Source organism: Salvelinus namaycush, chromosome 11 (genome assembly GCF_016432855.1).
Source record: "Salvelinus namaycush isolate Seneca chromosome 11, SaNama_1.0, whole genome shotgun sequence".
Taxonomy (NCBI): Eukaryota; Metazoa; Chordata; class Actinopteri; order Salmoniformes; family Salmonidae; genus Salvelinus; species Salvelinus namaycush.
The window spans coordinates 9,170,719-9,242,273 of record NC_052317.1 but is presented as its reverse complement, the minus strand read 5'-3'; the positions used below and the strand labels follow the sequence as shown (position 1 = coordinate 9,242,273).

At 43.0% G+C, this 71,555-nt stretch overlaps 3 protein-coding genes and 2 non-coding genes across 6 annotated transcripts; 4 read left to right on the top strand and 1 right to left on the bottom strand.

Moving 5' to 3' along the window:
* Positions 1 to 7,149: 7,149 nt before the first annotated feature.
* LOC120055773 (septin-2B) lies at positions 7,150 to 23,576 on the top strand. Of its 2 annotated transcripts, XM_039003724.1 has the most exons (13): positions 7,150 to 7,257; positions 8,131 to 8,170; positions 9,109 to 9,223; positions 14,885 to 14,971; positions 15,161 to 15,284; positions 15,551 to 15,685; positions 15,846 to 15,963; positions 16,220 to 16,321; positions 16,501 to 16,646; positions 17,000 to 17,083; positions 18,308 to 18,368; positions 18,605 to 18,702; positions 22,121 to 23,576. In XM_039003724.1, the coding sequence occupies exons 2-12, from the start codon at positions 8,147 to 8,149 to the stop codon at positions 18,689 to 18,691; spliced, it is 1,083 nt and encodes a 360-aa protein (XP_038859652.1). In that variant the 5' UTR covers positions 7,150 to 7,257; positions 8,131 to 8,146; the 3' UTR covers positions 18,692 to 18,702; positions 22,121 to 23,576. The 2 variants fall into 2 exon arrangements, with proteins under 2 accessions (XP_038859652.1, XP_038859653.1); XM_039003725.1 differs by lacking the exons at positions 7,150 to 7,257; positions 8,131 to 8,170; positions 9,109 to 9,223; positions 14,885 to 14,971; positions 15,161 to 15,284 and having other exon boundaries at positions 15,620 to 15,704.
* A 2,082-nt stretch (positions 23,577 to 25,658) lies between these two features.
* trnav-aac lies at positions 25,659 to 25,731 on the top strand. Its single transcript has one exon. It is a non-coding gene; the product is annotated as a tRNA-Val (tRNA).
* Positions 25,732 to 26,618: 887 nt separating this feature from the next.
* trnav-cac lies at positions 26,619 to 26,691 on the top strand. The gene has a single exon. It is a non-coding gene; the product is annotated as a tRNA-Val (tRNA).
* Positions 26,692 to 41,294: 14,603 nt separating this feature from the next.
* Positions 41,295 to 53,478, top strand: LOC120055772 (bcl-2-related ovarian killer protein homolog A-like). The gene is made up of 5 exons (XM_039003723.1): positions 41,295 to 41,625; positions 43,292 to 43,603; positions 44,353 to 44,481; positions 49,944 to 50,107; positions 50,787 to 53,478. The coding sequence occupies exons 2-5, from the start codon at positions 43,396 to 43,398 to the stop codon at positions 50,910 to 50,912; spliced, it is 627 nt and encodes a 208-aa protein (XP_038859651.1). The 5' UTR covers positions 41,295 to 41,625; positions 43,292 to 43,395; the 3' UTR covers positions 50,913 to 53,478.
* A 3,150-nt stretch (positions 53,479 to 56,628) lies between these two features.
* On the bottom strand, positions 56,629 to 71,299 carry agxtb (alanine--glyoxylate and serine--pyruvate aminotransferase b). The gene is made up of 11 exons (XM_039003721.1): positions 70,959 to 71,299; positions 70,343 to 70,535; positions 70,129 to 70,193; positions 65,901 to 66,001; positions 65,706 to 65,776; positions 65,533 to 65,617; positions 65,188 to 65,286; positions 65,002 to 65,071; positions 60,042 to 60,137; positions 59,660 to 59,788; positions 56,629 to 57,020 (listed from the first exon to the last, which is right to left on the bottom strand). Exons 1-11 carry the CDS (start codon positions 71,226 to 71,228, stop codon positions 56,913 to 56,915), a joined length of 1,287 nt encoding a protein of 428 aa, XP_038859649.1. The 5' UTR covers positions 71,229 to 71,299; the 3' UTR covers positions 56,629 to 56,912.
* Between the last annotated feature and the right edge of the window lie 256 nt (positions 71,300 to 71,555).

The following is a 71,555-nucleotide window of genomic DNA, read 5'->3' as shown; positions in this document are numbered from 1 at the left end:
AAATTATATATATATATATATATATATATATATATATATATATATATATATATATATATATATATATATATATATGTATATATATATATATATATATAGAATATAACTTATAAATGCCTCATGAGCTTAGTTCAACTGTCACACTCCATGAGAACCCACAATATAAGCTTGTTTTACTCCAATGATTGTAATCATTGGAAATGTAAACAAACACTGTATAGCCTCATAACATGGTTAAAATGATAATTTTGATATCATGTATGGTCAGTCCTTGCAGCCATAGCTCTGTCTATTACAATTTTTTTTTTTACAATCGCTAGGACCCATTTCATAATACTTAGGTCACTTTTTCAAAACTCTTCACACAGTTCTCCTAACCAACTTTCAGCTTGGCACAGCAGTTACTTTCACATCCAAAATGCACTAAAACTACCAAAACACTTCATACATGTCTCAAATCAGCTCATTCGTCCATAACACTAGCAAAGGTTGTCACCCAACAAGCACACTTTGTCACTCATAAAACAATTACCTAAAAAACACTAACAACAGGCAGCATTACAATGTTTTCTTTTGTAAAATGTCTTGACAAAACAAGAATGACACCTCTCTACAGCTTAGAATTTACTGCAGTATATGTTACAGGAATGAATCAGACATGATGCAATATGCTTCAATATGTTTTATGTATTTTTTTGGCATTGAGTGTATATACAATAATTTGTATATACACCAATGCTAGTCAACCCTGTCTTCTGCATTTGGCCACAGGTTCTCATCCACATCACATCTTATGTCATCTTGGGCAATACACCTAAGAAATAATCTATTGGCATGCCTGGTCCATCCCTGGCAATCTTCTGCAGATATGTCCGGGCATCCAGCATTCATTGCGTCCAGGAAGGACATTTGATTATGTCATAAACCTTCCACCTCCATGAGGAAAATAATTCCTCTATGGGATTGAGGAATGGAGAGTAAGGTGGGCGGAAAAGTGACACCATCCTGGGATGGGCTGCAAACCACTCTGTGACTGCACGGGAGTGGTGAAATGCCACATTGTCCCATACAACTACAAACGTTTGCCGACTTTGATGTTGGCACCCCTCTGGCCCGGGACATCCACTGTGGCTCTTTTCCCAATCACATTCCTTCCTTGCCGCCGTGTTTTGGCCAAGTTGAAACCAGCCTCATCCACAAAGATTAATATGTGGGGTGTTTGCCTGGCTTCAATCTCCATGACTCTCTAAAATAAATTCACAAGGCATCATAAGAGTTAGGCTATTACGCTAGTTTACATTATACTAAAAACATGCCATTGTGTGCCTCTGCCCTGTTTGGTTTTGTTCAAAACCAGTTCTGTATTTTACAGTCATCTTACCTGGACATATTGGTTCCTGAGTTGCTTGACTTGTTCAGAGTTCCTCTCAAAGGGAACAGTGTACAACTGCTTCATCCTGACTTGATGTTGTTTCAGGACTCTAGAAATAGTTGTTATGCTTACATTGTGAATATTTCCAAATGTAATGTTGTCTACCAACACTCTGTCCCGAACCTCTGTGAGTTTTATGTCATTGTTTCTGATGACCATATCAACGATTGCAGTTTCTTGCACAGCAGTGAAAATCCTACTGCTCCCGCCTGTGGGAGGTAACCGTTAGGTCCTTAGCAGAAATATAAAAACAATTACACACAAGTGGGTTTGGAGGCGTTGCTCAATTTACTTCTGTAATGTGCAGTTCAGTCAGATGCCCTTGTAGAATGCACATCTTACCTGTTGTTTTGCTGGAAATTTCTCACAATAGATGCCACTGTTGAACGTTGCAGATTTGGCTACACTCTCAGACCAGCCTCTCTCATTGATAGACCACGATTTATTACATTATCAATTATAGTAGCCCTAATCTCATCTGAGACTACAGCTCTTGATCTTCCTCTCAGTCTTCTTCCACCACGCATACGTTGTAAAGGTCCTGTGTGTATCTGGTGTAGAGAGTCAGGCGCAGGACAGCAAATATGAGTAATCAACATATTTTTACTCAAAATGACAAATGTACAAAGTAACATACGAGCACACAATAACAGACCGAAAATACAATAAACAATGACTCACAAACAAACATGGGGAACAGATGGTTAAATAATAAGAATATAGAGAATCATTGTACCATCTAGACCACTGTAAAATATATTTTCTTTAACCAAAACGATTGTATTTGCAGTGGTTTGAATCTGGTGTGCAAAACCGAGAGTAAAATACAAAAAAGGAAACTTAAGCACGGGAAGCATAGAAATATAACAGATATACCGCTTTTTAGACTTGCTTTCAATGATATTGACAGATCTATAACTCAGTTTTCTATGTTAATTTGGTTGGGTCCCCCAAAAACATACACATTGCAGCTTTAAAGGGACAATTTTCAATTGCTACATACATTTTTGGACTTTTAAATGAATGATATGTACCAATTGATTCTTGAAGAATATGTAGGGGATAATCAACAAGGGGCAGTGTTCTATGGAAAATTGTCACACCCTGATCTGTTTCACCTGTCTTTGTGATTGTCTCCACCCCCTCCAGGTGTCACCCATCTTCCCCATTATCCCCTGTGTATTTATACCTGTGTTCTCTGTTTGTCTGCCAGTTCGTTTTGTTTCGTCAAGCCTACCAGCGTTTTTCCCTCTGTTCATGTCTCGCAATTGTTCCTGTTTTCTAGTTTTCCCGGTTTTTACCCTTTCTGCCTGCCCCGAGCCTGCCTGCCGTCCTGTACCTTTGCCCCACCTATCTGGATTATTGACCTCTGCCTACCCTGACCCTGAGCCTGCCGTCCTGTACCTTTGCCCCACCTGTCCGGATTACTGACCCCTGCCTGCCCTTGACCTGTCTTTTGCCTGCCCCTGTTGGATTAATAAACTGTTGTTAATTTGACGGGTCTGCATCTGGGTCTTACCTTGAAACGTGATAGTACGAACTGGCCATGACTGACCCAGCAGACTCGTGCTAGCTGCGCAACGCCATCTCCTCCCAGGGAGCCACCATCAGTAGGCATGAGGAATTGCTTCGTGGCCTTATGGAGGGGGTCCAAACATGGCGTAACACCATGACCAGGTGTTGGAAATAGTAATTCCGCGGGTTGTCTGGGAGGCAGCCTACCGTGGTGGTAACCCCACAGCCCCTCAGTAACTCAGAGGTTAGCAGCGCAGTCTCATCGGTCACTTCACATTCTCGGGAGCCCTGCTTACCTCCCCCGGAACACTTCAATGGAGAGACAAGCACCTGTCAAGGGTTTCTAGCTCAGTGTGCCCTCGTCTTCAAGCTTCAGCCCTCCTCCTTCCCCTCGGATCGCTCCAAGATAGCCTACTTCATCACGCTGATGTCCGGAAGGGCTCTCACCTGGGCTACTGCTGTATGGGAACAACAGCCAGCCATAGGCGTTAGTCTGGAGGGGTTCGTGGAAGAGGTGAAAAAGGTTTTTGATGCCCCATTCTCCGGGAGAGAAGCTGCCCTAATTCAGCTTCGACAGGACTCCCACAGTGTGGCAGACTATGCAGTGGATTTCCGCACGTTGGCAGCGGAGAGTGCTTGGAACCAGGAAGCGCTGTTCGATATATTCCTGCACGGCGTCTCGGAGGAGGTCAAGAACGAGCTTGCTGCTCGGGAGTTACCTACGGTTCTCGATTCCCTCATCGCGTTGACCATCCGCATCGATGGGAGATTACGGGAACGACAGAGGGAGAGAATTTTATTTTGCTCGTATGTCCAGGGATTCCACCTTGCCTCCGAGTCATCCCGGAAGTCCACGGCGGTCACTTTGCCAAGAGAACCCGAGGCTTCCTGACCTCCCCAAGAGTCGCCGAAGACGGCCGAGTCACCGCTTCCTGAGCCTATGCAACTAGGCAGAGCTGGGCTGTCGCCAGCAGAATGGCAATACAGGATCAACACGAAGAGTTGTCTGTATTGCGGGACTCTTGGTGATTTTGTGTCCTCTTGTCCTTTAAAAAGACCAGGCTCACCGGTAGGAGCGAGTACTCTGGTGGGCCATATGGATAACGTTTCTGCTTCCCTTGCTCTCACCCCTTTTCATGCCATTCTGCTGTGGGGAAACCAGTCTAAATCTCTCCGGGTCCTCATTGACTCTGGGGCTGATGAGAGATTTTTGGACGCTACCCTGGCTTCCGAGCTGAACATCCCCACTCAGCCCCTCTCCATTACCATGGATGTTAGAGCGCTGGTCAGATTCCCGTAGTTTTGGGATTCTCCTGGCTCCAGCGACATAATCCCCTCATCTACTTGGCTACGGGTGCCATCATGGGCTGGAGTCTGTTCTGCCTCGCCCATTGTCTTAAGTCAGCGCAACCTGCCCCAGGATGTCTTCCTGGGGACTCGGAAGGTGCCCCGGACCTCTCCGCCATCCCCGCGGAGTACCAGGACCTCCGGGAGGTGTTCAGCAAGGCCCGGGCCACTTCGCTACCGCCGCACCGACCCTATGACTGCGGGATTGACCTTCTCCCTTGCACCACGCCACCCCGGGGTCATCTGTACCCTCTGTCGGACAGTGTTAGAATCATAACACTGCCATTATATGGGCCTAATGTTTGTAAAATATCAAATGTAATACACCTACCTGATGATGATGTGGCACTGTAGGTGGCTAAGATTGGTTAAAGTATGTATTTATAGGCCTAGTTGTTGGGCAGTTTTATTCCATTTTTTGTTACCCATTTTGATGGCCTCATGCCATCTTTTTAAATAATGGGCTAGTATTATTATTAGTAGGCCCATAATCAATCCTTTTAGATATAGAAGCCAACTATACAGTTTTATTCAAACCTTAGGGACCGCAGTGGAGAAGGTGGAAAGCTTCAAGTTCCTCGGTGCCTCTTCAAAATCAGGAGGCTGAAGAAATTTAGCTTGGCACCTAAAACCCTCACAAACTTTTACAGATGCACAACTGAGAGCATCCTGTCGGGCTGTATCACCGACTGGTATGGCAACTGCACTGCCCTCAACCACAGGGCTCTCCAGAGGGGGGTGCGGTCTGCCCAACGCGTCACCGGGGGCAAACTACCAGCCCTGCAGGACACCTACAGCACCCGATGCCACAGGAAGGCCCAAAGATAATCAAGGACAACAACCACCTGAGCCACTGCCTGTTCACCCTCCTAGAAGGCGAGGTCAGTACAGGTGCATCAAAGCTGGGACCGAGAGACTCAAAAACAGCTCCTATCTCAAGCCCATCAGACTATTAAATAGCCATCCCTAGCACATTAGAGGCTGTTGCACTTTATACATAGACTTAAAATCACTGGCCACTTTAATAATGTTTACATATTTTGCATTACTCATCTCATATGTATGTACTGTATTCTATTCTATTCTACTGTATCTCAGTCTATGCCGCTCTGACATTGCTCGTCCATATATATATATATATATATTTTTTTTTTTCTTCTTCTATTGTGTTATTGACTGTACGTTTGTTTGTGTAACTCTGTTGTTGTTTTTGTCGCACTGCTTTGCTTTATCTTGGCTAGGTCGCAGTTGTAAATGAGAACTTGTTCTCAACTGGCCTACCTGGTTAAATAAAGGTGAAATATATATATATATATATATATATATATATTCTTAATCCCGTTCATTTACTTTAGATTTGTGTGTATTGTTGTGATATTGTTAGATATTTCTTGTTAGATATTACTGCACTGTTGGAGCTAGAAACACAAGCATTACGCTACACCCGCAATAACATCTGCTAAACACGTGTATGTGACCAATAAAAATTGATTTGATTTGACTTGAAATTGCTTTCTACCTCAGAGATGGGCAACTGGCGGTCTGCACCCCATTTTGAAGGCCCAGAACAAATTTTATTTAAAAAAATTGGAACTCAGTCGTGGTTCCAATTTACTGTTGCGAGTTAGAATAGTAGAATACACAAAGTAAAATTTAGAAATTTGGTTATCATGGTTAAATTACCGTCTGGAGGGCCCCCATTGATTTTGTTCGTCAGTCTCACTCAGATATCATATATAAAAATTGCTAACATTTTTCACCACCCAATGACAAAATGTGTAGAATTGCAGGACATTAGCTGTAACAAAGCAAATTGTCCTCTCTGTCCCATGGCACAACCTGTTTTCAGAGCATTTCGTATTATTTTGTAAGTAAAACCAGAATACTCCTTTAATTACGCTTTGTTATGTTTCGTATGGTTTGTATTAATTTGTGGATGTCTGTCATCCATTCCGTAATATGTTACAAGTTGCAATTCATACAATATGTTATGAATTGCAATTTCGTACAATATGTTGCGAATTAGCAAAGCAAACAATAAGTTAAGAATTTGCAAACCGTATGATGTTACAATTCAAATTTGTTGCTAAAGTTAGCTAGGTAGCTAGCTGGCTAACGTTAGCAAGGCTAGGTGTTAAGGTTAGGGTTAGCTAAAAGGGTTAGGGGAAGGGTTAGCTAACATGTTAAGTAGTTTAAAAGTAGCAAGCAGTTAGCTCAAATGCAATGTTACACACTCACCCTCCCATCTTCTGTAACCATATCAAAATTAACATGTCATATTAATTTGTATGTTCTGGATTTACTATGTAATGTCTAGTGTATGAGACCTGGATTTACTGTACTACGTAACATCTAGTGTATGAGACCAGGTTGCATGGCAAAATTTGTATAATTATGTGAAATTGTCACCCCATGGCAAAATGTATCGAATTTCTGCAAACATGCTTTAAAATGGCAATATTTTCTCTACACCGCATGGCAAAATGTGTAGAATTGCACGAAATTAACTCTCAAACATAAAAATGTGTTTATCGCTCTGCTATCAAGAACTCGCAAAGATAAAAATGTGTTTATCGCTCTGCTGCCAGTAAAAGGTTTTGTCTCAATGTGGTGGGGATGGATGTCGGTATTCAAGCAATTGGGCCCCTCATGATGAGTTTAGATTGTTTGTGAAGTGCTGTATGATGATGATGGTTGACGATGGTGGTGATGAATAGCAGTTGTATTACAAATTGTAAAGAAAATCGTTGGTAGTAGAATTACATGTGTTCAATTTTATTGATAAGAAAAATCAATTCATTATTAGAGGGCCTATTTGAGGACAGTCAACGCCCAATGCATTCTGGTCCCTGTGCTGAAGAAGATCCGGAATTTGAGGTGTTGTTCGCCAGTCCGGCCTCCAAACCAATGACTGTATTTATGCACCCAACCCACACGGTTTTCTTCCAGTGACAATCGAAACGGTAAATGTATTTATTAGCCATATTCATGACATTTTTAACTGTCTCGTTGAATAAGATACTTTGCTTTAACTTTCTACCGCATCCCAAATAGCTTGTTAGCAAATTAGCTAGCTACTTGCTAATTAGTTGGCTAGTTTCCAAGGCTTGCGTTTAGACACCTCGCCGGTTTAATAGTCAGTGTTGGCTAGCTACCATTTGAACCCTGTGATACAGTAATCAATTTACAGTATGTCTACACAGCCCGGTTTGAAATAGTTGTTTGCTAGCTAGCTTGAAGGTGTTGATAAGATCATGTTTTGTGATTTATTATTAGCGTTAAATTAATTAGGCATATTTAAGGTAACTGCAATATTTAGTTGTATTTAATTTTTTGGGACAGCGCTTTCAACACCTAACGTTTTCAGACTTCCAATGCTCGGCGTTGAACAAATAAAAGTTCAGAGAGCAGTTAGTGCGCTAACTAACTGTATGACGTTTTGTTATCGCTTCAAGCTTTTTTTTTTTTTAGGTATACTGTAATAGAAAAGTCACTAGCCAACTAAATAAAAGAACATAATGGAAAGTTGAATTCAAGTTAAATCCAACTTGTGTACATGCATCTGTGAAGTCAAAGCGTGTAACAACGTCTTTGGAAGGGAAGGCTGTCAGTTATTTGTGGTTAGATATTTCGGAAAGTCATTATTGAGCAGAAAGCAGACTTCCTGTCTCACGGTCCTCTAAATCATGTAGGTAGGCTATCCTCCATTTTGTTAGTGTACACACGTCATTCTCTTCAAGTAATAGCTAGGCTTATTGATATAGTATTTGCATGCTCTGCTAAAAAAAACAGGAGTACGTTACAGTTGACATGTAATGTTCTCTGTTCTCTGGCAGGTTGAAAGAGTGCAAAATGTCTCAGGCTGAAAAAATTAAGGTACGTTCCCGACCCAGTATGATAAGAGGATGCTTGCTTCCTCTCAGTTCATTTAATCTAAGTAATACTGTCAGGCTGTCCAATAATGATTTCAGAGGGAGCTTATTTTGATTAGGTCTATATAAACCGGATGTGAATCTGCTTTGGGAAATCTGGATTTATTAGAATTAAACCATTGCAGACATTGAGGATGCAAATATTGTGTATAGTCATCTTACCAGAGAGAGACTTAATTACAGAATGCATGGTCACGCTAGCAGATGCTGCCAGCTTCCAGGCAGCTGCTTTCTTCATGACTCACTGTTGTGCCTTGACCTGGGTTGAAATGAGAACACTCCAATGTATGAACTTAGCCTAGCTATATTATAGAGATAAAACAAATATTTTGTCACATACACCACATGTGCAGTACAATTTTGTTTTACAGGGGCAGCCATAGTAGTATGGCACCCCTGGAGTAAATTAGGGTTAAGTGCCTTGCTCAAGGGCACATCGATGATATATTTCACCGTGTCTGCTCGGGTATTCGAACCAGCGACCTTTCGGTTACTGGTTACTAGGCTATCTGCTGCTCTAGATATAATGTAATATATGCTCCTTCCTTACATCTGTTTTATAAGCTGAAAAGATGGGTCTAGGCATAACCTTGAAACACTTTGGTTAGACTGCACATTCTATTCTCCCTGGTTACGTGCAGGCTTATTAGGGCAATAAACACTGGAATGCAGGAAATAATGTTTTTGCAAAAGATGGCAGAGACAAGACAAAGTCACCTCATCCAAAGGTCATTCGTGGATAGCTGTTTCTTTTGAGTAGTGGCCTAATTGCTGGTTTTAATCTTTGCTTCTGTGATTTACACAGCCCATGCCAAAGTTTAAATGATGGTATTCCTGAGTTGAATGACTCAGATGCTCATGTTGTTGTCTCATGTATTACAGCAGGGTCAGTTCACCAACCCAGAGACCCCGGGGTATGTGGGCTTTGCCAACCTGCCCAACCAGGTGCACCGCAAGTCGGTCAAAAAGGGCTTTGAGTTCACCCTCATGGTAGTTGGTGAGTGTCATGATATTTGAAACTTAAGTAATGTCTGGTGTTTTTGTTTTGAGAGTATTGTTCATATGTAGTATCTAGCCTTAGACAGAACGTCTACACCAGTTGTTTGAGCTTTGCACAAAATCACTTTGTGTCTTTGCTTGTCGGTGAGTGTCAGCCATTTTCTTGCTGCAGTTTTTTTCTCACTTCAGTAGAGATGAGTTTTGGCCCTCAAAGCGGATGTGTGCCAAAATGATAATGTTCACACAGGTTTGTCGGACCATAACCATTTTAGGAATATAACAGCAAGCAAAGCACATTAATAGGGTTGTCACGATACCAGTATCACAATACTATGATATCAGATTTTCCATGGCAAATTTTTTTAACAGGAATTAGTCTAAACTCTATGGTCCTATAAAAACATACTTTATGGAAAGTATATATTGTGTTATAGCTTGCAAAATAAACATGTGACTCTAGGTGACAAAATAATGCTGTTTGTTTCTAATATTAGGACTGTTTTCCTCAAGAAATTAAATCAGCTTCATGTTTTGTGTCTTTGCCACGATACTTCAGAATATCGCAATACTGGTCTCATGACAACCCACTATGCATTTCCTTGATTAATTTTGAGTTGGGAGGATAGACAAAGAAACAAGCTAACATTCTATATATCTTTAACAGAAAAAAATGGTATTTGGCCTTGTTTGTTCTAAATATTTAAGCTATCACTTCATGCTGTCGACAGAATGGAATGTGACTTATTTGAGCATGTGCCCGGACAGTTAGCTAGTTGACAAATGCAGACATTTCTTTTTCCCATAGCCTCTCCTCACAAATAACATTTCCCACCCTCCCTAAAAATTTGCCAGTAACCACTGTTCCAGATCGCTTCATTTCCTTTTTGAGTTTTTAACGTGAGTTTATGCATGTCCAGCATACGTGTGTGCCAGAGTGTTTGTATCTGAGAGAGTGGGATATGTGTAGGATCATGTCAGAGGCCCCTGTTTAGGTCACTGTTGTGAGTCCAGCCTCTAAATAAACGGATGGAGGCTGGGCGTCTCTGGGTCCTCTGGTTTAACCGTGTGAAATGGTTGTCCTTTCTCTCTTCTCCCTCCATGTCTGTGTGGGGGAGGAGGGGGGCCCTATTGTACAGTCATCCCTCTGCCTTAAAATAAACCAGAGTGGAATGTGTGCCTGAGGGGCAGCTCAGCACTGGACAGGCCTCTGCTGCTGCTGCTGAATAGAGAACAGAATAACAAATACAATTATGAATAAAGCCACACAAGAACTACGATGACAGTTAAATACACGAGAATGCAAGTGTATATACAGTGCATTCGGAAAGTATTCAGACCCCTTCACTTTTCCATTTAAAAAAAAAAACTTTACAGCCTTATTTAAAATAAAAAAGTAATTGTTTTTTCTCAATCTACACAATACCCCATTATGACAAAGCAAAAAGAGGTTTTAAAAAAAAACGTAAGAATTACATTTACGTAAGTATTCAGACCCTTTACTCAGTACTTTGTTGAAGCACCTTTTGGCAGTGATTACAGCCTCGAGTCTTCTTGGGTATGACGCTACAAGCTTGGCACACCTGTATTTGTGGAGTTTCTCCAATTCTTCTCTGCCGATCCTCTCAAGCTCTGTCAGGTTGGATGGGGAGCATTGCTTCACAGCTATTTTCAGGTCTCCAGAGATGTTCGATCGGGTTCAAGTCCAGGTTCTGGCTGGGCCACTCAAGGACATTCAGAGACTTGTCCTGAAGCCACTCCTGCGTTGTCTTGGCTGTATGCTTAGCGTCGTTGTCCATTTGGAAGGTGACCCTTTGCCCCAGTCGGAGGTCCTGAGCGCTCTGGAGCAAGTTTTCATCAAGGATCTCTCAGCACTTTGCTCCGTTCATCTTTCCCTCGATCCTGACTAGTCTCCCAGTCCCTACAGCTGAAAAACATCCCCACAGCATGATGTTGCCTCCACCATGCTTCACCATAGGGATGGTGCCAGGTTTCCTCCAGACGTGGCGCTTGGCATTCAGGCCAAAGACCTCAATCTTGGTTTCATCAGATCAGATAATCTTGTTTCTCATGGTCTGAGAGTCTTTAGGTGCCTTTTGGCAAACTCCAAGCGTGCTGTCATGTTCCTTTTACTGAGGATTGGCTTCCGTCTGGCCGCTCTACCATAAAGGCCTGATTGGTGGAGTGCTGCAGAGATGGTTGTTCTTCTGGAAGGTTCTCCCATCTCCACAGAGACACTCTAGAGCTCATCGCGTTCTTGGTCACCTCCCTGATCAAGGCCTTTCTCCCCTGATTGCTCAGTTTGGCCGGGCAGCCAGCTCTAGGCAGAGTCTTGGTGGTTCTTCCATTTAAGAATGATGGAAGCCACTGTGTTCTTGGGGACCTTCAATGCTGCAGACATTTTTTGGTACCCTTCCCCAGATCTGTACCTCGACACAGTCCTGTCTCGGAGCTCTAGGGACAATTCCTTTGACCTCATGGCTTGGTTTTTGCTCTGACGTGCACTGTCAACTGTGGAACCTTACGTAGACAGACAGGCGTGTGCCTTTCCAAATCATGACCAATCAATTGAATTTACCACAGGTGGATTCCAATCAAGTTGTAGAAACATCTCAAGGATGATCAATAGAAACAGGATGCACCTGAGCTCCATTTCAAGTCTTATAGCAAAGGGTCTGAACTTTATGTAAAGGTATTTCAGTTGTTTATTTTTGATACATTTGCAAACATAAAAAAAAAAACTTGCTTTCGCTTTGTCATTATGGGGTGTTGTGTTTACATTGCTGAGGATTTTTATTTAAGCCTGTAACAAAATGTGGAAAAAGTCAAGGTGTCTGAATACTTTCCAAAGCCACTGTAAAATTCAGTGCCAGTACCTTATTCAATGTGCAGGAGTACTGGAATGGTTGAGGAATATATAAATACTTATGGTAATATATACATGTAAATAGGACTGGGCGATATGGCCTAAACTCTTGTTTTTTGTGTGTTTTTTTAAAAACTTATTGGCGATTTCACAATGTAGATCTATTTTTAGTTTAAAAAAAAATATTTCTCTAAATAGGCCAAAGCTTTGTTACACAATTAAAGATCAATACACTGCATTTCAAACAGCTGGAATAATCTAATGAATTTAGGGCTTGTAAAATTATATCTAGGCTAAATATAAGCCTTCAACCTTAAGACCCACTAAAAATAATTAAATTATATCAAAATAGTTTAACCTGCTTTTTTTGCATTCACTGATCTGGCTTTCAAGTCTTGTCTATGAAAGTAACATTTTGTTTTGCCTGAACCATGCACAACCACTAATAATGACCAACTTCTGGTAGCAGGGACTATAGAAAATGTCCACGGGTCTCATAAACAATCTCTCTAGCCTTTCATCGTGACCCAGTTCCATTACATTACACAGTCATGCGTCTTGTGTAGAGGGGAGTTTTTTACATTAACACGCAACGCTTGCGGTACGGTTTTGCATAAGGACCATAACTTTCATATCGGCGAGAAATCATTTTCAGTAAACAAAATGTTAAATTGATACACAGCTTTTTATAGGGTTAGGGTTCCCACATGGCCATATTTCTATATTACAGCGCTTGTTTCCGTAAAACAGATGGAAGACAGAGTGGGCTACCTGTGCGAGTGGTAAAGGAGCAAATGATACGAGACCAAAAAGACACACTCATGATACGAGACCAAAAAGACACACTCATGAATTCAAACCTAGATTCTTCCAATACATTTGTTTGGAACATTGCGCTTAAACATACATTCAAATTAATTAAATATATCACCCAGCCCTACATGTAATAGTGACCAGTAGCAGGATAAATAATAAAGGTAATGGGAATCAATAATCTGTGGACAGCAGGGTAATGGGGTAATGCATCTAATCAATAATCATTTTCGCAGCAGCGTAGGTTGTCTGAGTGGGTTGATACCTGTGGATGGGCATAGTCAGTGTGGATAGTCTGAGGGAGATCAGTAGTTGTTAGCACTATAACAGTGTTATGGGCAGGGGATAGAAGCTGTTTAGGAGTCTGTTTGTCTGAGTCTTGATTCACCAGGACTGCCTGCCAGACGGAAGCATGGAGAACAGTCCATGTCTCAGGTGGCTGTAGTCTTTGGCAATTTTCCCGACATTTCTCAGACAGCAACTGGCATGCATTTCCTGAATGGCTGGGAGCTCACCCCCAGTGATGCGCTGGGCTGTCCGCACCGCCTTCTATAGGGTCTTCCTGTCGCAGATGGTGCAGTTGCCGTGCCATCTGAGGGGCCATGCCAAATAGTTTCAGACTCCTGTGGGAGAAGATGCGTTGCCATGCCTTCACGACTGTTCTGGTGTGAGAGGACCATGTTAAGTCCACAGTGATGTGGACACAGGAACTTGAAGCTCTTGACCCTCCACTGCGGCCTGTGGATGGGTGTATGCCCCCCTGTTTATTGTAGTCCATCATCCTGTTGCCCTGGCACCACACTGCCAGTTCTCTCACCTCCTCCCTGAAGGCTATCTCATTGTTGTTGATCAGGCTTACCACCATCGTGTCATCAGCAAACTTGATGATAGATTTGGAGTCGTGCGTGGCCACAGTCGTGGTTAAACACCCCTGGGGGGGGGGGGGGGGGGGGCTGTGTTGAGGGTCAGCCTACTCTCACCACCAGGGGTCAGGAAGTCCAGGATCCAGTTGCAGATGGAGGTGTTCAGTCTCAGGGTCCCGAGCTTGGAGGGCACTATGGTGTTTCACGCTAAGCTGTAGTCGATGAACAGCATTCTCACATCAGTATTCCTCTTCTCTAGGTGGGAGAGCGCAGTGTGGAGTGCAATTGAGATTGTATCGTCTGTAGATCTGTTTGGGTAGTAGGAGTTTGAAGATGCCTGCCAGCTGGACTGCGAATGCTCTGAGAACGTGCCCTGGATTATCGTCTGGCCCCATAGCTTTGGGAGTGTTAAACCTTAGTCGTGTCACCCTCGGAGAGCGAGATCACCTAGTCATCTAGGATGGCGGGGGCCCTCGTGCACAGTTTGGTGTTTTGTCAAAGCGTGCCTAAAATTCATTGTGTTCGTCTGGTAGAGGCATCGTTGAATAGATCACGGCTAGGTCTACATTTGTAATCTGTAATGGACTGTAGCCCCTGCTACATGCATTGAGCGTCGGAACCGGTGTAATAGGTTTTTAACCTTGTTCCTATATTGTTCACCTTGTTCCTAAATTTACCTTTTTGTGTGCGGTAGCTGTGTCCTTTAGTTTAGCGCGTACCTCTGTGTTAATCCAGGGCTTTTGATTGGGGAAGCAGCGACCCTAAACTTGAGCTTGTTGCGTTTAGGACTAAGGAAAATGTGTGTCTTGTTTTACTGCGAGGTTAATGCATTTCCCACGCTATGAGGCCTAATGTGTAGGAAGATACTTGGCTGCAAATGTAGTGTGGCCATTGTCCAACTATTGGGTGTATTGTGGAAAAAGGAACACCCTGCACACATCTAACTGTAGATTCTTGTAGTATTTGTGGTTCGTAGGCTCAAAAGTAATCTGTTATGAACAGATATATATTGGGTATATTGCCTTACAGGCACAATGGTCTGTTCTATTTGATTTTAAGTCTCTCTTTTTTATGATGGGATGATTTTTTAAATATTGATGATTCTGTGTGTTCTGTTTAGGTGAGTCTGGCCTGGGGAAGTCCACCCTCATCAACAGTCTGTTCCTTACGGATCTCTACCCAGAGAGAGTGATCCCCGGAGCAGCAGGTAATGGTTATACACACATACACCAAGGCCAAACTTTCCGCTAACTATCAAAACCCAATTTCTTCCTACATAACCTAATGGGAGTCATTTTAAACAATTTACACCAAATCGCCCCTCATTTAGTCAGTGGCCTCAAGAGTACCTCAACTTTTCCTCTCCCCCTGGTCTCCTTTTAATTTTGTCCCACAGAGAAGATTGAGCGCACGGTTCAGATCGAGGCATCTACGGTTGAGATCGAGGAGAGAGGGGTGAAGCTCCGCCTCACTGTGGTGGACACACCCGGATACGGCGACGCCATCAACAGCCAGGACTGGTAGTCCACTGCCCACCACCTCTTTTGTCCAACATTGAAATTGTTGGAATATAGTTGAACTAACATTTTTATAGTTTAAAAAATACTTCTATTTTTTTTAATTTTTTTTATTTTAAGGGATTGTTCCCTTTCTAAAAGTTTAAGCTTAGTTTTGCATGGACGACACCCCTATATCTAAAATGTCAGTTCCCATTGCTCTATTCATGTCATACAGTGTTATATGGGTTGGCTTTTCTAACGGCCGCTGCTTCTCGTTTCTCCTCCAGTTTCAGCACCATCATCGCCTACATCGACGACCAGTTTGAGCGCTACCTCCACGACGAGAGCGGTCTGAACCGACGGCACATCGTGGACAACCGCGTCCACTGCTGCTTCTACTTCATCTCCCCGTTAGGCCATGGGTACTCACCTGTTCAACATGTACTTTCTAATTCACAGAGTACTTCCCTTCTACTTCATCTCTCCGTTAGCCCATGGGTACTCACCTGTTCAACATGTACTTTCTAATTCACCGAGTACTCCCCCCAGTTCTTACGCGCTCTCCCTTTCTCTCCCTCTCAGGCTGAAGCCTCTGGATGTACAGTTCATGAAGGCCATCCACAACAAAGTCAACGTGGTCCCTGTCATCGCCAAGGCCGACACACTCACCCTGAGAGAGAGGGAGAGGCTCAAGCGCAGGGTAGGAGACGTTATAGCTCAACCTGATTCTCAAAAGTATACAATGGGAGAACGTTTTTAAGTCGTCTCGTGCAAGGGGTGTAGATGTAGTGATCTTCCTTTCATATGATACAACTGCACCCATGGACTGCCTGTATGTAAATAATCCCTCTGTGGATTAATAAAGTACTGTATATTCAATTTAATAGTTAAAGCACAGCTTTAGTAAATAGCCCAAATTATGTATATATCCTCCATATTCCTGTGTGTGGCTGTAGATTCTGGATGAGATTGATGAGCACGGCATCAAGATATACCACCTCCCCGACGCGGAGTCTGACGAGGACGAGGACTTCAAGGAGCAGACAAGGATTCTCAAAGTAATCCCAATCACCTTTTCTAGACTCGGTCCTAAGGATTCTGAACCCCATATGTCATTTCAGCATACAGTATTGGAAACATACATCTTTACAAATAAGCTCAGAATGGTATGCAATCACCACCATCGCAAACATGCTATCTGTTTTGACCGTCAGCACCTGCTCTCTCCTCCCTCCAGGCCAGTATTCCCTTTGCGGTGGTTGGCTCCAACCAGCAGATCGAGGCCAAGGGGAAGAAGGTGCGGGGTCGCCTGTATCCCTGGGGCGTGGTGGAGGTGGAGAACCCCGAGCACAACGACTTCCTCAAGCTACGCACCATGCTCATGTGAGTGGGTGGGAGAGCGACCGCCTGCACTGGGTCATATCCCCGGAGGGGCTCGCTCTGGCTTCTTCATATATTAGACTTGAATAGCAGCTTCAAGCAGAATTGAATAGCAGCTTGAGAATCCCGACTTGAAATAGTGGCTAATGGCTATTTTTAATTGAGTGTTTATGGTTGATTCGGCTTATACTACAAAAGCTGTGTCAGTTGTATAATATGTTGTCAATCCATTAAATGTCAGTCATGAGCAGTGGGTGTCCCGTCTCACATACTGCTTGGTGTTACGCTTATGACGATCTTGAGTTGAGTGGTTGGTTTAGTGCTTGATTGATCGACTGACACCTATCCATCTACAGCACCCACATGCAGGACCTGCAGGAGGTGACCCAGGACCTACACTACGAGAATTTCCGTTCGGAGCGCCTCAAACGAGGCGGAAGGTTGTCCTCTCATGGTTACGTTCTGTCTCCTGCGTACGTACCGGTCTGTCTGCTTGCCTTTCTGTACCCTACCTTCCCCAAACTTCCCATACGCAGTAATGTAATATACAACCAAAGACACAGAAAGGCTTAATGCCACATACACAGCTGAATATAACAGAGCAGGTTGATACAGTGTTGAGACATTTGTAACACAAGACTCATGTGTGGCTTTCTTGGATTTGATTGACTTATCTGGTTAAGACAATTGATGGGTAACTAATAGTGTGTCAGTCAGCCAGTTCCACTTATCTTGTGTTAATGTCTATCAAGAAGGGATTAGGTGATAGTCAGCATTGAAAGTAAATCTCCATGTGTTCATTAATATTACATTGTTGAAAAAACAAAAACAATTTAAGTTGGAAAAACTATAATTTTGGATGTACATTCTACAGCAATTTGACCTTGGTAGTGGGTTTGAGTTAGGCATGTATAGTCCGTGTGCTATTTTTTTTTATCTTTACGGTTTTATTTTGTAGTGTGCTATGGGTTTTTAACCAGTATATAGTTTGGTTGTAGTAGTAGTATGGGTATCATTCAACTCTAGGAGTGTGGACCCTTTGGATTCTTTGAGACCTTCCTCTATAGCCAATCCAGGAGAAGGGAGAGATTTTACTGCCTTCCTATTGGCTCACCATCAGCCCAATGATGGTGGTCTGGTCTGTCCAATCCTCTGAGTGGACTGTTGGAGGTACTGTTTTCAATGGGGGAGGTACCACTATCCTCCCTGTCTCCCAACCTTGCTGCTCTCTTCTTGCTTCTGCAGCTTGCCCTCTTTCACTTTAACACACAGTTTTCTACTTTTCTACCCCCAATCCGTTCTTTCTCTCTCTATCACTAATTTACCTCTGGCTCTTTCTACTTTCTAAGTGTTGCTTTCGTCACGTCTGCTTAAATACTAGAAAGCTAGAAACTGCACCACACACACAACCACCAGACGTGGGGATTTACCAAACTGTCTTCCGGAGACCCCCTATGCACATCAGTTTTCACTCCTCCACCTTTCTGCTGATTCTATGAATGACAATGAATACTTTTGAATACTGTATTTTCTTCTGAATGCACAAACTATATAATAACTTGAAATGTATGAGATTTCCAGTGGATATTTATGGCAGGTCTCCCCAATGATTGTGCCTTTTAGCCTAAAGAGCCTAACTCAACAAACCTGTGTCCGTGTTACAGGAAGGGACCGGAGCCGGAGGAAATGGACAAGGACATGATCCTGCAGGAGAAGGAGGCTGAGGTGGGATAGCTAAGCATTCATATCCCTCTCACCACCTACCACTCACACTACCCTAATACTTCCATTCAAATATCACTATTTTGAATAGCCCACTCACATTACCTCACTCTTACGTGGACTGCAGTAAGTTTATTCCATGTGATACGGGTGGTTGTTTTATGGAGGGGGGGGGTTTATCCAGGTAGTCAGTGATCTACATTTTGGTATTAATGTTATGTTTATTTTGTTCTGTGCAGCTGAGGAGAATGCAGGAGATGATTACCAAGATGCAGGCCCAGATGCAGATTAAGCCTGATGGAGCGGGAGACGGCCAGCATGTGTGACACTCACCACGGTAAGAACAACACGTCCATTTTGACACTAAACACAGCAAACCCGTGTTATGAAAACTCAAATGTACACTATGGTATATTGTGGACCTGTATGGCTCAGTTGGTAAGCGTGTGCAGTGCCATGGTTGTGGGTTCAACACCTGTAGTAATCAAAATACACACAAATGATTTGAACTTGCTCGACGGTATGTCTCTTTGGATAAAAGTGTCTGCTAGGTGGTATATATTTTTTATTACTATACTGAACAAAAATATAAATGCAATATACCAAACATTTCAAAGATTTTACTGAGTTAGTTCATAGAAGGAAATAATTTAAATCATTTAATTAGGCCCTAATCTATGGATTTCACATGACTGAGAATACAGATATGTAACTGTTGGTCACATATACCTTTAAAAATAAAAGTAGGGGCGTGGATCAGAAAACCACAGTATCTGGTGTGACCACCATTTGCCTCATGCAGCGCGACACCTCCTTTGCATAGAGTTGATCATGCTGTTGATTGTGGAATGTTGACCCACTCCTCTTCAATTGCTGTGTGAAGTTGCTGGATATTGGCGGGAACTGGAACATGCTGTCATACATGTCGATCCAGAGCATCCCAAACATGCTCAATGGGTGACATGTCTGAGTATGCAGGCCATGGAAGAACTGGGACATTTTCAGCTTCTAGGAATTGTGTACAGATCCTTGCGACATGGGGCATTATCATGCTGAAACATGAGGTGATGGCGGCGGATGAACAGCACGACAATGGGCCTCAGGATCTCATCACAGTATCTCCGTGTATTCAAATTGCCATTGATAAAAGGCAATTGTGTTCATTCTCTGTAGCTTATGCCTGCCCATACTATAACCCCACCGCCACCATGGGACACTCTGTTCACAACGTTGACACCAGCAAACCGCTCACCCACACAACGCCATACACGTGGTCTGCGATTGTGAGGCCGGTTGGACATACTGTCAAATTCTCTAAAACGACATTGGAAGCAGCTTATGGTAGAGAAATTAACATTAAATTCTCTAGCAACAGCTCTGAACATTCCTGCAGTCAGCTTGCCAATTGCACACTCCCTCAAAACTTGAGACATCTGTGGCATCAAGGTGTGACACAACTGCACAGATCGCAATTTACTGGGGGGCTGGGGTGGTTATCAAACTTCTTTTTTGGGGGGGGTGTTTGGGGTCACAGGTGGGTAGTGTTTTTATTTTTGGGGTAAACATTTTCTCTTGCAGATTTTACTAGACTTAACAAAAATATAAATGCAACATGCAGGAATTTCAAAGATTTTACTGAGTTACAGTTCATAGAAGGAAATCTGTCAATTAAAACAAATAAATTAGGCCCTAATCTATGGATTTCACATGACTGGAGCCAGGCCCAGCCAATCAGAATTGGTTTTCCCCACAATTGCTTCATTACAGATAGGAATGCTCCCCCCCCCCCCCCCCCCCTGACAATCCTGCAGGTGGAGAAGCCAGATGTGGAGGTCCTAGGCTGGCGTGATTACACGTGGTCTGCGGTTGTGAGGCCGGTTGGCTATACCTGTGTAATGTTGTTTAATCAACTTCTTGATATGCCACACCTACTAGGTGGCTGGATTATCTTGACAAAGGAGAAATGCTCACTAACAAGGATGTAAACAAGTTTGTGCACAAAATTGGAGATTATTTTCGTACATATGGAAAATGTCTGGCAACTTTTATTTCACTCCTGAAACATGGGACCGACGCTACGTGTTGCGTGTTATATTTTTGTTCATTGCCTAAGGAAAGCATTCAGACCCCTTTTTCCACATTTTGTTACGTTACAGCCTTATTCTAAAATATATATTTTTTTAACAGTTTAAAAAAAAAATGTTTGCAAATGTACAAAAAAAAAATGTATACCTTGTTTACATAAGTATTTAAACCGTTTGCTATGAGACTCTAAATTGAGCTCCGGTGCATCCTGTTTCCATTGATCATCCTTAAGATGTTTCTACAACTTGGTTGGAATTGGTCAATTCAATTGATTGGACATGATTTGGAAAGGCCCACGCCTGTCTGTCTATATAAAGTCACACAGTTGACAGTGCATGTCGGAGCAAAAACTGAGCCATGGGGTCGAAGGAACTGTCCCTAGAGCTCCGAGACGACAGGATTGTGTCAAGGCACAGATATGGGGAAGGGTACCAAAAAATGTCTGCAGCATTGAAGGTCCCCAAGAACAGTGGCCTCCATCATTCTTAAATGGTAGAATTTTGGAACCACCAAGACTCTTGCAAGAGCTGGCCGCCCAGCCAAACTGCGCAATCGGTGAAGGGCCTTGGTCAGGGAGGTGACCAACAACCCGATGGTCACTGACAGAGCTCTAAAGTTCCTCTGTGGGGATGGGAGAACCTTCCAGAAGGACAACCATCTCTGCAGCACTCCACCAATCAGGCCTTTATGGTAGAGTGGCCAGACGGAAGCCACTCAGTAAAAGGCACTCAGTAAAAGGCACATCACAGCCCGCTTGGAGTTTGCCAAAAGGCACCTAAAGACGTTCAGACCATGAGAAACAAGAGATTCTCTGATCTGATGAAACCAAGATTGAGCTCTTTGGCCTGAATGCCAAGTGTCAAGTCTGGAGGAAACCTGGCACCAACCCTACGGTGAAACTTGGTGGTGGCAGCATCATGCTGTGGGGATTTCTTTCAGCTGCATGGACGGGGAGACTAGTCAGGATCGAGGGAAAGATGATCGCAGCAATGTACAGAGAGATCCTTGATGAAAACCTGCTCAGGACCTCAGACTGGGGAGAAGGTTCACCTTCCAACAGGGCCACGACCCTAAGCACACATTCAATACAACGCAGGAGTGGCTTCAGGACAAGTCTCTGAATGCCTTTGAGTGGCCCAGCCAGAGCCCGGACTTGAACCCGATCGAACATATCAGGAGCGACCTGAAAATAGCTGTGCAGCAACGCTACCCATCCAACCTGATTGAAAGGATCTGCAGGGAATAATGTGAGATACTCCCCAAATACAGGTGTGCCAAGCTTGTAGCGTCATACCCAAGAAGAATCAAGGCTGTAATCGCTCCCAAAGGTGCTAAAACCAAAGTACTGACTAAAGGGTCTGAATACTTATGTAAATGTCTTTCAGTTTTTATCTTTTTTTATATGAATTAGCAAACATCTCTAAGCCTGTTTTTGCTTTGTCATTATTGGGTATTGTGTGTAGAATGATAAGGGGCGTAAACTTTTTTAAATACACTTTTGAATAAGGCTGTAGTCTAACAAAATGTGGAAAAAGTCAAGTGGTCTGAATACTTTACGATGGCATCAGATGTACTCAATCAGAATTATTGGTCCCTTTTAGTCTGAATTCATATAAATCCAACATTAGGAAGTACAAGTCCTTATGTATCACTTTTGTCTTTCCCTGCAGGTTTTCAAGCTGTCTTTTGAGCTTGACCAGAGATAGATGGAGGGATTGCAGAAGAGAAGGGCGTGAAAACAAGAGCAAGATAACTGGGCCTTGTCTCATACTGCTTCCCACTATATTTTGTTTATTTCAGTCCTACTTGGGATCATTTTGAATTCTTTATTTTTTGTTTTTGTATCTAAGCAGTATTACATTTTTATATTTACACACATTTTCTTTCTAATATTCCATATTGCTCATTATTCATTTGTTTCATTCTATTGGACTGGACCATGCCAGTTAGTCACCAAATGAAGAATAACTCTTTTAACCAGGGAAATGTTTTTATTATAGAACCATTGTTCTTTATTACATTTTTTTGCTGTTGAGAAAGCCAAAAGCTGCTGCTGCTCCTCAGTACTGTCTTTGCACTCTGCCTCTGCTAAAACCACTCATGAACGGTCGATCGTGTTACTTACTGTGGCTCCGCGTTACGAGTGGGAAAGGCCAACTTACTGTGAAAGTTAGCAGCGCTCTTCTCTTTCGTGGAGCCGTACAGCTAAAACTGTAATAATTTTCTTTCTCTAGTGGTTGTCATGCCAATGTTAAAATATCTTTAAACGATAGTCTTTGAAAAGCAGCATAAAGATGTTTCCTTATTGCTAGGATTCGTTGACCGTGTTCTCTTTCTCCTACTCCCTCGCATGCAGCTCTTAACCCAGTCTAAAGTGTCGTTGTGTTGAAACGACTGGTTGTGACTGAAATACATGACACTGTGACCTTCCCAGTCATCCTGTAGCCCTGAACCAATGAAGGAGACATACCTTGGTGTTTACTGCATGTGCCTCTATGAATACTGGGCCTGTAAAGTGTCTCCGAGTAGGAGGGGCAATCTAGGATCAGTTCAGCCTTTTAGATCATAATGAATATGGTTATATAGACGGGGGACCCCAATCCCAGATCAGCACTCCTACTCGGAGACGCTTTATGACAGCCCCCAGGTTTTAACATATTGCAAAGTGAATTGATGTTTTAGGCAAAAGTCCTAGCGAACCAAAAGTAAATTGAATTACTGTGATGTTCGGACCAGGCTTATGCATCGAAAATGACTTTGCTTTTCCTCGTGGCCCCCAGTAATATTGATGATTGTTGAATTAAGTGCGTCCAGAGTGATGTGGAGTTCGTGCTGTAAAGCCCATGCTGTACATGGTGTAATATGATATCCATATCCTTCTATTCTTTATGGCTGAGTGTCAATGGGTTAAGACTGAAAAGTGACTGACGTATGGATGTTGGACAGGCCCAGTTAGTTGCTATGACCGCTTGCCTGGTCATTGTGATGACCTGGTTCGATTGTGTCACTATCCTATGCAAGCCAAGTCAGAGTTATTAACATTCCAGTTTCTGCTGTTTTATCCAATGACTCTCAAATAAAACCCTTGACGTATGCTATCTTGTAATAAAGTTTATATTAAAGCTAGATTCTAGTTTGCTTCATTTGTCATTTTACAAAAACAAAAATCCTGATCCTATGTATCGTAATATATTTATAAGTGGCTCATGTTTAGCCATGCGATAAATCCTTCATTATCTAATCTTCCATCCAGATTCCAATGTCTTCAGTAGTAAAATATTTTCTATTTGTATTTATTATAGATCCCCATTAGCGGCTGCCAAGGCAGCAGCTACTCTCTCTTCCTGCGGCCCAGCAAAATTTAAGGCAGTTATACAATTTAAAAAACATTTACAATACATTCACAACAGATTTCACAACTCATTAAGTGTGCCCTTAGGCCCCTACTCTACCACCACATATCTACAACACAAAATCATATACATATATGCTTGTGTGTATGTTGTGTGTTTGTATGCACGTGTCTTTGCCTATGTTTGTGTTTCTTCACTGTCTGGTGTTTTTTAAATCTAATTTTACTGCTTGCATGAGTTACTTAATGTGGAAAAGAGTTCTGTGTATTCATGGCTCTATGTAGTGCTGTGCGCCTCCCATAGAGTCTGTACTGGACTTGGGGATTGTGAAGAGACCTCTGGTGGGATGTTTTGTGGGGTATGCGTGGGTGTCTGAGCTGTGTGCCAGTAGTTCAAACAGACAGCTCTGTGCATTAAACATGTCTCTACCTCTCACAAATACAAGTAGTGATGAAGTCAATCTCTCCTCCACTTTGATCCAGAAGAGATTGACATGCATGTTATTGTTAGCTCTCTGTGTACATATAAGGGCCAGCCGTGCTGCCTGTCCTGAGCCAATTGCAATTTTCCTAAGTTCCTCTTTGTGGTACCTGACCACACAACTCCACAGTAGTCCAGGTGTGACAAAACTAGGGCCTGTAGGACCTGCCTTGTTAATAGTGCTGCTAAGAAGGCAAGGCTGCACTTTATGGACAGACTTCTCCCCATCTTAGCTACTTAGCAATATGTTTTGACCATGACCGTTAACAATCCAGGGTTAGTCTAAGCAGTTTAGTCACCTCAACTTGCTCAATTTCCACATTACAATAGGTTTAGTGGATGATTTATTCCAAATACAATGCTTTTAGTTTTTGAAATATTTAGTGCTAACTTATTCCTTGCCACCCCTTCTGAAACTAACTACGGCTCTTTAAGTATTTCAGTTGCTGTAGTAGCCGACGTGTATTGTGTTGAGTCATCCGCATACATAGACACACTGGCTTTACTCAAAGCTCATGGCATGTTGTTAGTAAAGGTTTTTAAAATTAAGGGGCCTAGACAGCTGCCCTGGGTAATTTCCGTAGTTTGGCTGGCTAGCAAAGGAAAAGTAGCTAGCCCGCATAGTTACAGTGCATTCGGAAAGTATTCAGACCCCTTACTTTTTTCCACATTTTGTTACGTTACAGCCTTATTCTAAAATGGATTAAATTAAATAAAATCTATCTACACACAATACCCCATAATGACAAAGCGATAACATATAGTTTTTATTCATAAAAAAATATTTAAAAAATACCTTATTTACATACGTTTTCAGACCCTTTGCTATGAGGCTGGAAATTGAGCTCAGGTCCATCCTGTTTCCATTGATCATCCTTGAGATGTTTCTACAACTTGATTGGAGTCCACCTGTGGTAAATTCAATTGATTGGTCATGATTTGGAAAGGCACACAGCTGTCTGTCTACGTAAGGTTCCACAGTTGACAGTGCACGTCAGAGCATAAACCAAGCCATGAGGTCGAAGGAATTGTCCCTAGAGCTCCGAGACAGGATTGTGTCGAGGCACAGATGTGGGGAAAGGCACCAAAACATTTCTGCAGCATTGAAGGTACCCAAGAACACAGTGGCTTCCATCATTCTTAAATGGAAGAAGTTTGGAACCACCAAGACTCTTCCAAGAGCCGGCTGCCCAGCCAAACCATCCCTACGGTGAATCAGCCCTTATTTAGGAGTTATTCACACGATAATTCCCGGGTTCTCAAGCCTTATTGCTTAATTAATGGACAAAGTAATTTCTGATTTCATTAGGTTCTGAGAGCGATAAATGCCCCACCCAGCCAAGGTGAGTCACGCCCTTAGTATTGCACTCATTCAGTTTCCGTAGTGTAGTGGTTATCACGTTCGCCTAACACGCGAAAGGTCCCCGGTTCGAGACCGGGCGGAAACACGTTTTAACAAATTCGACAGTAAGCCTTTTCACTTCGGGCTCGATCCCAATATAGGAATTCATGCTTTTCCTACGCACTTCTCAGTATTTGGTTCTCAGACGTACCTTTTTAAGTCGCGTAAACGCACTCTGCAGGTGTGGCTAGCTTGGGCGCTCTGAATAAATTCCTGCTACGTGTGGTCTGAGTTCCATAATGATTCAAATAGGCTACATGTCCCAAACTATTGCACAACGTTAGCTTAATATGATCCACTAATGCTAGCAACCCTCAGGAACAATTCACAAGGATGTGACAGATTAAAGAAAGGTCAACGGAATGAAAGTATGCCAAAATAAATGTATGCGGGTGTTACTGACGGTGGCTCCCGATAGTGGCTAATATTTATCATGATACAAATTGTAAAATAAAACTGGGAAAAGCCCCACAGTGGAGGTGTCATAATACCCATAAAACCTAGTGGTCAAACAGGGAAATGGTTCCAACCGATTTTCAGCCATTCATTTTTCCCATAGGGGATTTTTAGAAACACTTAAAATAATACATTTGTAGTTCTTTATGATAGCCACATTGGCAGTTAATTGGCATTTAATTTTTGGGGGGGTAAAAACAGGCGAACATTTTTATAAAAGTCACCTTCTCCTAGAGAGATTTACACGGTTACCATGCCAGGGTAAGCCTACAAGAAACACAGCCCTTATTTTAAGTGTTTTTTAAATCCCCTGTGGGGAACATGAAGGTGGAAAAACGATTGGAACCATTTCCCTGTTTGACCACTAGTTTTTATGTCTATTATGGCTCTTACTGTGGTACTCTATTTGGGATATTATGGGCAGTAGACTTGTGGGCATTCCTAATATTTTCCATGACTTCCACTGCTTTTGATGTGGTTTCCGTAGTGTAGTGGTTATCACGTTCGCCTCACACGCGAAAGGTCCCCGGTTCGAAACTGGGCGGAAACATATTTTAATAAAACAGATAGGGTGATAACTGATAAAAAACTAAACAAATACATTGGCCTACAGATACATAAATAGACCAGTCTAAGACATTTCTTTCAATAACCAGAGGCAATGCAATGTTATAAAACAGGTTGTTCGGATCCTGGGTGCTAATTGGTTAATAGCATGGAGTTGAAGCACCACCGTCCCAGCATTCTGCGGGTAGTGCCTGTTAGCGGTTCCATTAGATTTATAAATGCGCATCCACTGTCCCACGCCCCAGCCAGTCATTTTATAAACTTCATCTCCCCTGTAAAAATGTGCATTTTTTCCTCCAGAATTTCTGGGGTCCCCATTTAAAAAAAAAAAAAAGATAAGCTATATAGATTTGAAACAATTTGCTACCATGTCTAAAAGACAAAAACTACCAGAAAGCATATATGCTTGTGAAAAGAGGCACAATCTCTAAACCAAAGAAATTCGCTGCTGAGATTTATCACCGTGCAGCAATGGCCATCAGCCAGTGTGGAGAATGACAAGCCTCCGAGGACAGGCCATTAATTCGCCGAGAAAACGAGCCACCGTTTGCTGATTCTAGCAGCGAAGAGGGCAAACCGGAGGAGTCCGAGCCATGCACTTCCACAGACGATGACAGCTCTCTGGCTAGAAATGAACAGGTGGTTGCACCAGACCTAGCCACACCTCCAAACAATACCGGCAAAGTCCATACTATCTTGGACACGGACTCAGATTCGTCGCTTCCCATCCCCGATGACAGTGGTGGTGCTGCTGCTAAATCCGACTCCCTGACAAAAAAACATAAAAGATCACGGTGAGTGGCCAAAATATATGAATGGATCTTTATGGGATATGTTCGTGCAGGCTGGGCCACATCAGGATAAGGAGGGGAATTTCACAAGAGATGAGGGGCAACGAAAGTTTTTGGTGTCCCACTACAATAGGAGGATGGCGAACGGGGAGAGAGTGGAGAGACCATGGCTTGTCTATTCCAATCACAACGATGCAGCCTTCTGTTTTTGTTGCAAATTTCTTTCACATGAGTGCAAACCTGTGCTGGTCAAGGATGGAACCGAAACTGGAAGAATCTGTGCCACCTCCTCAGCTCGCATGAGAAGTCACAAGACCACCTAGATAGTTTCCAGAGCTGGAAGGAGCTGGAGATCAGGCTGGTGTCCAAGCAAACTATCGATGCCCATGCCCAACGGGCTATTGACGGAGAGACTCTCCACTGACAGTAGGTGCTGCAGAGGCTCATAGCCCTGATACGCGTAATGGCCACCCAGAACATTGCGTTACGTGGGACCAACGACAGGCTGAACGAGCCAAATAATGGGAACTTTATGAAGTTTGTGGAAATGCTGGGTATCTTTGATGGAATCATGAAGGAGCATGTAAGGAGAGTGCACTCCAAAGAAACACATGAGCACTACCTCGGTAAAATAATTCAGAACTAAATTATTGACATGCTGGCACAAGAGATCTATTAGACATTGTGCATTGAGCTAAAAGCAGCCAAATATTTGTATATAATTTTGGACTTCACATCAGACAAGCGCAAAACAGAGCAGATGACCATGGTGGTGTGTTTTGTTTCAACCGATGATGATGGGTCAGTGCACACGAGAGAGCACTTCCTGGAGTTTAGTGAACTGCTTGACGTAACGAGGGCGGGCATGACCGAGTTACTAATCTCAAAACTACAAAAACATGAGGGCAGGGGTATGACATCGGGCCGAATATGCGAGGGAGGCACAACGGAGTTCAAAAGAGAGTGCAGGATATCAATATGAGGGTCTTTTTTGTGCCATGCAGCGCTCACTCGCTGAACCTGGTTCTCTCTGATGCAGCATCGTGTTGCTTGGAGGTGGCTGAGTTTTTTTAACACCATCCAAGAGATTTATAAATTCGTATCCGGATCTACACACCGCTGGGACGTGCTGAAAGAGCACGTAAAAGATGGACTCACGGTGAAACCCCTCAGCGCTACGAGATGGGAGAGCCGGGTGGAGACTGTGAAACCTGTGCGTTACCAACTCGGGGAGATTTATGATGCCCTGTTGTCGATCGCCACCGACACAAAACTCACAGACAGCTGTGGTGCTAAAACAATGTTGGAGGCAAACAGCATTGCCGCCAAGATGAACAACTTTGGCTTCGTGTGCGCAGTGGTCTTTGGTATGACATCTTGTTCGAAGTGATCATCACCAGTAAGAGTTTGCAGGCGGTGAGTTTTAACCTTTCACTAGCAGTGGCTCAATTGAACTCAACCTGAGTATTCCTCCAAGACTACCGCTCTGGTGCAGCTTTCGCTGGCACATTAGCAAGCGCCAAAAGAGTTTGCAGAGAAGATGGTTATTGAGCCCTGTTTCCCAGTGCAGCCCACGGTCCGTCCCAGGAAGAAAAGGAGTCTGTTTGGCTATGAGGGAAAGGATGAGTCTGTGACTGACCCTCAGCAGAAATTCAAAGTAAATTTCTTTAATCACATTCTTGATTCTACTATCCAGTCCGTCAACAAGCGCTTTACGCAGCTTGAAGAGCACAGCAGTGTTTTCAGCATCCTGTACAACATCCCCATCAAGGGCATGGACACTGCAGCACTTACCAGGGACTGTGCAACACTGGAGAGGGCCCTTACGTACAGGGATTCCAGGGACATCGACGCAAAAGATCTGTGTAATGAGCTCAAAGTCTTGAGCAGGAGACTGGACATTGAGGCAAAACCACTCGACTCACTGGGCTACATATCCGGACATATCCGGACCAATGCCTTTGTTACCCTGAGAGTTCTTCTCACACTCCCGGTGATAGTGGCAAGTGGAGAGTGCACATTCTACAAGCTCAAACTCATCAAGAACTACCTGTGTCCTACTATGAGTCAAGAGAGACTCAATGGACTTGCCACCATATCAATTGAGCACGAGTTGGCTTACTCAACCTCCAAGAAGCAGTGCATGCTTTTGCTGCCAGGAATGTCAGGCGAGTCAACTTGTCTGAATAAAAGGTAAGCGTTGATCATTACTCAATTATCTATCACCTGCTTACTTTGTATTTTATTTTATTTTAAATAGACTACATCCTAATCTCGCTCTCTCACTCTCTATCTCTCTCTGTCTCTCTCAGATGATTTGATTTCTGGACCATGGACAGCTACCGAGAGAAAACATCGCTGACTGCAATGCAGTACCAAAGAAGAGGAGAGACCACTTTAGGCAGAGACAAAATAAATAAATGCTGAAACTGATGTTGATCAATCAAATTCGATGTGTAAATAAATTAAATTCGTTAAGGCTGGGTCATTAACATAAAGCTTATTTTACACTGCTCCAGTGAAATGAGGCCCATTAAAGCACTCTAAAGCTCAAATTCTCACTCTTTTTTACAGTTCTACACAAATATTAAAATATTTGTGAAATATGTTATGTAAAACTGTTATTTTATTGTAACAATTGTGGGATCGTGCCATGTGTGATAACAGGTGTCATATTATAAGTAAGAAACTCTGTTTCCTACTATAGGCAGCTGGCTACATAGTGAAAGCAACATTGTAACTCTCCGATGCAGGGGTTAATTAGGGCTCAGATCCCGCTAGCGGGATCAAAATCGACAACATCCGGTGAAGCTGGAGCGCTCCAAATTCAAATGACAAAATTGTAATATTAAACATTCATGAACATATAAGTGTCTTACATCATTTAAAAGCTTATCTTCTTGTTAATCCAACCAACCGCGTTGTCAGATTTCAAAAAGGCTTTACGGCGAAAGCATACCATGCGATTATCTGAGGACAGCGCCCCACATCAAAATACTTTTTCAACCAGCACAGGCGTCGCAAAAATCACAAATAGCGATAAAATAGATCGCTTACCTTTGAAGATCTTCCTCTGTTTGCAATCCCAAGGGTCCCAGCTACACAATGAATGTTCGTTTTGTTTGATAAAGTCCTTCTTTATATCCAAAAGGTCTGTTTAGTTAGTGCCATTGATTTCAGTAATCCACTCCTTCAACATGCATACAAAGGAATCCACAAAGCTACCAGTAAACTTCGTCTAAACAAGTGAAACAATGTTTCTAATCAATATAAGGTACCCTAATATGTAAATAAACGATAATATTTCAGACAGAAAGAACGGTGTTCAATAGAAAAGGAAAATAATGAAGAGCGCGCCCTCGTTCATGCACACCAAAAGTCTACCTGTCTACCTGAGTCTACCTGAGAACACCTTGGATAAACTACAACTACTTGTTAATTTTTCAAGAAACAAGCCTGAAACCCTGTCTAAAGACTGTTGACATCTAGTGGAAACCATAGGAACTGCAATCTGGGACCTATTTTTTTGTTTATCCCATAGGCCTGCATTGAAAAGGCCTGTGACCTCAAAAAAAACAATTTCCGGATGGATTGTCCTCAGGTTTTTGCCTGCCATATCAGTTCGGTTATACTCACATAAATGATTTTAACAGTTTTAGAAACTTCAGAGTGTTTTCTATCTAATACTACCAATTATATGCATATCCTAGCTTCTGGGCCTGAGTAACAGGCAGTTTACTTTGGGCACGTCAGTCATCCGGCAATTCAGGAAACTGCCCCTAGTGCTAAGGTTTTTAAAGTAAAATTCCCTTCTACCTGGTAAGGGGCCTCCTATATGTGCACGTGTGCACCAAAAAAAATGTATGGGCATAATCATAGAATTACATATATAATTGGAGCCTATTTCTTCCTATTCCAAAAAAAGTGGTATGCTTACCTGTTTAACAGACACAATTGTGTTATCCGTAGATGTCGGTGTAGCCAAATACTTCAATACTGTCCAATGCACTGATTAAATACCTCCGTGTCTGGGAAGGGCTTGGTGTGTTTGGTTAAAACCAGGGCTCGAATTGAGTAAGGAAAGGGCAAAAAGGATATCTATTGTTTGCTATATATTTTGAAAGAAATACATGAAACATATCCAAATTATATCAAGCGTTCTATAACAATGCTCAAATCGGTGATGCCTTATGGTAGAAACAAGCTCCAAAATCCCCGCGAAAGACGTGACTCCGAAGCATATGGGGATATATTGATTCCTGTCTATGACATTCTGAAGCTGAGCTGCAGCCTATAATATTCAAGGAGTTAAAAAATTGACTTTGCTATTCTGTCCCTTTCTGAAAAGAGAAGATGTTTGTTTAAACCCAGGCAGCTTTTAGGGAAGCACTTCTGTTGTTGGGTTATACAACGGATGAGTAGCCAGCGAAAAATTTAATCAACAAAGGTTATGTGATGATGTGACAATATGTGAAATATCATCATCACATGTGAAGTGATTTCACATGTGCAAAACATGTTTTTTCCCGTAAGGGCTTCTCCATCCAACCTGACACCAAATATGGATCAGCCAGAAGGCAAGGATCCATTCTCTCCAAAAATCTCACTCCCACTGAGCCAGAATCATATTTGTCATCCTTTTATTTATTCTCAGCCTTCATAGACACATTGTAAGGGTCGACGCTGGAGACGAGAAGCAAGTACAGGGAGTGAACATTTAATTAGCATGGACATGGAACAGGACAGGATAGCATCTAGACATAAGCACATAACGACATACATTTTTTATTTATTTATTGTATTTCACCTTTATTTAACCAGGTAGGCTAGTTGAGAACAAGTTCTCATTTGCAACTGCGACCAGGCCAAGATAAAGCAAAGCAGTTCGACACATACAACAACACAGAGTTACACATGGAATAAACAAACATACAATCAATAATACAGTATAAAAATCTATATACAGCATGTGCAAATGAGGTAGGATAAGAGAGGTAAGGCAATAAATAGGCCATGGTGGCAAAGTAATTACAATATAGCTGTAACATCCTGACCAGAGTTCTTATGTGTTTTGCTTGTTTAGTGTTGGTCAGGACGTGAGCTGGGTGGGAATTCTATGTTGTGTGTCTAGTTCGTCTGTTTCTATGTTCAGCCTAATATGGTTCTCAATCAGAGACAGCTGTCAATCGTTGTCCCTGATTGAGAATCATATATAGGTGGCTTGTTTTGTGTTGGGGATTGTGGGTGGTTGTTTCCTGTCTCTGTGTTTGTGTTCTGCACCAGATAGGACTGTCTCGGCTTTCACGTTTATTATTTTGTTATTTGTTAATGTTCATCGTTTATTGTTTAATTAAACATGTTGAACACTAACTGCGCTGCATTTTGGTCCTCTCCTTCATCCCAGGAAGAAAGCCGTTACAGAACCACCCACCAAACCCGGATCAAGCAGCGGGTTAACGGGCAGCAGCGACAGCAGCAGTGGTTCAAGGAGGAATGGACATGGGAGGAGATTCTGGACGGAGAAGGACCCTGGGCAGAGCCAGAGGAGTGTCGCCGCCCAAAAGCGGAGCTGGAGGCATCTAAAGCGGAGAGGCGGCATTATGAGGCGCTAGCAAGGCAGAGCGGCTGGAAGCCCGAGAGGCTCACCCAAAAATTTCTTGGGGGGGGGCTAAAGGGGAGTGTGGCGAAGTCAGGTAGGAGACCTGCGCCAACTTCCCGGGCTTACCGTGGAGAGCGAGAGTACGGGCAGACACCGTGTTACGCAGTAGAGCGCATGGTGTCTCCTGTACGTGTTCATAGCCCGGTGCGGGTTATTCCACCTCCCCGCACTAGCCGGGCTAGATTGAGCATTGAGCCAAGTGCCATGAAGCCGGCTCTACATATCTGGCCTCCAGTACGTCTCCTCGGGCCGGTGTACATGGCACCAGCCTTACGAATGGTGTCCCCGGTTCGCCTACACAGCCCAGTGCGGGTTATTCCACCTCCCCGCATTGGACGGGCTACGGGGAGCATTCAACCAGGTAAGGTTGGGCAGGCTCGGTGCTCAAGGGAGCCAGTACGCCTGCACGGTCCGGTATATCCGGCGCCACCTTCCCGCCCCAGCCCAGTACCTCCAGTTCCAGCACCCCGCACTCGCCTTATGGTGCGTGGCCCCAGCCCAGTACCACCAGTGCCTACACCACGCACCAGGCTTCCAGTGCGTCTCCAGAGCCCTGTTCCTTCTCCCCGCACTCGCCCTGAGGTGCGTGCCCTCAGCCCGGTACCACCAGTGCCGGTACCACGCACCAGGCCTATAGTGCGCATCGAGAGTCCAGTGTGCCCTGTTCCTGCTCCCCGCACTAGCCTTGAGGTGCGTGTCTCCAGTCCGGTACCACCAGTTCCGGCACCACGCACCAGGCCTACTGTGCGCCTCAGCAGGTCAGAGTCGGTCGTCTGCTCAACGCCGCCTGCACTGCTCGTCTGTCCAGCGCCGTCTGAGCTGCCTGCCTGTCCAGCGCCGTCTGAACTGCCTGCACTGCTCGTCTGCTCAACGCCGCCTGCACTGCCTGCCTGCCCAGCGCCGTCTGAGCCATCCGTCTGCCCAGCGCCGTCTGAGCCATCCGTCTGCCCAGCGCCGTCTGAGCCATCCGTCTGCCCAGCGCCATCTGAGCCATCCGTCTGCCCAGCGCCATCTGAGCCATCCGTCTGCCACGAGCCTTCAGAGCCGCCCGTCTGTCCCGAGCCATTAGAGCCGTCCGCCAGTCAGGAGCCGCTAGAGCCGTCCGTCAGTCAGGAGCTGCCAGAACCGCCAGCCAGTCAGGAGCTGCCAGAGCCGCCAGCCAGTCAGGAGCTGCCAGAGCCGCCAGCCAGTCAGGAGCTGCCAGAGCCGCCAGCCAGTCAGGAGCTGCCAGAGCCGCCAGCCAGTCAGGAGCTGCCAGAGCCGCCAGCCAGTCAGGAGCTGCCAGAGCCGCCCTACAGTCATGAGCTGCCCTACAGTCATGAGCTGCCCTCCAGTCATGAGCTGCCCTCCAGTCATGAGCTGCCCTCCAGTCATGAGCTGCCCTCCAGTCATGAGCTGCCCCACAGTCATGAGCTGCCCCACAGTCATGAGCTGCCCCACAGTCATGAGCTGCCCCACAGTCATGAGCTGCCCTCCAGTCATGAGCTGCCCTCCAGTCATGAGCTGCCCCACAGTCCGGAGCTGCCCCACAGTCCGGAGCTGCCACTCAGTCCGGAGCTGCCACTCAGTCCGGAGCTGCCACTCAGTCCGGAGCTACCACTCAGTCCGGAGCTGCCATTCAGTCCGGAGCTGCCATTCGTCCTGAGCTACCTCTCTGTCCTGAGCTACCTCTCTGTCCTGAGCTACCTCTCTGTCCTGAGCTACCTCTCTGTCCTGAGCTACCTCTCTGTCCTGAGCTACCTCTCTGTCCTGAGCTACCTCCTAAATCATGTGGGGGCCTTGGGGAGGATTCTTAGGCCAAGGTCGTGGGCGAGGGTCGCCACTCAAAGGACGCTAAGGAGGGGGACAAAGACAGTGGTGGAGTGGTGTCCTCGTCCACCGCCGGAGCCGCCACCGCGGACAGATGCCCACCCAGACCCTCCCCTCGAGTTTTAGGGGTGCATTCGGAGTCCGCACCTCGGGGGGGGGGGGGGGGGGTACTGTAACGTCCTGACCAGAGTTCTTATGTGTTTTGCTTGTTTAGTGTTGGTCAGGACGTGAGCTGGGTGGGAATTCTATGTTGTGTGTCTAGTTCGTCTGTTTCTATGTTCAGCCTAATATGGTTCTCAATCAGAGACAGCTGTCAATCGTTGTCCCTGATTGAGAATCATATATAGGTGGCTTGTTTTGTGTTGGGGATTGTGGGTGGTTGTTTCCTGTCTCTGTGTTTGTGTTCTGCACCAGATAGGACTGTCTCGGCTTTCACGTTTATTATTTTGTTATTTGTTAATGTTCATCGTTTATTGTTTAATTAAACATGTTGAACACTAACTGCGCTGCATTTTGGTCCTCTCCTTCATCCCAGGAAGAAAGCCGTTACAATAGCAATTAAACACTGGAATGGTAGGACGTGCAGAAGATTAATGTGCAAGTTGAGATACTGGGGTGCAAAGGAGCAAGATAAATAAATAAATACAGTATGGGGATGAGGTAGATTGGATGGGCTATTTACAGATGAGCTATGTGCAGGTGCAGTGATCTGTGAGCTGCTCTGACAGCTGGTGCTTAAAGCTAGTGAGGGAGGTAAGAGTCTCCAGCTTCAGAGATTTTTGCAGTTCGTTCCAGTCATTGGCAGCAAAGAACTGGAAGGAGAGGCGGCCAAAGGAAGAATTGGCTTTGGGGGTGACCAGTGAGAAATACCTGCTGGAGCGTGTGCTACGGGTGGGTGCTGCTATGGTGACCAGTGAGCTGAGATAAGGCGGGGCTTTACCTAGCAGAGACTTGTAGATGACCTGGAGCCGGTGGGTTTGGCGACGAATATGAAACGAGGGCCAGCCAACAAGATCATACAGGTCGCAGTGGTGGGTAGTATATGGGGTTTTGGTGACAAAACGGATGGCATTGTGATAGACTGCATCCAATTTGTTGAGTAGAGTGTTGGAGGCTATTTTGTAAATGACATCGCCAAAGTCGAGGATCGGTAGGATGGTCAGTTTTACGAGGATATGTTTGGCAGCATGAGTGAAGGATGCTTTGTTGCGAAATAGGAAGCCGATTCTCAATTTAATTTTGGATTGGAGATGTTTAATGTGAGTCTGGAAGGAGAGTTTACAGTCTAACCAGACACCTAGGTATTTGTAGTTGTCCACATATTCTAAGTCAGAACCGTCCAGAGTAGTGATGCTGGACGGGCGGGCAGGTGCGGGCAGCAATCGGTTGAAGAGCATGCATTTAGTTTTACTTGCATTTAAGAGCAGTTGGAGGCCACGGAAGGAGAGTTTGTATGGCATTGAAGCTCATCTGGAGGTTGGTTAACACAGTGTCGAACGAAGGGCCAGAGGTATACAGAATGGTGTCGTCTGCGTAGAGGTGAATCAAAGAATCACCAGCAGCGAGAGCGACATCATTGATGTATACAGAGAAGAGAGTCGGCTCGAGAATTGAACCCTGTGGCACCCCCATAGAGACTGCCAGAGGTCCGGACAACAGGCCCTCCGATTTGACACACTGAACTCTATCAAAGAAGTAGTTGGTAAACCAATCATTTGAGAAACCAAGGCTGTCGAGTCTGCCAATAAGAATGTGGTGATTGACAGAGTCGAAATCCTTGGCCAGGTCGATGAATACGGCTGCACAGTAATGTCTCTTATCGATGGCGGTTATGATGTCGTTTAGGACCTTGAGCGTGCCTGAGGTGCACCCATGACCAGCTCTGAAACCAGATTGCATAGCGGAGAAGGTATGGTGGGATTCGAAATGGTCGGTAATCTGTTTGTTAACTTGGCTTTCGAAGACCTTAGAAAGACAGGGTAGGATGGATATAGGTCTATAGCAGTTTGGGTCTAGAGTGTCACCCCCTTTGAAGAGGGGGATGACCGCGGCAGCTTTCCAATCTTTGGGAATCTCAGACGATACGAAAGAGAGGTTGAACAGGCTAGTAATAGGGGTACCTAACTTGTACCCTCGACCTTACCGCCATCTTCCTTTTGTCAGTTTCACCTTCCGAACTGCTGTAGCACGTTTTCCCTTTCTTTTACTTCTTTCTCAACATCTCTTTTTCCAGTTTTTCTCCCCTTTGTTTTGTCAACTTTTCCACTTTCTTCCTCAAGTCCTTTCTCATTAGCTACTGAAATACGTTTTTTAATTTTTGTACTTGGCGCCTATCAACCTCCCGTCCCCGTCCTCCATATTTGAAACCCCCCAATCCGACGAGGTGTAATCATACCTGCGGTTGTGCACCTGCCATCTTTCTCCATAAGGTCTTCTTCTTCCTTGGTATCATGGCGTTCGCACATTTTGTTTGTGCATGCCGCCATCTACTCTGCGGTAGTGTGTGATCGATCACATTAGATTTAATGATACACAAAAAAAAATGGAAGGGGGAAAGGAAAGAATTGCACCACCAACTAAGCCTACACTTATATATGGCTATTACTGTACATACCACCAACTAACCCTACACTTATATACACCACTATTACATACCACCAACTAACCCTACACTTATATACACCACTATTACATACCACCAACTAACCCTACACTTATATACACCACTATTACATACCACCAACTAACCCTACACTTATATACACCACTATTACATACCACCAACTAACCCTACACTTATATACGACTATTACATACCACCAACTAACCCTACACTTATATACACCACTATTACATACCACCAACTAACCCTACACTTATATACACCACTATTACATACCACCAACTAACCCTACACTTATATACGGCTATTACATACCAACAACTAACCCTACACTTATATACACCACTATTACATACCACTATTACATACCACCAACTAACCCTACACTTACACTATTTTATATATATTTTTAAATGATAACACCCCATTACACTACTTTAACCCTAACTGACCCTACACCAGGCCGACGGCCTAGGAGGACGGGACTCTTTTGTTCAATACACCCTGTAACTCTCAAACACCCAAGTACTTATCTGCAGCTGCTATCACAACATATATTTTCTGTGATTTACCTTCCATTTCTGCATACAGTTGATAACCATGACAATGAATGCTAAGAAGCCAACCTTATAGAAGCACAAATTCCTATCACTCTGTATGGCCTAGGCCTACTAGCCACCCTTGAACCATCATCCTCTACTCTCTTCACTGCCTCAGCATATGACACCTTCTGTTCTACTCTGACCTTGGCAACCTCAACATGTCTCTCTCGCACCAGTTACTTCTGATCCCCAGCAACATGGGCACACCCAAAATTGAAACCATTTTTTTTCACCAACACTACTCATTCCTTTGTTCCATCTCGGAATCAAATCAAATTGTATTCATCACATGCTTTGTAAACAACAGGTGTAGACTAACAGTGAAACGCTTACATAACGGCCCTTCCCAACAATGCAGAGAGAAAGAAAATAGAGAAACAATAGAAAAGTAGTAACAAAATAAATAATAATAATAAAAGCAGACCAAAGTGAAGGGAGAAAAAACAAATGCAAAGAAAACCAATGAAGGAATCTACTGTTGAGAAATAATATAAATGTAAAACATGTAAGAATAAAAGTATCTGTGTTATCTCGTGGAAATCGCTCTGTCATTTCATGGTTGCAAAACTTCTACACTATTTGCTCAATTTCAGTTTATGTGAGAAGACAAGCACTGAATAGTGTATGGAATCATTGTACCATCTAAATCGCTGTGAAATAGATTTTCAAAAAACAAAAATATTGTTTTTACAGCTGTTTGAAGCTGGTGGACCAAAACCACTGTTTGAACCTGGTGGACCAAAACCACTGTTTGAAGCTGGTGGACCAAAACCGCTGTTTGAAGCTGGTGGACCACAACCACTGTTTGGTCCACAGCTGTAAAAACTATATTTTTTTGTTATTGAAAATGTATTTCACAGCTATTTATATGGTGCACTATTCAGGAATGTCATCAGGGTTCATTTCCACACACAAACACACACACACACGGTTCAGGGTTGTGTATAGTCAACGCTTTGTTATTAAAAGAGTATTGTGCCTCTCATTCAGATCTGCCAAGCACACCTCTGCTAGCAACACCACCACTACCCCAGTCAGCTTCTTACCATGTTGCCCGCACAAGGCCCATCAAGACAGGAGGTCACGTTTTTGTCTTGGACCACGGTCGATGGAAAGAGCCCATGAGAGCAGCCATTGATGGGGTCCTGGCCAAGCACCATGGTGAGAAAGACATCCTGAATCCTGAAGCAGGTGGATGGGGATTATGCTGCCCTAGTGCAGAGTACATGCACTGACTCAAACAGCCTCCTGCACCCTACCGCAAGGCAGGGCATGTGAAACATCTGGCCAAGCATAAGAACATCAGCTCTGCTCTTAACACCAGCCCAGAGAAGCTCCTGGACACACAGGAGCGGTGGCAGCGTCTTACTGCAGAGAGTGGAACGGTCACTGTCCCAGTCACACCCCAGGCACCTGCTCCAGTCAACTCACCAGCGGTGTGTCCTCCCCAGGATGCCCCTCTGCCACAGGTTGCAGTCGAGAGGATGGTGAAAGAGATCAGCAGTAAAAAGGGGGGAGTGAGGAAGGCGCAAACAGAGGAAAGAGGAAATCCTCAGAGCAGCATCCCTCAGGCTGTCTGTCTGAGCAGGTTTTGCCACCAGCCACTGAAACAAGGCCCCAACAGCCCAGACATAAATATCAGCTTTCCTGGAGTGGCAGGAAAATGTATCTACTGGCTAGCCAAAGTGTTTTCCCTGTACCAGGCACAGGGCATGATGACAGAGATGACCTGGAGGGATTTCCAACAATCTGCTTTTTATGAGACTGAAAAGCAGAGATGGGTGGTGAAAAGTGGAAGTGACTCTGCAGTCAGACACACACACACACACACACACACACACACACACACACACACACACACACACACACACACACACACACACACACACACACACACACACACACACACATAGAAGCTGTTCATCTATTTCCATTGAAGGAAGTGGTTTGGACTCATGTTTGATTAGGACTTATGTAGTACCTTTGAAATACTACATATTACATTACTGAACCCTACCACCCATACCTTTCCAAATTAAATCATTACCCTTATGTAAATCAATTGATTAATCTTAAGTAGTAAAGTCATGTTTTATAGTCATTGTTGGGGAGTAGTGAACTTCATATAGTTCAACTAGTAATCTACCTTCATTTTGCAGTAACTTGGTGGTAGTTGAACTAAATTTAAATCTCTAGTGTTTTCAGTAGTTAATAACTTTTTTTGCCATGTAGAGCTAAAGCTAACTACTGAAACTACACACTACTTTTTTGCAGTAAGAAAATTAAATATGGGTGAAGTAGGCAATAATTGATTTCCTTTTTTTTAGCATCAGACCTGCCTAATTATTTTATGTGTTTGTGTTTTGTAGGCGAAATGACACATTCTGTCAACATCTGACTCCAAAATGATCTGTTCAAAATGATCTGTTCCCGGGTGGCGCAGTGGTCTAGGGCTCTGCATCGCAGTGCTAGCTGCGCCACCAGAGTCTCTGGGTTCACGCCCAGGCTCTGTCGCAGCCGGCCGCAACCGGGAGGTCCGTGGGACGACGCACAATTGGCATAGAGTGGAAGTGCAGGTTAGGGAGGGTTTGCGTGTAAGTACTAAGGAGGTGGTTTCGATTTCTAATCCTTTTAACCCATTGGGATTAAAGGTGCGCCACGCCTGGCCCCTTTGTCTTTGAGATGAGTTAAATATAGAGATAATACATTGTGTTCTTCCTGTATAGGTAGACTAAACAATGGTAACAGTGCTATTGGTGTTCAATCAATACCCTTATAAATGGATTATACCTAGTAGGCCTATGAGATCATTATTTTATTGAGTTGCAGGCTAGCCTATTTGTTTTATGTAGGCTAGTTTTCGCCTTTATTTAAATACAATTTAGAATGAGATTAATTCAGATAACCAAGACATATGATACAACTAATTATATGAATATGAATGAATGTTCATGGTTATTATGTTAAAGCAGACAAAAATACATGCTCCGTTTATAACGTTCATGACTGTGGCCAAGGACCGCTGCGCAGAGAGTGCGTCAAAATACGCACTCTGCGCTGACGCTCCGCACAAATCAAATCGTTTGCCACAGAAGGAAGGAAACTGAAGAGCTGGTTTACCTTAAACTTGTTCTATGAATTTGGTCTGTACAGGCTAGTAGCTACATTTATTCACGGGGCTTATCTTCAGTTTGCCAAAGCGTTAGGTTTTAACTGTAAAAGGTTGCGCGTGCAAGACAAGGAATTCCATAAATGATTTTCCCGTTGAGATGGGGTTGTTTGATTAGATTGTGACGGTATGCGGACAGGAATTATAATTTGAACATCGTATCCGAGAGGACTTGTCTTAGCTTGGCACCTGAGGAATGATTCGAATCCAATCAAAACGTCGTCGTTGAATTCCATGTGATGCGTGTCTTTCAGCAGGTGTCAGGTGAGTTCTCTATATCCACTTTAAACATAGGATACTTATAATACCCAGGTTAAAAGGTTTGATTGAGAATGAATGAGTAATGAAGAAGAAAATGCTATTTCACCGTAATTCTAAGCGATGCATATATGTTTAACGGCCTACATAAATTGGTATATTTTCGTAGTAAAATAAATGATGGGAAATGCTCTAAGCTAATTGTGCGGTTAATATAGCTTGTGAAACATGGATACGTTTCTTATACACGTATGGATATTAAATAATCGTAAGCCTATACTAATAATATTGTCTCAAGCCCTGGGGTAGACCTTGATCATGACTCTCCGTTCCTTTAAATAAGATTCTTTGGATGAAAGCTTCTTCTGTAGGGGGGGGGGGGGGTTGTTAAAAGAGCTACAACGCTTGGTCTGCACATTAACATAAATCGCTTGTGGTACGGTTTTGGAAGAATAAGGACCTTATTATTTATTCAGCAATAAATCATTTTCAAAATACAAGGTTAAATTGACACATACCTTTTTATAGGGTTCCCACATGGCCATATTCCCACGTTACAGCGCTTGTTTATGGAAGACAGAATGGACTACCTGTGCTAATTAGATATCTGTCTCCAAACATGTGTGAACGGAAGACAGATGCCACAAACGTTTTGTCACTGAAAAATACTGTAAGCTGCAACTGTGTTATTACCGGTTTAAACAGTGTACACAGTAAGTGTGTATTTTGCATTTGTGAAATTATTTTGATGTGATATGAAAGTAGCGGGATTACGTTTCTAGAACCATACTGCAATTGTGAATGGATTCTAGTTTAGATGGAGAATTTGGCTGTTTTGGCTTCCAGAGGTAATTCGCCCTTTAAACAAAACAAGTTAAGTCCTTTATTCCAATAATGGGCTAGGCCAGGGGTGCCAAACTCATTTTGCTAAGGGGGCTGCATTTGGTCTTCAACGAGCCTCACTGAAAATGGGTTATATTTCCTTGCAGTCTAAATTTGGAAAAAAAGTAGTCCTCTCTCCATTGTTTTTGGAATTCTCCACGCTACCTGAATGTCTAGATTTCATTTAGGTGATTATTCGGGAGCTGGACACAGTCAAGAAACTGTATGAATGTATGTTTGAGATACAAGTTAGAGGTGAGGTTTTTGAAGTTTTTTATTTTTGCTTTGGCCACATATGAGTAGCCTACAGGATGAGTCAACAACATTATTTGGATATGAGTTAACAGAATATTAACTTTTAAGTGAGATTTTCACTGGACAGTTACTTTAAATCCAGGTTTTAGATGCTACCCCCATCCCCAAATGAAAACCAAACATGGATTCCATGTTGTGTTCTCACTTTGCGTGCACACCTGTCTGTGTTTCACACCTGTTTGTCTAGCTAATCAGCTTCGCAATATGGGCTAGCTGGTAGTCATTGGACCATGACTTATCTCGCAAGTTGTTCCTATGGAATGCCCTTAGAACACGTCTTATTAATAAAATAAATAATTAATAAAGCTGTCTAAATTTGGGCTATGGCAAGTTTATGACTCATTCAACCTACTTGAAGTTACATAAGAAAGTGGTGTATGATATTAAATCATGCATTTTTACCCATTTTTATTGTTTCATAAATTCACAAAAATCTTTATTTTGATAAATACTAAACATTTGACTTTCTCAACAGATTGGAGATTTAGTTCATTGTAGTGGCTCCAGCTGAGAAGAACCACTCAGGCACTGATACACCGAAGTGATCAGGTTTTCCCTGATCAGAATCCTGCTTTGGAGATGGAGGTGATTCGTCGCTCCTCTGTGTTTGCAGCCGGGGTGATGGAAGCCTTTGACCATTCCCCGTCCGACAAAGAACTGGTGTCCCAGTCCAAGGCGCTGTGTAGGGACTACATACACTCTAGGCTCAACATCTATGGGCTGGGCTCGTCCAAAACTCAGGTGGACTCAACCCTTTGTGAGGTGTCTGCTGTGCTTCTCTGTCTCGGTAAGAGCCTGCTGCAAACTGTTACATGTGAAACTTAATGTACCATAAATTCCTGCTTGAACGCATGTGCACCACTTGTCTTCAAATCTAGCATTTTACAGTATAGGTCAGTGCTTTGGAGCTGTGTTTCCCTTGAGATTCCCTATGGTCCCTGAATAGATTGGACACACTGTACTGGTTTTGTCCTCCACATGTATATTGCTTCTTCTTTTATATTAAGGACAGGCAGCGGACGGACATGCATGACCGAGATAGGTATCAAAAATGTCCGACAATCCGAGGTGAGGGCATTCAAGCTACGGCATTGTTCAGTTTAGTAAGCTAACCAAGGCAGGTGAGGCAGGCCTACATGCAAGATTTGAAGAGCAATGTAAATAGTGAGGTAATGTGGTCATCTACATGTACCAAAAGGTGGTGCAGGACCTGTCTGGATACTGGTGGGTTATGGGCTTTTGGCTGATTTGTTCAGCTTGGGTTGGGTTATGTCCGAGACAATGAATTAGTTTACTATGATTATTACAGCAAATCTCTAAAAGCTTGGACACAGAGCCCAAAAGTTTGGTGAACAACTGACCTATGACAGTTTCTCTGACCAGTCTGGTTTTCCTAATGCCCCTGTGCTTCAATGATTGTTTCAATGAAGTCACTTTGTCATGAAGTTATTAATTGGGTAGATAGACCTGTTGTTCTTTCTCAGTGCTACCCTGTTTCTAGTTGTTCAGCCTTGTGGTCCTTCCTGGTTTTCCTAGGTGATGAGCTGGAGTGCATGCGGCCGAGTGTCTACCGGAACGTGGCGAGACAGCTCAACATCTCAGTGGCCATGGAGACCACGGTGTCCGATGCCTTTGTTGCCGTGGCAACCGAGATCTTTTCTGCAGGTGAACAGCTGCAAGGGGGAGGGGTAGCAAATGTGGGGATCTAGGAGGTTGATGTTGCGTAAGCCCTTTAAGAATCTGCACACGTAACAGAATTTCCCACGTTTTCCCATTGACATGCATGATTAACTCGATAGTCCCAAGGTTTGACAACAGGTCTTAAGTTGATGTTAAACCCTATGTGTTTGTGCTTAGAGGGGGTAAAGCAATGCTACATGAGCTTTGAGGAATGTGTGTTTTGGGACAGGGCTACAAGATGCCTGGTTATTTGACACTATTGCTTCTTGCAACACTTTGTCAAACGTTGTTTTTGTGATACATGTTTCACACAGTAGCATCATTTACCAGAAATATGAGATGATGTGCTCCCTAAAGGCAGAATTGGGTTACCATTTGACACTATCATCTGACAGTTCGTGACAAAATTGGGAACATGTACCAAAGAACACATACCCACATGTCTTCTCTTTGTTCGTCTACTTCGATGTAACTTTGAAACGCACGAGAACATTGTGTGTCTGGAACAACTGTTCTATCCCGTCACTGGTACACAGAGTCTCTGCTGTGTGAATGCATCTCACTGTACATCTTTGTCCGTTTACTTGACATGGACAAGTTGAAACTTTAACAAAAACATCACTAGTACACACAGTTTCTGCTTCGGGACTTGCCACTGGCATGTTTTAAAGATAAAAAAAGAGTTATTCAATGTCACACATGAATTACTGCTACAGCACAGTATGAGTCCCCTGGACCGCATGAATAATAAGTCTCTCAAACTTGGCTCTATGTCTGGAAAGATAAAAATAGCCTCAATTTCAAGCATTTTTCTAGCTAACATTTTGGCTGAACTGTGACTGTTTTGACGTCACCAGGGGCATTTTTGGAACACCGTGGGATTCCTCCAGAGAGGAAAACAAACCACTGACCCAGGCAACGTTGGCCTTTAAGGGATGTGGGGTTCAACAGCTGTATATTTATCGAACTGAAAAGATAAGCGAGATTCTTTACATGTGGATGATTGCAGTAGAGAATAATGATGTTATGCCAATCAAATGCTGCACTAAGAAAAACGGACCGTAATGAATCATAATCACATGTTTGATCATGAATTGTGGTTCAAAAACTCTTGAATTAAATGTTCCAACTTCCAGTAATACACCATTATCTGACTTAATTGGTTTCTACATTTGATGAGGAAGTACTTTGGCTACACTTTTCGCTGCTAGACACTATTTGGGGTGTTTTTTCCAGTCCCCCTACATAATTCTGATTGATGAGAGGTGTTTCAGACATAATTATGCCCTAGAGCGGTATTTTAAAAAATTGTACCGGGAGATCTAAAAAAAAAAATGAATGGAGTCATGTTTTGTAGCAATTATTGTGGCCTTTGTGTTTCGCCGATTGCACGATCACACTAGTTTGAGTAGATATGGTTGTCCTTGTTCAATGGAGCCATTGGACTTAACGACGCTCCTATCTACCAGGACATTGAAGGATATTTAGGGTGACTCGTTTTCCCTGGCTTTGTAAAGACTACAGCCTGACGGGAGCCATACTTCCTTGTCCAATTGTGTTCCCACCCTTGAAGGCATCCTGAAATCGCTATCAATTCTGGATATTGTGGTTTGCTTACAACCAGGAAATGTAGATGGCCTGTTTTTCTACCGGTGAGATGCAGAAACATGTGTGTAGTGAGGAAATTCTCGATTTTTATGACCCATATAATATGTTAATAACATATTAATGGACATATGCATTGAAAGAGCAGCTTTCTCTTTTACACTTCCTGCCAAGTGCACCAACCAACCTTGCTTCCCCAATGTGCCCCATTTCTCGCTCTTCCACTCCTCTCCCTTCCCTCCATCTTTTTCTTATACCCAGACAATCTTCTCTCTATTCTGGGCTGTGTTGTCTCACATCAGGGTCAGATCTCTGTAGGGAGTTAGACGTTGTGAGTACAGTCCTGTCCCAGAGGGAGTTACCTTATTTAAACCTTCCCTGAAGTCTATAGAGCCAAGCCATAGGTCAGTCAGTTCAGGCGAACAAAACGGCTTAAAGGAGGCTAATGCCATTAGCCTTGCTGTTGCATCACAACCATAACAAGACTGACACCCGAATGGCTTTAATAGGAAACAAATGACCTCCTCTTTGATGTGAAGCTCTGATGCGATCGCAACCATCACTTGCTCTTTCTCTCTATTGGCTATACTGTACAATAGACTTCTGAAGTATGCAGTGTCTTGGGACTGCATATGTGCACTAAACTGGAGCATGTAGATATACAGTGGGGAGAAGAAGTATTTGATACACTGCCGATTTTGCAGGGTTTCCTACTTACAAAGCATGTAGAGGTCTGTAATTTTTATCATAGGTACACTTCAACTGTGAGAGACGGAATCTTAAACAAAACTCCAGAAAATCACATTGTATGATTTTCAAGTAAATAATTTGCATTTTATTGCATGAGATAAGTATTTGATCACCTACCAACCAGTAAGAATTCCGGCTCTCACAGACCTGTTAGTTTTTCTTTAAGAAGCCCTCCTGTTCTCCACTCATTACCTGTATTAACTGCACCTGTTTGAACTTGTTACCTGTATAAAAGACACCTGTCCACACACTCAATCAAACAGACTGCAACCTCTCCACAATGGCCAAGACCAGAGAGCTGTGTAAGGACATCAGGGATAAAATTGTAGACCTGCACAAGGCTGGGATGGGCTACAGGACAATAGGCAAGCAGCTTGGTGAGAAGGCAACAACTGTTGGCGCAATTATTAGAAAATGGAAAAAGTTCAAGATGACGGTCAATCACCCTCGGTCTGGGGCTCCATGCAAGATCTCACCTCGTGGGGCATCAATGATCATGAGGAAGGTGAGGGATCAGCCCAGAACTACACGGCAGGACCTGGTCAATGACCTGAAGAGAGCTGGGACCACAGTCTCAAAGAAAACCATTAGTAACACACTACGCCGTCATGGATTAAAATCCTGCAACGCACGCAAGGTCCCCCTGCTCAAGCCACCGCATGTCCAGGCCCGTCTGAAGTTTGCCAATGACCATCTGGATGATCCAAAGGAGGAATGGGAGAAGGTCATGTGGTCTGATGAGACAAAATAGAGCTTTTTGGTCTAAACTCCACTCGCCGTGATTGGAGGAAGAAGAAGGATGAGTACAACCCCAAGAACACCATCCCAACCGTGAAGCATGAAGGTGGAAACATCATTCTTTGGGGATGCTTTTCTGCAAAGGGGACAGGACGACTGCACCGTATTGAGGGGAGGACGGATGGGGCCATGTATCGCGAGATCTTGGCCAACAACCTCCTTCCCTCAGTAAGAGCATTGAAGATGGGTCGTGGCTGGGTCTTCCAGCATGACAACGACCCGAAACACACAGCCAGGGCAACTAAGGAGTGGCTCCGTAAGAAGCATCTCAAAGTCCTGGAGTGGCCTAGCCAGTCTCCAGACCTGAACCCAATAGAAAATCTTTGGAGGGAGCTGAAAGTCCGTATTGCACAGTGACAGCCCCGAAACCTGAAGGATCTGGAGAAGGTCTGTATGGAGGAGTGGGCCAAAATCCCTGCTGCAGTGTGTGCAAACCTGGTCAAGAACTACAGGAAACGTATGATTGCAAACAAAGGTTTCTGTACCAAATATTAAGTTCTGCTTTTCTGATGTGTCAAATACTTATGTCATGCAATAAAATGCTAATTAATTACTTAAAAATCATACAATGTGATTTTTCTGGATTTTTGTTTTAGATTCCGTCAGTTGAAGTGTACCTATGATAAAAAATTACAGACCTCTACATGCTTTGTAAGTAGGAAAACCTGCAAAATCGGCAGTCTATCAAATACTTCTTCTCCCCACTGTAGGTAACTGCCAAACTAAAAGAAACACAAACATAGTATCTTAAAGTAACTGCCCAGTGCAAGGCTCACTTTTTAAACTTCATATTCTGTTAACTCATACCAAATAATGTTGTTGACTCGTTCTATACTTGTATTTGTGGCCAAAGCATAAATTGGAGGAAAAAAACAATTAAAAAAAAACACCTCAAACTTGTATCTCAAACTGACCGTTTCAAAAATGCTTGCTCTTTCCTCATAGAACACGATTTCATATCCATGAGGAGGATGAGCTGGCCAATCATCCGTGTAGAGGAGGATGAGCTGTCCTATCAATGGTCTACTTGCGTGATTATTTTTAATGACCGGTATACGCCCATACCATTCTGTTGTTGGGGTACGTACACACCATTCCAACACAGAAAAGCTGCTTTTTAACATACTTCGTTACCATTTTCTGGATGGAAAACTATTTCACTTGTACTTCATAGAAATCTGGAAACACTGGGCAGTTACTTTAATTGGGCATCTGGCTGCCAGAACAGCTTCAATGCGCCTTGGCATAGATTCTACCAGTGTCTGGAATTCTATTGGAGGGATGCGACACCATTCTTCCACAAGAAATTCTATAATTTGTTGATTTTGTTGATGGTGGTGGCAAACCCTGTCCCAGGTGCCGCTCCAGAATCAAAATGTGAAAAAAGTCAAGGGGTCTGAATACTTTCCGAATGCACTGTATAGCCTTTTGTGTAATTCCTTGCTCTGCTGAGTTTCTGCTTACCGCCATGGTGTGATTCCTGTGTGTTTTTTTTATACCATGTATTTTACGCACCAGTACATAATCTGTCTTTTACGCATACAACTCTGATAGAGTATCCGTTCACGCACATTCCTTTTATACATTCATGTGCACTATTTTTCATGTTGCATTTATTTTTCATATTATTTCACATGTTGCCTCTATACACTAATGTGATAATGTTGTAGATGTGTTTTATACATTTATTTACTTGTCATGTGACATTTACCTGTTCCCGCCTCTATTTCTAAAACTATTTAATACATTTTTCAATATGGCTGTAACGTAACAAAATGTGGAAAAAGTCAAGGGGTCTGAATACTTTCCGAATGCAATGTACACGGCAGACCAATCTGAACTCCTCTCTCGGCATGTCCAGCCCATCCATTATCTAAGCCAATCATGGCTAGCGGGAAGGTTCCTGTCTTTTTCCGTAGCTAAACCAACTAGACTCGCAATTTAACAATTTGTTTTGTATTTACAGATGTCATACAAGTTTGTTATTAAGTCACATGAAGTTCACATGTTCCAGAAGGCATTTCTGACGAAAAACGCATGCTTACGTTCAAATGCCTCTCCTGTGAAGTAGTGACGGGCGACATATGCCTAGTTTCCTGAAACGAGTCACAAATAATGTTTTTGAATTGGCACTGGTTAACTACAATGCACACTTATTAGGAGTCTACTCTTTTGATATTAGCTAAGTACATTTCATTAATGCCTTTAGTATTGCAATAAAAAGTATGAAGCATCAAGATCCACTACATCACAATCAGCCAACTAATCTGCGATTCTCTCTCTCCTGTCCACAGGCATCACATGGGGTAAGGTAGTATCTATGTATGCCGTGGCCGGCGCTCTGGCGGTGGACTGTGTACGTCAGAACCAGCCTGCTACGGTCCAAACCATAGTGGACAGTCTGGGTCAGTTTGTCCGCAAGAACCTGGCCCCTTGGCTGAAGAAACGTGGAGGATGGGTAGGTGACTGGACTGTTGTTGTTGCTGGACTGTTGCTGACCAAGGGACAGTTTTTTGTTTGTTTTGTAACTACCACATAGTTGTGGTTTAAGTAAAAGGAAGATGATTAAATCCGCATTCTGAATTTTGATTTGACTTATTAGGATCCCCATTAGCCGACGCCAATGGCAACAGCTAGTGTCCTCCCCTCCATCAGAGATCTGTATATAATGACGAGATGCTCATGTCTCCACCTAAAAATGGGTGTCGTTGTCCCAAATGCAGGAATGCAGGGGACAAGCTTAGGTCCAAAATTAGCCCATAAGCCCATAGGGCTACTTTTGGACAGTTTGGAGAAAGTGAAACCTCTCCTCTTCCTCTCTGCCCATGTCGTTTTTTGAAGGACACTGATATGAGTAGTTTCCCTATGCTGCCCTCTAGAGGTTCTCAGGGGAGGCACATGGGCAACACATAACCAACAATTTTTGTTTTCTTCTCAATTGAAGGAACATTTATTCCTTACATCCTCCTTCTCAAAAAAATGTTTCCTTTCCTCTGACCTTCTCCTCCAATGTGTTTTGAGAAGGAAGAAAGGCTAGAGGACACAAGGAATTTAGGAAATAATGATATGTGGGACAAGTGTGTCCTGAAAGTTTCTAACTGTGACATTTCCAATGTGACCTTTTTGTCTTTTTCCAGACCGACATTAAGAAATGTGTGGTGAAGTTAGATGCCGTTCCTCAGACCCATTGGCTGTCTCCAGTTGCCGAATCCTGCAAGCACTTTCTGTCAACACTGTACATCTACATTATGAAGGAGCCATGAAGGAATTGGGAGAAGAACTGTGGTTGAAAGGACAAGAGTTTCAAGTCCTTGAATTTGAAGGCTCTGTGCTTCAGATGAAATAGACCTCAGACATCCTCTAACTTTCTGATGGAACACATTTTCTTAAATTGGTGATGGCCATCTAAACAGTGACTCTCCTTCGTGCAGAGTACAAGTCACAGTATCACATTTTGTATAATCATCATCAATTTAATCAACAATGACTGCTCTTGTAATCTGAGTAATCTCAGATTACCCAGAAGTAATCTTCTCGCGTACGTTTTCACTTCCCGGCCATGAGAGATTATACAAAGTTTAGTCACAGGCAATTTCATATACACATATCTTCAGTTCAGATGATCAACGTTTGTTCAAAGTACTTGTACAGAACCATGTATCTTTCAGTGTTGTAGTGTAGTTTCCGCAACCATGTTGCAGTGAGTATGTGTACTGTGGTAGGTGCTCAAATCTCTGAAGTAAGATCCAGTCTGATGATAACTATAGAATATCATCTGGGACTTTACACTGAATAAATGGACAAAGTGATAGCATCTGTTCTATGGACAAGGATTTGCTGCTTTTTGCTGCACCCCTGTGGAGGACATATGAAATGTATGATGAGTTACTACTTTGTTGTGATGGGATGCAACAGTCCATCCAGGCTTTGTCCACACTGTACAGTGCTGTTGATCTCAGGGGTGTATTCACTAGGAAGCAAACGGGCAGGAACGGGGAGGGATCTACCTTGCATTTGTCCAATAAGAAACACTTTTGTTGCAAAATGTGCACTAATGAGTACACCCCAGTTGAACACCCATCAATTTGTACCATTGAGTACAAAAGACAGAATGATGCCTATTCTATTTCTTTTAGCCTTTTTAGATACTAATGTATTTTATTGGGAAACTGTAGTGATGATGAATGAATCTGTATCTCTTTACAGCATCTTTCCTGTGGTCACTTGCAGTATTTACTTAAAGGTCCAATGCAGCAATTTTTATCCCAATATCAAATCATTTCTGGATAACATTTTAGTTCCTTATTGTGATTATTTTAAATTTAAAATTGTCAAAATTAAACAGCTTCTTAGCAAAGAGCAATTCCTCAAGCAAAAATGTTGCTGTCTGGTAGTGGTCTGAGTGGGGAGAGGAAAACTAGTTGTTATTGGCAGAGAGGTTTGTAACTTTTATTTGTTTATTAACTAATTTACTGCCTGGTGACGATACCAGGCAGGCCAAAACTCCATCCCCCCAAAACAGCCTGACATTTCAGGTAGTCTTTTCAAACTAAAAAAGTGCAGTATCATAATTTTCACAATTTCAGTGTTATTCCAACCTCAGTGTCAAAATATATATAACGCACAGGAAAATCTAATTATTGACAGCACTGGGCCTTTAATATTGAGCTTTTATATGCAAAATAAACGTAACACTATCGAGATAATGGTGTTGTAAACAGAGGAGCAAAATCATCACAATTAGATCATTTTAATTGTTCAAATCAATCAAATTTTATTGGTCACATACACGTGGCTAGCAGATGTTAATGCGAGTGTAGCGAAATGCTTGTAAACATGAATACATAAAAAAAAACAAATAACTGCCTAGTTTTCTAAGGACCGACATCTCTGTCAGCGTCATCAAGAAGTTACATTTGTTTTTATTCAACAGATCCATTGGGGTTCAATACAGCCTTTGTGGGAAGACACAACTTGATTTATGGTAGCAATAAATTAAGTGCGTCATACTGAACTCATACAATACGTTGTTTTTTCTTCAAATGTTACTCTCACGCATTCCCCATGAGACACATGCATTGGATCCTCTTATCTCACACATTGAAAAGTACTGCTTTCATTTTTCTTATTAGTCCATTGTTTAGTCAGTGTGTTATTTTCTCAACTGTACTCCAAATTGTATTGAAATCGGGGGCATCTGCGCCTGCAATTTACCATCACGAGCCAACCTGGTCTCAGCGCATTTCATATTATTCTGTAGAAAGAAGACGAGTAGACAGCCGGTACGTTGCGATAAACTTTAGTGAACTATTAACAAAATATATTTACAAAATAATACATATGGGAACAGTCAGCCGAGAGCATCAGGACGCACAACTGCAACGCGTTTTGACTACTAGAGTCTTCGTCGGGCAGCGTTGTGGACGGAAGCTGACGTGTCTCTAGAAATAGAGGTGGGGACAGGTAAACGTCACATGACAAGTAAACTACATGAAAAACACCTACAACAGTATCACGTCAGCGTATAGAGGCAACATGAGAAATATGACAAATAAATGCAACATGAAAAATTGTGCACAGGAATGTATACAAAGAATGTGCGTAAATGGATACTCTAACAGAGTTGCCTGCGTAAAAGACAGATTATGCACTGGTGCATAAAATTCATGGCATAAAAACACAGGAAGCACACCATGGCGGTAATCAGAAACTCATCAGAGCAAGCAATTACACAAAAGGCTACACAGTGTATTCAGAAAGTATTCAGGCCCCTTGACTTTTACCACATTTTGTTACCTTACAGCCTTATTCTAAAAATGATGAAATATTTTTTTCCCCTCATCAATCTGCACACAATACCCCATAATGAAAAAGCGAAAACAGGTTTTTAGAATAATTGGCAAAAGTATAAAAAAAATGTAATAAAAAAAATACATATTGCGATGAGACTTGAAATTGAGCTCAGTTGCATCCTGTTTCCATTGATCATCCTTGAGATGTTTCTACAACTTGATTGGAGTCCACCTGTGGTATATATTGTATTATTGACTGTATGTTTGCTTATTCCATGTGTAACTCTGTGTTGTTGTATGTGTCGAACTGCTTTGCATTATCTTGGCCAGGTCGCAGTTGTAAAGGAGAACTTGTTCTGGGCTACCTGGTTAAATAAAGGTCAAATAAAATCAATTAAAAATATATTTAATTGATTGGACATGATTTGAAAAGGAACACACCTGTCTAAATAAGGTCCCACAGTTGACAGTGCATGTCAGAGCAAAAACAAGTCTCGGTGTGACAGAAAGGTGGAATTGAGGAGAAGGAGCCCTCTCCTGGCTCGTCGGACTCCCAGACCCTGAGAAGCGAGTCCAACGCCAGCAGCGTGGGGTTCAGTTCAGTTATGTGGGAACACAAGGGGTTCATATGAGGACACTATACAGTGCATTCGGAAAGTATTCAATATGACCTTTCCCCCCAAAATTACGTTTTATTCTAAAATCTATTCAATTATTTTTTTCCCCTCATCAATCTACACACAATACCTCATAATGACAAAGCAAAAACTGTTATAAAATGTTTGCTAATTTATTAAAAGAAATATAAAAAAAATATCACATTTACATAAGTATTCAGACACAGTCTTCTTGGGCATGACTCTACAAGCCTGGCACACCTGTATTTGGGGAGTTTCTCCCATTCTTCTCTGCAGATCCTCTCAAGCTCTGTCAGGTTGGATGGGGAGCGTTGCTGTACAGCTATTTTCAGGTCTCTCCAGAGATGTGCGATTGGGTTCAAGTCCATGCTCTGGCTGGGCCACTCAAGGACATTTAGAGACTTGTCCCGAAGCCACTCCTGCGTTGTCTTAGCTGTGTGCTTAGGGTCAGGGTCATTGTCCTGGAAGGTGAACCTTCGCCCCAGACTGAGGTCCTGAGTGCTCTGCAGCAGGTTTTCATCAAGGATCTCTGTACATTGCTCCGTTCATCTTTCCCTTGATCCTGACTAGTCTCCCAGTCCCTGCCTCTGAAAAACATCCCCACAGCATGATGCTGCCATCACCATGCTGCCATCACCATGCTTCACCGTAGGGATGGTGCCAGGTTTCCTACCAGAAGTGATGCTTGGCATTCAGGACAAATTCAATCTTGGTTTCATGAGACCAGAGAATCTTGTTTCTCATGGTCTGAGTACTTTAGGTGCCTTTTGGCTAACTCCAAGTGGGCTGTCATGTGGCTTTTACTGAGGAGTGACTTCTGACTGGCCACTCTACCATAAAGGCCTGATTGGTGGAGTGCTGCAGAGATGGTCGTCCTCTGCAAGGTTCTCCCATCTCCACAGAGGAACTCTGGAGCTCTGTCAGAGTGACCATCGGGTTCCTGGTCACCTCCCTGACCAAGGCCCTTCTCCCCCGATTGCTCATTTTGGCCGGGTGGCCAGCTCTAGGAAGAGTCTTGGTGGTTCCAAACTTCTTCCATTTAAGAATGATGGAGCCAACTTTGTTCTTGGGGACCTTCAATGCTGCACATTGGTACTCTGACAAAAGTTTGTGCTTTGACACAATCCTGTCTCGGAGCTCTAGGGACAATTCCTTCGACCTCATGGCTTGATTTTTGCTCTGACTTGCACTGTCAACTGTTGGGCCTTATATAGACAGGTGTGTTCCTTTCCAAATCATGTCGAATCAATTGAATTTACCACAGGTGGACTCCAATCAAGTTGTAGAAACATTGGAAACAGGATGCACCTGAGCTCAATTTCGAGTCTCATTGCAAAGTGTCTGAATACTTATGTAAATAAGGTATTTCTGTTATTGAATTTTTATACATTTGCAAACATTTCTAAAAACCTGTTTTCACTTTGTCATTGTGTGGTATTGTGTGTAGATTGATGAGGGGGGAAACTATTTAATCCATTTTAGAATAAGGCTGTAATGTAACAAAATGTGGAAAAACTCAAGGGGTCTGAATACTTTCCGAATGCACTGTATGCGTCATTTGCGTAGCCTACCAGTCAACCATGACACGTATATAACGTAGCCTATGAATACAATCATAGTGAATAAATACACTCGTAGTGTAAGACAACTGTTGCTTGGGCCGTTTGTTATTGATATCTTGAATCTAACCTTATATCACCCTACATGAAGAGCAATGTCAGAAGTAATTTATGTTAAAAAAATGGAAAGGTATATCCACAAGTTAAATTGTATCGAGTTGGTTTGCTGTTGACATTGAAGATACATCCAGACTCAGAGCAGTTCATTAATTTGCAACATTGTAGTGATACAATGTTTCACCGTTGGAATTTAGATTTAAAATATTGTCTAAACATCAGAATGTTACCATGGTTACTCCATGTATATCAGTCTGAAAGAAGTTGCTGTAAAAAAAGCGCAAAGTCTTTTCAAGCCAGAATGTTGAATAAAATGATATTTAAACATACTTTACCCGTTGTCCGTGCTGTTGGTCCTTTTGTCGGTAGGAAGTCGAGATAAAATGTGTTTTATGCTTTTATGCTGTTTTTATGTGTATAACATGATGTACAAAAATATATATGAGCTGTTTTTAAAGGAAATGCAATAACAAAAACTTTTACAAAACTCTTTTACATTTTTTACATTTTTATGCACCCATGAGCTCTCGTCAGGTGAGCTGGGGCGTATTCATTACGCCTATTCTGTTGCAAAACGTTTCTTAAATGGAAGCAAACGAGGAGGGACCTACCTGAATTTGTCCAATATAAATTCATGTTTTTTCCGTTTTGCAACTGATTACACTCCTGTTATACCTAAATATCCTGTGTGTGTGTACAATATAGGCTATGCAGTGTGTATTCCGTTCAAGTTAATTTCTATGAGAAACCATTTTCTTATCATGCTGTCTGGAAAAATTATTTGGGGTGCGATTAAATGTGTTGGCACTTACATCGTTTGTCTTTTGAAGGCCATTTTTCCTCCTGAATATGCAAGATAACATGGGAACAATGCAGAATTGTATATATTTTATTGACTCTTTGAAACATATTTTATTTTCTTTCCCTGGAGAGCATTTACCATCTAGAGTAATTACAAAGTCTCTATTAGGAAAGCAGTTGCACGTGAATGTATGTCGGAATCTGTCTTTTTACATTTGTGCTTCAAATCTCTGGGCTTACAAACACCCGTGATACTACTTTCACAGATTGACACCTTTGTCCATTCATTCCAGGTGTCCTCCAGCATGGCCGAATGCATGTTTGTTTAGGGCATTAAAAGGCATAATAAACTTTCTTTATGCCTTGCTCTTTTTGCAGTTCTTCAAAGCATCGGCCAGGGCAGCCAGTACCATGTCAGCATTGGTCTTCTGGCAGTTGTATCCCATCAGACCCACGCGTATCACCTGGGGTGAAACAAAATGGTGGCCACATCACTGACAGCGCTCACATGAGAAATTCAACCATCAAATAATTGCTCAAGACACCCCAGTATGCAAAATTACGTTGAAAAGATGTCTTATACAGATGTCAAAGATACGTATTTTCCAGACGTTGAAATCAGGTGCATTTTAGGTGCCGAATGAAAGGGAAAAATACATATTTTCCGGACGTTGAAAATATGTCTTTTACAGACATTGAAAAAATGTGTGATTCTATGGCCAAATTTCAACTGCTATACACTCTCAAGTAAACGTTGTATCACAAAAATAATTTATCATGCCTCTTAATAGAAAATAATAAAAAAGAGGAGCCAACTGAAGATTGCATATGGAGTTGGTTCCCCTTTGCTGCTATAACAGACTCCACTATTTTGGGAAGGCTTTCCACTAGATGTTGGAACATTGCTGCAGCCACGAGCATGAGTGAGGTCGGGCACTGATGTTGGCCGATTAGGCCTGGCTCGCAGTCCAATTCATCCCAAAGGTGTTTGATGGAGTTGAGATCAGGGCTCTGTGCAGGCCGGCCAGTCAAGTTCTTCCACACCAATCTCGACAAACCATTTCTGTAAGGACCTTGCTTTGTGCATGGGGGCATTGTCAAGCTGAAACAGGAAAGGGTCTTCCCCAAACTGTTGCCACAAAGTTGGAAGCACAGAATTGTCTAGAATGTCATTGTATGCTGTAGCGTTAAGATTTCTCTTCACTGGAACTAAGGGGCCTTGCCTGAACCATGAAAAACAGCCCCTGACCATTATTCCTCCTTCACCAAACTTTACAGTTGGCATTATGTATTGGGGCAGGTAGCGTTTTCCTGGCATCCATCGGAACTGCCAGATGGTGAAGCGTGATTCATCACTTCAGAGAACGTGCTTCCACTGCTCCAGAGTCCAATGGCAGCGAGCTTCACACCACTCCAGCCGATGCTTGGCATTGCGCATGGTGATCTTAGGCTTGTGTGCGGCTGCTCGGCCATGGAAACCCATTCCATGAAGCTCCTGATGGACAGTTCTTGTGCTGACGTTAATTCCAGAGGCAGTTTGGAACTCGGTAGGGAGTGTTGCAACCGAGGACAGGCAATTTTTACACGCTTCAGCACTCAGCGGTCCCGTTTTGTGAGCTTGTGTGGCCTACCACTTCGCGGCTGAGCCGTTGTTGCTCCTAGACATTTCCACTTAACAATAACAGCTCTTTACAGTTGACCGGGGCAGCTCTAGCAGAGCAGAAATTTGACAAACTGACTTGTTGGAAAGGTGGCATCCTATGTCAGTGCCACGTTGAAAGTCACTGAGCTCATCAGTAAAGCTATTCTACTACTAATGTTTGTCTATGGAGATTTCATGGATGCGTACTCGATTTTATACTCCTGTCAGCAACGGGTGTGGCTGAAACAGCCGAATCCACTAATTTGAAGCGGTGTCCACATACTTTTGTTTAAGTAGCGTATGTATTATTTCTCCTATCCATCACATGCACTTATGTCAGCTTTTTCAAAAGCTTTAACACTGGCAGCGATAATGTTCAGAATAAACCAACAGACCACTTCAACTACAATAACATTCTGAGTAACGGTTGTTATGACTGCGATATGTTGTTATTTATCTGTCTTAGTTGAATGCACTGACTGTAAGTCACGTTGGATAAGAGCGTCTGTTGAATGACCTAAATGTAAAACAAAACACTTGCAAAGCATGCTGGGTATAAAATAAAATAAAGTTGTTTTATTGCCGGTGCAGTGAAATGTGTTGTTTTTTTAACAGGGTCAGCCATAGTAGTACAGCGTCAAGAGTTAAGTGCCTTGCTTTTAAGGACCCATTGACAGATGTTTCACCTTGACAGCTTGACAGCAATTCAAACCAGCAATCTTTCGGTTAGTGGCCCAACGCTCTAACCGCTAGGCTACCTGTTGTCTCTTATTATTCTAATGAGCTCCGCCCCCAAACAAGTACACATTTGGTCAGTGCGGACCTGATCCAAATCAGAACAAATCATAGACGTCTAGGCTATGTTTCACAAGTTTGAACGTCATAATTTAGTACAGTAGAACACAGTATGGTATGGTACAGGACAGTAAAGTTTTATTCAGTAGAGTACAGTTTAGTTCAGTAGAGTTAATTAGAGTAAAGTAGGGTACAATACAGTACACTATACTTTACTGTATTGTACTGCACTCTACTGTACTATACTTTTCTTTACTGTACTGTAATTTACTGTACTCTGCTGTTCTGTACTGTGCTGTCCAAACTTGTGATACATAAATGTCTATGATTAGTTCAGATCTGAACCAATTATAGATGTCTATGTTTGGGCTAATCAAGGCCTGTCCGGATGTCTGTGGATGTTGAAATCAAGGCCGGTCCGGACCAAAAAAAGATGGAGGACCAAAACAGGAGGTCCAAAAGACGTCGCCTGATGTCAAATGCTTAGTGGGACAGCCTTGACAACAACAAGGTACTTTCTTCCCTACATTGGTTGTCTAACCATCCAATTGGTTCTACAGGCAGGGTTTCAGCTCCCATATCAAATGCAATGGTTAATAAACATATTCATGTTAGTAGTTATGTATAGGCAATTAGCTAGAACTTTAACATTCCCTTTACACTCACCATGCCAGTGGAGGGCCCCAGGCCCCCAGTGATCTCCATATTGTGGTGCTTCATGATGTACTGCAGCATCTCTCTCCAGTTGTAGCCCTCAGGAATGGCAATGGTGGTGACGGAGGGCAGCCTAAGGTCCTGCATGGACAAAATACCACGGTCCCACATTTAGACACACCTCTGTGAAATTCAAGACCAAGGAATTGCACCAGCCTTGAAATTGGAGGGTGTTAAAAAAAAGTGACACTATTATTGTAGAATGTAAATTGTTTGTTGACAATCTGTCTGAAATGGCACTGTATTCCACACTGCACTACTTCATATGAAAATAGCATCTGGACAAAAGTAGTGCGCACGGAATAGGGAGCGATTTCAGATGCATGTCTTTTACCTTGTTCTGGATGAATAGCTTGAGCCCCATGTCTTCCAAGCCCTTCCAGAGGTACCCTGCCACCTCCCTGTGGTGCCTCCAGGACTCCTCCAACCCCTATGGGAAGACAAAGACCCGAAACTGCTCGTAAATACTTTTTCCCAGATTTATTTAGAGAATTAGAAGCAATGTTCAAAGTAATCAGCTAATAGGACTGCATCATAATAAACATGAACATGGTTTATTCATTAAGGTTATTATTCCATTATGGAGAGCTCAGTGCACCTCATGGAGGGCTCAGTGAATCATATGTGCTTACCGTAAAAATGTTATTAATAGCCTGCCATTTATTTGTTTAAATCACTGAACACAACAGGCACGTGTACTAGAGACAGGCTTCTATTTGAGCTAGGTATCTATTTCCTTAATGCACACAGCTTTTGCTCATTTGCATAGTTAATTGTTTAATCCCAGCATTCACTTCCAACATTTTAATACATTTCTTAATTTCCTGCACTGTGTTATCATTTACACACTTTCACATTTAAACTCAGCAAGAAAATAAACGTCCCTTTTTCAGGACCCTGCCTTTCAAAGATAATTCATAAAAATCCAAATAACTTCACAGATCTTCATTGTAAAGGGTTGAAACACTGTTTCCCATGCTTGTTCAATGAACCATAAACAATTAATGAACATGCACCTGTGAAACGGTCGTTATGACACTAACAGCTTACAGACGGTAGGCAATTAAGGTCACAGTTATGAAAACTTAGGACACTATAGAGGCCTTTCTACTGACTCTGAAAAACACCAAAAGAAAGATGCCCAGGGTCCCTGCTCATCTGCGTGAACGTGCCTTAGGCATGCTGCAAGGAGGCATGAGGACTGCAGATGTGGCCAGGGCAATAAATTGCAATGTCCGTACTGTGAGACGCCTAAGACAGCACTACAGGGAGACAGGACGGACTGCTGATCGTCCTCGCAGTGACAGACCACGTGTAACAACACCTACACAGGATTGGTACATCCGAACATCACACCTGCGGGACAGGTACAGGAGGGCAACAACAACTGCCCGAGTTACACCAGGAACGCACAATCCCTCCATCAGTGCTCAGACTGTCCGCAATAGGCTGAGAGAGGCTGGACTGAGGGCTTGTAGGCCTGTTGTAAGGCAGGTCCTCACCAGACATCACCGGCAACAACGTCGGCTATGGGCACAAACCCACCGTCGCTGGACCAGACAGGACTGGCAAAAAGTGCTCTTCAATGACGAGTCGCGGTTTTGTCTCACTAGGGGTGATGGTCGGATTTGCGTTTATCTTCTAAGGAATGAGCGTTACACCGAAGCCTGTACTCTGGAGTGGGATCGATTTGGCGGTGGAGGGTCCGTCATGGTCTGGGGCGGTGTGTCACGGCATCATCGAACTGAACTTGTTGTCATTGCAGGCAATCTCAACGCTGTGCGTTACAGGGAAGACATCCTCGTCCCTCATGTGGTACCCTTCCTGCAGGCTCATCCTGACATGACCCTCCAGCATGACAATGCCACCAGCCATACTGCTCGTTCTGTGCGTGATTTCCTGCAAGACAGGAATGTCAGTGTTCTACCATGGCCTGCGAAGAGCCCGGATCTCAATCCCATTGAGCACGTCTGGGACCTGTTGGATCGGAGGGTGAGGGCTAGGGCCATTCCCCCTAGAAATGTCCGGGAACTTGCAGGCGCCTTGGTGGAAGAGTGGGGTAACATTTCACAGCATGAACTAGCAAATCTGGCGCAGTCCATGAGGAGGAGATGCACTGCAGCATTTAATGCAGCTGGTGGCCACACCAGATACTGACTGTTACTTTTGATTCTGACCCCCTCTTTGTTCAGGGACACATTATTCCATTTCTGTTAGTCACATGTCTGTGGAACTTGTTCAGTTTATGTCTCAGTTGTTGAATCTTATGTTCATACAAATATATACACATGTTAAGTTTGCTGAAAATAAATGCAGTTGACAGTGAGAGGACGTTTCTTTTTTTGCTGAGTTTATTTTGTCTTAGTATGCTTCTATAAAAAAATAAAAACCCTTGACAATAATTATTCTCCTCTTTGACTGTGCATTTGTCAGTTCTTACTTTTGCCACTAGAGGGCAACCAGACGATTTCTGGGGGCTTGTACTCCCGAAGTTGATTGTTTTTGTGCTTGCCAGATAGCTAGCAGTTCTCAGCTGTTAGCAGCCAATGGCTGGCAGTTTCTTATTGGCGATCAAAACGGATGATTGCCATCATTTTTTGGAGTCATTACTGAATTATTTAATGTAACAAATTAAACCTTGTAAACAATACATAGTAATTCATGATAACCTCCTAAACAAATAATTTGGACCAGGCGTTTATTTGAAGCAGGCATTTTTTTACTGAAATGTGTGCCATTGCCCAGCTATTAAAAGGGACAGGCGGCTATTTGAGACTCAGCATTTAATTGAAGTTTTACGGTAGTCCAGGTTTACAAGCCTATGAAGAACATGTTGCACGAAACAAATCTTCTGGTGAAGCTAATTCACACAGAGCTCAGAGGAGAGACCATACAGCTGCACAGGTCCCTAACTCAAGTCTGCAGGCCATTAACATGGACAGGGCCAAGGCAGACCTTCTGAACCGACCCATTCACATGGAGGTCATAGGGGAGAGCAAGCAAGAACCCCTACCATACAGGACAACGGTGAACATGACAACCTAACATCTTAAAGAGGTCAAATGGCATAACTGCCATTCTAGTCAAACAGAATCTTTCTGCTTTGCCACAGAAGATCACTGTGTTTGTTGAAGATCCCATGCAGTACAGATCTTCATCAGATCATTTGAACATGTCATTGAAAGTAGAACAGAATGTGCTAAGGACAGGCTGTACTTTCTTGAGAGGTACACTAGGGGACAGCCTAGTAGCTGTCAGCATATGGCTCATGACAGAGGCTACCCAAGAGCTAAGGAACTGCTCAAAGAGAATTTTGGTAATGAATATCAGATAGCGTCTGCATTAATGGAGGAGGCCCTTGGCTGGTTAACCGTCAAGGCTGAAGGCCCCAAAGCACAGCAGGCCTTTGCTTTATATCTCAGAAGGTGCTGAAATGCTATGGAGGAATTAGATTACATGCAGGAACGGGATCTTGCATCCAGCATGATAGTACTTGTCATGAAACTTCCATACAAGCTAAGAGAAAGGTGGAGGTCCACTGCCTGTGAGCTACAATAGCGACAGAGCAGCTGGGCAAAATGCAGTGACCTAGTTCAGTTCATTAAAAAACAAGTCAAGACACAGTATTTACTGACCCTGTGTTTGGTAACATCCAAGTGTCAACCGTGACAGAGGTAACATCAAATACAACCTTGCTAAACCCATAGACCACAAGTACACCTTTGCCACCAGTGTAGCAACCGCTGAGTCAGGGTTCAAGCAACAACCCCAACAGACTCAGGTGAATTGTAGCTCATAAACCCCATGTTAATCTGTCTGTCTGTACTGCAGTGGTGGTCACACTGCAACTGTGTCCATTACTAAAGGAGAAGTTGAGCAGGGAGAAGATACCTTTTCTAAAGGAGAAAGGCATCTGCTTTTGTTGTCTGACAAAGGGTCACATGAGCAGAGACTGTAGTAGGCGTCTCATATGTGTGCAACTAAGTCCACCTTCGTGTGCTTCATATGGAGCTACAGAAAAGAGGACCAGGAATATTGAGTCGGTGAAGAGAGGTTTGTTCTATCCATCATACCGGTTCATGTGAAATCCAGCAAAGGAAACAAGGTATTGCTAACATATGCATTCTTAGACCCAGGTAGCTCAGCAACATTCTGCACCGACAAGCTGGCTCAGCATCTGAACGTTACAGGAACAAGAAGGAACGTCCTGCTGCGTACCATGGGTCAGGAAAGGCATGTCAAAGGTGAGTGGGCTTGACACCAACAAGTTCCTTAAACTACCTGAAGTTTACACTCACAAAAACCTACCAGTGACAAAGGAAAACATTCCCAGACAAGATGAGATGTCCAAGTGGCCATATCAGGGAGAGGTTAAGCTGTCACATGCATGCTGACATTAGATTGCTAATAGGAACAACTGCATCACAAGTAATGGAGCCCTGGCAGGTGATCCACAGTCAAGTAGAAGGCCCGTATGCTGTCAAGACCCTACTAGGATTGGGTGGTAAGCTGTCCACTTAGAGAATGCAGTGACCAACGTGACACACAGGTACCGGTCGCTGCCAATAGGATCTCCTTGATCGACCTGCAGGACCCGACTAGCCACTGTGACACTGATTTCAGTGAGAAGGTGGAGAAGTCTGAAAGGTCAGAGCACAGCGAGTTTGCCATCTGAGGTGGTGAAGCAGAGTGCATCAGCTACACATGATGTCATACCCCATGTCATACACCCACACATTTTGGCTCTTTTCTAAACAGGTTTAGATAATTGTTGTTGCCTCACGTTACATACAATAAAGGGCCGGTAAGTAAGAGCCAAATAGCAGGTTTTGTTATTTGTATAAATTAGATTTATATTATTGTTTATATGCCATTCTGATTGTTTGTCATATTGTTTGACTGATCTTAATCACTTGTAAGTGTCTATGCCTCCCTCTGCAGGCTGGAGATGGCTTAAATAGCCATGGGCGCAGAGGCCTACTGGGAATAGCTGGCTGGAGCCCATATTGTCTTTTGACCGTGCTTCCTTTGTCTTCGTGATATTGTTCGATTGTTTGATCCAAGAATTCTTAAGTTATAGCTTAAATATCGTCTTCTGATTTCCTTTTTGCAACATTTTGTAGCCAAGATAAGGAATAAATGTAACTTTATTTTTTACGGCAAAAGACCTGTGGACATTTGATTTTTGGATTCATGGACTACACACGGCAGGAACAAAAAGTCAGCTCATTCTCCACTGTGGCTATAAGAAAAATAAAATAGGGTTTTAAAATGGTTACAAATAGCCACTACACCTTCTCAGCAAGAATAGCAAGACTTTCCCTCAGGGAAAAGAACCCAGACACTGGTCCTGTATGGTGGTATCTGAAACGGGGCAAAATGAAAGATTGTTATTTATTTATGTATTATTATTTCACCTGGTTAGGATGGGAGATTTTCTCACAACAAAGTACTGTTCGTTGAGAATACTGTAGACTTACAGTCTGGCTGGTTGACCATCATTTCCCCAATAGTTAGACAAGTGGGCCATGTCAAAGAGGTAGGACACTGGTTTTGTTTTCCTGTTGAACATCTTTTGGCTGTATGGGGGAGTTTCAAGAGGGAGTGTGTAAAGTCCACATTTCTCAAAATTCAAACATTCATTTGGTCTCCGTTCAATCATTCCCCCTCGTTCTTCCCTCTCTCTCACACACACACACACACACACACACACACACACACACACACACACACACACACACACACACACACACACACACACACACACACACACACACACACACACACACACACACACACACACACACACACACACAAACCCTCACCATGCTCTTTCATTGAAGGAGATGGGTGCTGTGCCAGGGGGTGCATTCAATGCCTTTTGAGAGCCAGTGTACAGGATGTCAATATCTACAAAGACAAGAAAACGATGACATCATACACCCATACACAAAGACAGACAGACTGAAAATGACATAGGTGTCTGAAGCTGTCTTACTCTGCTGGTCCATGAAAATAGGCGACGCCCCAAGAGACGCGACAGTATCTACAAGAAACAGGGTATTGTGTCTGAGGAGAGAGACGAGAGAGGAATTTAGGCCTTGAATTTGAAGCCGCTGTCATTATTGTGTGAACTGACAGAAATACAGTGGAGATATACTGCAGTATGTTTTGAGGTGGAGCGGAGTCTCACTTGCGGCAGAGGTCTCCAATGCCGTCGACGGGGTGGGCGAGGCCAGCAGAGGACTCTCCATGTGTGAGGAAGAACAGAACGGGCTTGTGTTTGGCCAGGGCCTATCGATAGACAGGAGATAGGCAGTCAGATAAACAAAATACTTTTGGCACGAAATGCCCTCCATAGTTACCCAAGCCCTTGTCATGTTGACTATATGAACTTAATATATAGGCTATATGACTGCAATCAGGGCAGGCTCTGGCCTTTTGGGGGCCATAAGTGAGATTTGGTTGGGGAACACCCCACCAAGTGGACACATTTTGTTTGTGGCCCCCTCTCTTGAAGGCGGAGAGAAAATATAAGAATAGAATATGTTTCTAAACACTTCCACATTCATGTGGATGCTACTATGATTACGGATTGTCCTGAATTAATCATGAGTAATGATGAGTGAGAAAGTTACAGATGCACAAATATCATACCCCCAAGACACCTCTCACCATTACAATAACGGTATTTTTTGGGGGGGGGTATGACATTTATGCCTCCGTAACTTTCTCACTCATCATTATTCACGATTCATTCAGGATTATCTGTAATCATGGTAGCATCCACATTAATGTAGAAGTGTTTAGAAACATATTATATTCTTATTTACAATAACAGTGACTCGAAAATAACAGAATACATTATTTACCATTCATTTCTATTGGGTACAAAATGATCTGAAACAACCAAAACAAACAGCAATTGCATCCAACATGTTTGTAGGGTTATAAACTTGATGTAATCATTGCGTGCTAGGAATATGGGACCAAATACTGAACTTTTGACTACTTTAATATACACAAGTGTAATTTCTACAGTGGTGGAAAAAGTACACAATTGTCATACTTGAGTAAAAGTAAAGATACCTTTAACAGAGGATGACTTAAGTAAAAGTGAAAGTCACCAAGTAAAATTCTACTTGAGTAAAAGTCTAAAAGTAATTGGTTTTAAATATACTTACACTACCGTTCAAAAGTTTGGGGTCACTTAGAAATGTCCTTGTTTTTGAAAGAAAAGCACATTTTTTGTCCATTAAAATAACATCAAATTGATCAGAAATACAGTGTAGAGATTGTTAATATTGTAAATGACTATTGTAGCTGGAAACGGCAGATTTACACTGCTCAAAAAAATAAAGGGAACACTTAAACAACACAATGTAACTCCAAGTCAATCACACTTCTGTGAAATCAAACTGTCCACTTAGGAAGCAACACTGATTGACAATAAATTTCACATGTTGTTGTGCAAATGGAATAGACAAAAGGTGGAAATTATAGGCAATTAGCAAGACACCCCCAATAAAGGAGTGATTCTGCAGGTGGTGACCACAGACCACTTCTCAGTTCCTATGCTTCCTGGCTGATGTTTTGGTCACTTTTGAATGCTGGCGGTGCTCTCACTCTAGTGGTAGCATGAGACGGAGTCTACAACCCACACAAGTGGCTCAGGTAGTGCGCTCATCCAGGATGGATGACATTTGTGGCCTGCTGGAGGTCATTTTGCAGGGCTCTGGCAGTGCTACTCCTTGCACAAAGGCAGAGGTAGCGGTCCTGCTGCTGGGTTGTTGCCATCCTACGGCCTCCTCCACGTCTCCTGATGTACTGGCCTGTCTCCTGGTAGCGCCTCCATGCTCTGGACACTACGCTGACAGACACAGCAAACCTTCTTGCCACAGCTCGCATTGATGTGCCATCCTGGATGAGCTGCACTACCTGAGCCACTTGTGTGGGTTGTAGACTCCGTCTCATGCTACCACTAGAGTGAGAGCACCGCCAGCATTCAAAAGTGACCAAAACATCAGCCAGGAAGCATAGGAACTGAGAAGTGGTCTGTGGTCACCACCTGCAGAATCACTCCTTTATTGGGGGTGTCTTGCTAATTGCCTATAATTTCCACCTTTTGTCTATTCCATTTGCACAACAGCATGTGAAATTTATTGTCAATCAGTGTTGCTTCCTAAGGGGACAGTTTGATTTCACAGAAGTGTGATTGACTTGGAGTTACATTGTGTTGTTTAAGTGTTCCCTTTATTTTTTTGAGCAGTGTAGTATGGAATATCTACATAGGCGTACAGGGGCCCATTACCAGCAACCATCACTCCTATGTTCCAATGGCACGTTGTGTTAGCTAATCCAAGTTTATCATTTAAAAGGCTAATTGATCATTAGAAAACCCTTTTGCAATTATGTTAGCACAGCTGAAAACTGTTGTTCTGATTAAAGAAGCAAATAAACTGGCCTTCTTTAGACTAGTTGAGTATCTGGACCATCAGCATCTACAGGCTCAAAATGGCCAGAAACAAAGACCTTTCTTCTGAAACTCGTCAGTCTATTCTTGTTCTCAGAAATGAAGGCTATTCCATGCGAGAAATTGCCAAGAAACTGAAGATCTCGTACAACGCTGTCTACTACTCGCTTCACAGAACAGCGCAAACTGGCTCTAAACAGAATAGAAAGATGAGTGGGAGGCCCCGGTGCACAACTGAGCAAGAAGACAAGTACATTAGAGTGTCTAGTTTGAGAAACAGACGCCTCACAAGTACTCAACTGGCAGCTTATTAAATAGTACCCGCAAAATACCAGTCTCAACGTCAACAGTGAATAGGCAAATCCTGGATGCTGGCTTTCTAGGCAGAGTTGCAAAGAAAAAGCCATATCTCAGATTGGCCAAGAAAAATAAAAGATCAAAATGGGCAAAAGAACACAGACACTGGACAGAGAAAGATTGGGGGAAAAAGTGTTATGGACAGACGAATCCAAGTTTGAGGTGTTCGGATCACAAAGAAGAACATTTGTGAGACGCAGACAAAATAAAAAGATGCTGGACGAGTGATTGACGCCATCTGTCAAGCATGGTGGAGGCAATGTGTTGGTCTGGGGGTGCTTTGGTGGTGCTAAGTGGGAGATTTGTACAGGGTAAAAGGGATCTTGAAGAAGGAAGGCCATCATTTTGCAACGCCATGCCATACCCTGTGGGAGGGCACTTAATTGGAGCCAATTTCCTCCTACAACAGGACAATGACCGAAAGCACGGCTCCAAACTATGTAAGAACTATTTAGGGAAGAAGCAGTCAGCTGGTATTCTGTCTATAATGGAGTGCCCTGCACAGTCACCGGATCTCTGATCTGTTGTGGAAGTAGCTTGACCGTATGGTACGTAAGAAGTGCCCATCAAGCCAATCCAACTTGTGGGAGGTGCTTCAGGAAGCATGGGGTGAAATCTCTTCAGATTACCTCAGCAAATTGACAATTAGAATGCCAAAGGTCTGCAAGGCTGTAATTGCTGCAAATTGAGGATTCTTTGACAAAAGCAAAGTTTGAAGGACACAATTATTATTTCAATTAAAAATCATTATTTACAATCTTGTCAACGTCTTGACTATATTTCCTATTCATTTTGTATGTTCCATGTATGTTTTCATGGAAAACAAGGACATTTCTAAGTGACCCCAAACTTTTGAACGGTAGTGTAAGTATCAAATGTAAATGTATTTGCTAAAATATACTTAAGTATCAAAAGTAAAATTATAAATCGTATCAAATTCCTTATATTAAGCTAACAAGATGGCGCTCATTTTTTTGTGGATAGCCAGGGCCACACTCCAACACTCAAACATACAAAAAAAGCATGTGTGTTTAGTGAGTCAGCCAGATCAGAGGCAGTGGTGATGACCACTTCTCTTGATAAGTGCATGAATTGGACCATTTTCCTGTCCTGCTAAGCATTCAAAATCTAATGAGTACTTTTGGGTATCAGGGGAAATGTATGGAGTAAAAAGTACATTATTTTCTTTTGGAGTGAAGTAAAAGTAAAACTTTTCAAAAATATAAATATTACAGTACAGATACCCCCCAACAACTACTTAAGTAGTACTTTAAAGTATTTTTTCTTAAGTACTTTACACCACTGAATTTCTAAATGGTTTATCCAATATTGAAGAAAATACCCTCAAATTAAAGCTGTCAGTCATTGTAAGATTTCAAATTCAGTGCTGGAGTACAAAGCCCCCCCCCCCCCCCCCCCCCCCAAATGTGTCACTGTCCAAATATTTTTGGGGCTCACTGTATAAGTAGAATTGGTCACAGGTAAGGGTTGGTGACCTTGAAGTTGCCGAGGAGCCTGTATTGAAACCTGTATTGAGCAATCTCTATGTGAATGCTACTTTGTGAGGCCTAATGCATTAACAAACAATTACCTTTTCAATTTCTTCATTGCTGAAAACTCCACCCGGTGCTTTTACCATGATGTGAACATTGGCACCTGGAATAAAGCCAGATGAAAGTCTAATATCCGGACAAAACAGATGTATACAAGACCATAAACAATGTTCTCAAATTACATCAACTCGCAAACACTGGTCTTGTTTCGAGACCGCTGAACTCGTGAGTAAAACCGTGCGTAAAACATACCCATTCTCTCGGCGATTTCAGCCACTCGCTCTCCCCATATTCCGTTGACAGCCACGAGCACGCTCTCCCCGGGTTCTACCGTGTTGAAGACAGCGCACTCCATGGCTGCGTGTCCCGAGCCGCTCATCGCTATCGTCATGTTGTTCTGTGTCTGAAAAGCGTACTGGATCCCCTTCTTGATGTCGTTCATGATCTATAAGCAACGCGTCAAATTGTTGAATAAAACAGTTGCAGTTCTAGGCCTACATAGATTAATTATGAGTGGTTCATTTAAATCCTTTGTCAAATGTTGATAGATCAGTTGTGAAGGGTAAAATGTGTCAAAATACTTATTTGACGCATTCACAAATACGCATGAGACTTATTTTGATAATTCCATAAATTGTAAAAAAAAAAAAAAAAAATAATAATAATAATATTTTAATTCACATCTCAATTTAGAAATAACAAATAATATCCTAAATGTGTTCCTTCATATTGACCATGAATTTATAGGCCCACTGAGTAGTCTATAAATAACAGAACTGCTGGATAATGAAACCCCTTTGGCGGTGCCAAAAAGTACAAAATAGTTATCAAACAATGAACATATCAGCAATAGAGGTTACTCATTTACCTCGTACATTTCTGGGTGCAAATGGCCGATAATTCCCCTACCACCTGCGGCTAAAACGCGGGGCGGCACGTTGGACGGTCCTGGTCCGAACAGGTAGCGGGAAGGAACCTCGAGCGGCCGGAGGATGCACTCCGGGGGCGGGATGGTCACCGAGGACATGGCACGGTCAAGGCGCGGCTGTAGAGGCGCGCTCATCGGGAGCAGCGATACCTCCACAGCCGCCTTTTGCGCCAGCAGCGCTCCCCTGCGAAACAAAGTCCGCTGCATCATCGTTAGCTCCTCGCTCCGGTGTTTACGACGACTGTGACTTGCACTAACAGACAGAGGGACTGGAGTTGACTTCGGGTTTTGGTGAAGATTTAAAACAACAGGTCTTTGACCTCTTGGGCACCGAGCGTTGTGCGTCACGTCATGGACAAAACTGCACAGAGGTGGAATTGGCTCAAGTGTTATATATTATATTGTCAACCATCAACTGTTAAAGATTGTTCACTTTAACATACTTTTTAACATTATCGACCAATTATTAATGAGAGCATGACCATATTCATCTGAAGGCATGGCATGTGTTTCCTAGTTTGAATGGGTGAAGTTGTA

What these genes read in the sequence shown, in the direction of transcription:
- LOC120055773 (XM_039003724.1), top strand. Translation starts at nt 8,147, where the DNA reads ATGTCTCAGGCTGAAAAAATTAAG. An exon ending in GTTCACCCTCATGGTAGTTG is followed by an intron (nt 9,224 to 14,884) that starts GTGAGTGTCATG and finishes TGTTCTGTTTAG; the next exon opens with GTGAGTCTGGCCTGGGGAAG. An exon ending in TGCAGGAGAAGGAGGCTGAG is followed by an intron (nt 18,369 to 18,604) that starts GTGGGATAGCTA and finishes TGTTCTGTGCAG; the next exon opens with CTGAGGAGAATGCAGGAGAT.
- LOC120055772 (XM_039003723.1), top strand. Translation starts at nt 43,396, where the DNA reads ATGGAGGTGATTCGTCGCTCCTCTGTGTTTGCAGCCGGGGTGATGGAA. An exon ending in TGCTGTGCTTCTCTGTCTCG is followed by an intron (nt 43,604 to 44,352) that starts GTAAGAGCCTGC and finishes TGGTTTTCCTAG; the next exon opens with GTGATGAGCTGGAGTGCATG. An exon ending in TGAAGAAACGTGGAGGATGG is followed by an intron (nt 50,108 to 50,786) that starts GTAGGTGACTGG and finishes GTCTTTTTCCAG; the next exon opens with ACCGACATTAAGAAATGTGT.
- agxtb (XM_039003721.1), bottom strand. Translation starts at nt 71,228, where the DNA reads ATGATGCAGCGGACTTTGTTTCGCAGGGGAGCGCTGCTGGCGCAAAAG. An exon ending in TGCACCCAGAAATGTACGAG is followed by an intron (nt 70,536 to 70,958) that starts GTAAATGAGTAA and finishes CGTTGCTTATAG; the next exon opens with ATCATGAACGACATCAAGAA. An exon ending in GATGGTCAACCAGCCAGACT is followed by an intron (nt 65,072 to 65,187) that starts GTAAGTCTACAG and finishes GCCCCGTTTCAG; the next exon opens with ATACCACCATACAGGACCAG.